The sequence below is a fragment of the Lampris incognitus genome, chromosome 12 (assembly GCF_029633865.1).
Source record: "Lampris incognitus isolate fLamInc1 chromosome 12, fLamInc1.hap2, whole genome shotgun sequence".
Classification (NCBI taxonomy): Eukaryota; Metazoa; Chordata; class Actinopteri; order Lampriformes; family Lampridae; genus Lampris; species Lampris incognitus.
In genome coordinates this window covers 28,068,263-28,139,595 of record NC_079222.1, presented here as the reverse complement: position 1 = coordinate 28,139,595, position 71,333 = coordinate 28,068,263, and the positions used below count along the sequence as shown (strand labels likewise).

The 71,333-nt window shown below is 42.3% G+C and overlaps 2 protein-coding genes across 2 annotated transcripts in view; both read left to right on the top strand.

Moving 5' to 3' along the window:
* Positions 1-24,487: 24,487 nt before the first annotated feature.
* Positions 24,488-57,280, top strand: kcnn2 (potassium calcium-activated channel subfamily N member 2). Its single transcript, XM_056290342.1, has 9 exons — positions 24,488-25,291; positions 25,774-25,869; positions 38,156-38,574; positions 43,725-43,866; positions 44,636-44,746; positions 44,853-44,980; positions 48,362-48,370; positions 51,483-51,552; positions 57,005-57,280. The coding sequence occupies exons 1-9, from the start codon at positions 24,488-24,490 to the stop codon at positions 57,278-57,280; spliced, it is 2,055 nt and encodes a 684-aa protein (XP_056146317.1).
* A 6,744-nt stretch (positions 57,281-64,024) lies between these two features.
* The window catches only part of drg1 (developmentally regulated GTP binding protein 1), a 17,364-nt gene continuing 10,055 nt past the window's right edge, over positions 64,025-71,333 (top strand). The window contains exons 1-8 of the mRNA XM_056290343.1: positions 64,025-64,206; positions 67,981-68,104; positions 68,273-68,448; positions 68,546-68,615; positions 68,760-68,929; positions 69,070-69,200; positions 69,515-69,682; positions 69,884-70,006. Coding sequence (XP_056146318.1) covers positions 64,168-64,206; positions 67,981-68,104; positions 68,273-68,448; positions 68,546-68,615; positions 68,760-68,929; positions 69,070-69,200; positions 69,515-69,682; positions 69,884-70,006 — 1,001 coding nt within the window. The 5' untranslated portion in view covers positions 64,025-64,167. The remainder of the gene's footprint in view (positions 64,207-67,980; positions 68,105-68,272; positions 68,449-68,545; positions 68,616-68,759; positions 68,930-69,069; positions 69,201-69,514; positions 69,683-69,883; positions 70,007-71,333) is intronic.

The window sequence follows — 71,333 nt, the reverse complement described above, 5'->3', positions numbered from 1 at the left end:
GAACCCCGAACTAGAACCCCGAACTAGATCCCTAAACTAGAACGCTAAACTAGAACCCTAAACTAGAACCCTAACCCTAAAATAGAACCCTAACCCTGAACTAGAACCCTAAACTAGAACCCCAAACTAGAACCCTAAACTAGAACGCTAAACTAGAACCCTAAACTAGAACCCTAAACTAGAACCCTAAGCTAGAACCCTAACCCTAAACTAGAACCCTAAACTAGAACCCCAAACTAGAACCCTAAACTAGAACGCTAAACTAGAACCATAAACTAGAACCCTAACCCTAAACTAGAACGTCAAACTAGAACCCTAAACTAGAACGTTAAACTAGAACCCTAAACTAGAACCCAAACCCTAAACTAGAACCCAAACCCTAAACTAGAACGCTAAACTAGAACGCTAAACTAGAATACTAAACTAGAATACTAAACTAGAACCCTAACCCTAAATTAGAACCCTAAACTGGAACCCCGAACTAGAACCCTAAACTAGAACCCTAAACTAGAACCCTAAACTAGAACCCTAACCCTAAACTAGAACCCTAAACTAGAACCCCAAACTAGAACCATAAACTAGAACCCTAACCCTAAACTAGAACGTCAAACTAGAACCCTAAACTAGAACGTTAAACTAGAACCCTAAACTAGAACCCAAACCCTAAACTAGAACCCAAACCCTAAACTAGAACGCTAAACTAGAACGCTAAACTAGAACCCTAAACTAGAATACTAAACTAGAATACTAAACTAGAACCCTAACCCTAAATTAGAACCCTAAACTGGAACCCCGAACTAGAACCCCGAACTAGATCCCTAAACTAGAACGCTAAACTAGAACCCTAAACTAGAACCCTAAACTAGAACCCTAAACTAGAACCCTAACCCTAAACTAGAACCCTAAACTAGAACCCCAAACTAGAACCCCAAACTAGAACCCTAAACTAGAACGCTAAACTAGAACCATAAACTAGAACCCTAACCCTAAACTAGAACGTCAAACTAGAACCCTAAACTAGAACGTTAAACTAGAACCCTAAACTAGAACCCAAACCCTAAACTAGAACCCAAACCCTAAACTAGAACGCTAAACTAGAACGCTAAACTAGAACCCTAAACTAGAATACTAAACTAGAATACTAAACTAGAACCCTAACCCTAAATTAGAACCCTAAACTGGAACCCCGAACTAGAACCCTAAACTAGAACCCTAAACTAGAACCCTAACCCTAACCCTGAATTGGAACCCTAAACTAGAACCCTAAACTAGAACCCTAGCCCTAAACTAGAACCCTAAACTAGAACCATAAACTAGAACCCTAAACTAGACCCCTAACCCTGAACTAGAACCCTAAACTAGAACCCTAACCCTAAACTAGAACTCTAAACTAGAACCTTAAAGTAGAACCTTAAACTAGAACCCTAAGCTAGAACCCTAAACTAGAACCCTAACCCTAAACTAGAACCCTAACCCTAACCCTAAACTAGAACCCTAACCCTAACCCTAATGTAGATGTTTTTTCATCTTCATCTAATGGAAAACCAGCTGTGCAGCTGTGCTACAACATCATGCCGCCCATATAAATGCCAGACATGTTACCATGATCCAGGTCTACAAGAGCCTCTACCTTCTCTTTACAATTTCCTTTTGACAGGATATGAGGACTTAGGAGATGTGTTAACGGATGTGCCAAGGACGGAGGAATGGATTGGGAGGTGTGTTCTTAGTCGCAGAATAACAACATAATCACTCATCGGCTTTTAAAGGACGATGAAGTAAAACTGTCTTTGATTATTTCCTGTGGTGTCCATATTTGTAAGTGGTTTTCAGAAATCCCCGTATTCAAATTAATTTATACACGGTGCAAACACACACACATGCACACATGCACACACACACACACACACACACACACACACACACACACACACACACACATACACACACAATAGGAAAGCAAAATTCAAAAACAAGTGCAACCCCTTGAAATAAAACTGCTGGATTCAATGTTTTCTGCTGTGTCCTCAAAGTTCCAGTCATGCTGCACAGGTTGTTTTATTCAAATCAAAATCAAATCAAATCAATTTCTTTTGTATAGCCCAATATCACAAATTACAAATTTGCCTCAGTGGGCTTAACAGCAACACAACATCCTGTCCTTAGACCCTCTCATCGGATAAAGAAAAAGTCCCTAAAAAACCCCTTTAACAGGGAGAAAAAATAGGAAGAAACCTCAGGGAGAGCAACATAGGAGATCCAAGAAAAGGCCAGAGGTCTTTAAAAAGTTTTGCTGGTAAGGGATCAAGTAGGCAAGCAGTTGGTTTAGAAGCTGACACGAACTTAGTCAAAGTATCAAGTGAGATAGTCTCAAAAGCTGTAATAACTGGAACTGACAGTGACTCATTGTGTAGATATGAATTTAGTATGACAGGATCTGCAAGAGTAGATGGAGTTGAAGAACTAATTTTGTTTAAGATCTCCTCAACCTTATTGCAGAAAAAAATCTAGAAATTCATGGGCTGTGAATGGTGAGCAGCTAATAGACGACTGCTTTTTAGTAAGTTTAGATACAGTGTCAAAGAGAAATCTGGGGTTATGTTTATTAATATTTATTAAGTGAGAGAGATACGATGTTTTTGCAGTAGATAAAGCATGCTTGTATTTCAATAAACACTTGTGCCCCGATAGGTAAAAAGCTTCCAATTTTGATTTTCGCCATTTACGTTCCAGTCTCCTGCAGGTCCGCTTAAGAGTACGTGTCTCATCATTAAACCACGGTGTAGGCCTCTTTAGTCGCCTAGCTCTGGTAGTGAGAGGTGCAACTGAATCGAGGAGACTAGAGAGGGCCACATTTAAGTCACTAGTGAAATTTTCAACAGAGTGATTTACCACAGTGAAAGGAGCCAAGACTTCAGGCAGCTGCTGGCCAAATGCAGCTACAGTGGAGGGACCGATATGGCGAGTGGCAATTTCATCTGTGTTGACATTAACTGGACAGGCCAATAATGATTCAAATTTGATGAGAAAATGATCAGACACAGCAGATGTGGTTGGTAAGACATTCAGATCAGAAACAGCTATTCCTTTACATAAAACCAAATCAAGGGTGTTACCATTGCAATGAGTCGACTCTTGAACAAACTGAGTGAACCCAAAAGTATCAACTAGTGCCAGAAAGGCTTTACTTAGAGGATCAGCAGCCTTATTCAGATGGATATTGAAATCACCTATTCTCTTGGGTATAAGAAATAAAATGGCAGAACCAAAGGCAAACAAATATACAAAAGTTAATAAAATGTCTTAAAACCATGCAAGATGGTTTATAATATGTTTAATCTTCCGTAAAAACATTCAACATGTCTTTAAGAAGGGTGGTACGGTGTCGCAGTGATTAGCGTGGTCGCCTCACAGCAAGAAGGTCCTGGGTTCAAGCCCCGGGGGCAGTCCAACCTTGGGGGTCGTCCCGGGTCATCCTCTGTGTGGAGTTTGCCTGTTCTCCCCGTGCCTGCGTGGGATTCCTCTGGGTGCTCCAGTTTCCTCCAACAGTCCAAAGACATGTAGGTCAGGTGGATCGGCCATACTAAATTGTCCCTAGGTGTGAATGTGTCAGCGCTGTGATGGACTAGCGGCCTGTCCAGGGTGTCTCCCTGCCTGCCGCCCAATGACTGCTGGGATAGGCTCCAGTAAGTAAGGATAAAGATGAGGATAAGCGGTTTGAATAATGGATGGATGGATGTTTTTAAGAAATATTAACTTATTAGATATTATTATGTAACATATTATAAAACATACAAACTAGCCAATGAATACCGGCAATATTTTATCAACATGCATCATGAAACAGCAATGGGAATACACGGTCTCTTGTTATGCTTCAGAACTGGTGTGCAGTCAGTGGAAACATTCTCACTTTACAAGTAGAAACTGAGAGCTGCTCCGGTAATCTCCTTGCAATGCCTTCTTAGCACTTGTAGTTGGATGGGCACCTCTCCTTGGAGTTATCTGGCTGATATTCCAGTAAACACACTCATGCATGATGTCCCAGTGCAGGCAGACCAATTAGAGTGTGAACACATTTTCCCATGAAGCCTGCTGGCTCTTCTCTCTTTTACAGATGACAACTAACAAATGAACCAGTAGAATGGCAATATATCACCGTGGTTGGGGAAATAAACTGGTAACCTAGGGGTCAAAATCCCAGTTGGTGGGGCACATTTCCATTGTGCCCTTGAATGAAGCACTTATGCAAGATTGCTTCAGTAAATCTTTAGCGCCACACAGATGACTCATATGTTAAGTGTGAGGCCACAAAGCCCCTTTGGAGTGGGATATCAGAGTCACCGTAAGACGGATAGGTGAAAAAACAGGTAGAGGCACCAATGAATGCTGGTGGATAGGCTTCAAACTCATAGTTAGAGGTCACATGCTCCCAAGGGCCTTCACACATGCGATCAATTTTTATTTACAAGGTACTTCGTAATAACACATATATCCAGTGTCCAGAGTATATCTCAAACAAACAAATGCATTTTCTATTCATTTCAAATTCACTACATGTATTTGGATGTAGTGAAGCCTCCTCATCTTCACTCGTCAATGGTTCTTTGAGGAGCACTTCACATCTATTGTTTGAGTTAGTGATATTCTTATCATGCATGTCCCTTGATTTTCTTAACCCACATTTTCTTTTTCAGGGTCACAGGGGTGGTGGTGGTGGGGGATTTGGTGGGGGATATTGGTGGAGCTTATTAAAGCTGTCCAATAGTCTCCTCTCCAGTAGTCTCCTAAACCATGCTGTCTTGGCCACAGTATTCTAATGTTCCAGAGACATTCAGCCCATTACAATACAAAATACAATACAAACAACTTTATTGATCCCACTAGGGGCAATTAGTTTGGAGCAGCTTGTTGTACACAAAACACAGTAACATGCAAGCAAATGAATAACACAAACAATAATAATAACACTCCAGGGAGCTAGAAGTGGAATAAAAACTATAAGATCTATGGGTAATTAGTAATATTGATAGGCTAGATAAACTTGGTAAACACAACAAAACAATCAGATAATATTGATGATGATGATAATAATAATGATAATAATAATAATAATAATAACACTACAGAGCATGTAGTAGTCAAATTGCATGATGATTTAGAATAACGGTTAGTTTTACAAGCAGGTAAAACATAATGATGCCCACCCTTATAAACCTGCATACTTGATACTGATTCCTGCAGTCAGTTGAGACTGAAGAAGACACTTAGATGGGTGAAGAAACCTTTCTCCTAATAAATTGTGTCCAGATGAACTGACTCAACTTTCTGTGATTTATTGTGGTTGTGATGTGGTTTATTGAGCATGCATCAAGACACTGGTTCATACATTTAAGTGAAAAGGTTCTTGGCATAAGAAATTGTTTTTAAAATTTGTCAAAATATCAATCAAACTGAGAAAAAAAACCTATCAAAACATGCAACGCCTGCTGCGCTGCACTGAGTGGTCTGTTGCTTTGCAAACAATTTGCAATCTGCTTTTTTCTCACTTCAGCACAAAAGGTGCAGTGGGCAGTGTTGTTTCTACATGAAAAAATGTCCAGTGTAAAAAAGCCCTATGAATTAGATGGGTCTTTATCAGGTGGAAGTATAGCTTTAAAAGCTCTCACTAACTTAGATTAAAAATAAAAAACCACTGAATCTATAGCCAGACAACTCACGTTTATTTTTTGACAGCTCCACTCTGCAAACACTATCTGCAGCTCTGGCTCGGGTCATTTTGGTAATGCGGTCACCTCTTGGTACACTGGATTATCACAAAACCTGAAAAACAAATGACAAAATTCTCAGAATAAACTGATAAGAGTTGTCTCAAAACTTCACCCTCATACACATCTCGGATTTGTACGTTTCAGGGAGCTAAACGGGGTACCATGGAAAAAAGAGTAATTTTGATTAACAAATTGCTTGCTATGGTTTTATTTGTTAGTGTTTTTTATTTTTTATTTTACAATGTTTTTTTTTAATGTGAGTCATTTTTAACTATTCCCCCCAGTTCCCCCTCCCCCTGAACAGGCGTCCCGACCGACCAGAGGAGGCGCTAGTGCAGCAACCAGGACACATACCCTTATCCGATTTCCCACCCGCAGACACCATGGATGTATTATAGACTGGATACACTACGGGGAACGCCCCCCATTCATTCCTATGAAAGTTGCTGAATGGCGCATGAAGCCAGTGCTCAGTAGCGCATTTAATATGGACCAAGCTTGGTACTGCACCTGGGGCCAAAAAGACTTTTTCACGTCCGCCAGCATGGGGAAAGAGAAAATAATTACGAGAAAGGAAATTGTTTGTGGCTACTAACCAAAGTCGGAATCATCTCTGTAACAATAGGAACTATTGTTAGGAACCATTGTTTAGTTCCTTGTTTACACAGGGGTCGTTTAGGTTGTTGCACCTGGAATAACGGACCGAGCATGATGCATAACCTTACGTGCCGAAGTTATTATTAAAGTTTATAGCCCCGTGGGGTTGAAACGAGTTGTAACGTCTCATTAGTAGAAGGAAACAACACACTTTAACATGGTGGCAGCGGCGGACGACTCGGTTTGAAGTTTGGTGCGGAAAAGTTTCTAGGAGCGGGAGAGCGGTTAGTGTTCCTAAGCAACGTTCAGTATATGTTAGCATTAGCTGCTAGCGTGAGACTGCCGTGTGACATGGATGGGCTTAAACCACCGCAAACGTTATGTCGGGACTCAAGCAACCTTTCGAGGACATGGAACACCTGGAGGGACGAGTTTGCTCTGTATGTGGATTTAGCCATGGCTGACGCCGATGACAAACAGAAGGTGAAACTGTTCAGCTATCTTGTCAGGGAGAGTGGCAGGGAACTTATGGACACGTTACTGGGCGACACACCGAAGGATGCATGGACGTTAGATGACGTTATCGAGAAGTTTGATGATCACTGCGACCCCAGCGTTAACGAGACTGTGGAACGTTATCGTTTTTTTACAAAAAACCAGGGCACCAGTGAAAATATAGACCATTATGTCATGGAACTGAGAGTGTTGGCAAGAACATGCAACTTTGGGACAGTGAGAGACTCGCTCATTCGGGATCGGATTGTGTGTGGAGGTAACAACACAATCGTAAGAGAAAGACTGCTCCGAGAGAAAAACTTGACACTGGACACATGTTTGCAGCTGTGCAGAGCCGCTGAGCTCTCAAAGGACAATGTGAAAACCATCTCGGGATCGATGGTGGAAGAGGTACATGCAGTGCAAGGAGCACAGTATCGGAAACAGACGAGCAACACTGTGGAGTGCAGATATTGTGAAAAAACGCATGAGAAAAGTAAACAAAAGTGCCCAGCGTTTGGGAAGAAGTGCACAAAGTGTGGAAGAGAGAACCACTTTGCAGCAAAATGCAGAGTAAAACCGGAACTAAGGAAAAAGAAATATGTGAGTAAAATAACAACTGAATCTGAGAGTGATGAATATGAAGATATTATCACCTGTGTAAAAGAAACTGAGAAAATGAAGAAAACTCAGCTTCTCTATGCTGGCATGCTTCTAGGCAAGGACATGATCAAATTCCAAATAGACTGTGGTGCCAGTTGCAATATCATCCCAATTAACCTGCTGAATCCAGATGCCAAATTAGAACACACGAAGAGTGTACTAGTAATGTACAATAAAACCAAATTAAAACCACTGGGAAAATGTAAAGTGAAAATAAGAAACCCGAGAAACAACAAGCTATATCGCTTAGAGTTCCAGGTGGTGAATGCAGCTGGTACAGTGCCTCTGCTGGGTAGGAGAGCCAGTGAGGCCATGAAATTGATAAAAGTGCAATATGAAAACATCATGACAATAGACAGTATTGTCACAACAGAAACAACAACAGGACAGTGGATAATGGGACAAATTAAAGATGAGTATGCTGATGTGTTCATTGGCGATGGCTGCCTCGAGGGAAAATACAAAATAGAGGTGGACAGCACAGTGAAACCAGTACAGCTGCCAAAGAGGCGGGTCCCAGTCGCCATGATGAAACCACTGAAGGACGAGCTACAGGACCTACAGCAAAGAGGGATCATAACACCTGTGGAATGCAGTACAGATTGGATCAGTGAAATGGTGGTGGTACAGAAACCAAGTGGGAAACCAAGAGTGTGTATCGATCCCAAGCCTTTGAACAAAGCTCTAAAGCGCAGTCACTTCCCACTGCCAACCATTGAGGACATTTTACCGGACTTGTCAAAAGCAAAAGTGTTCACAGTGTGTGATGTCAAGAGTGGATTCTGGCATGTGCAGCTGGAGGAGGAGTCCAGCTATTTAACAACATTTGCCACTCTATTCGGACGTTACAGGTGGCTGAGGATGCCAATGGGGATAAGTCCGGCCCCAGAAATCTTTCAGAGAAAGCTCACACAAGCGCTGGACGGTGTACCGGGCTTGTACATTATAGCTGACGATGTACTGATCACAGGCCAAGGGGAAACACAGGAGGAAGCTGAGCGTGACCATGATGGAAAACTGAGACTGTTTCTTGAAAGATGCAGACAAAAGAACATCAAGCTGAACAAAGACAAATTCAAGCTGAGACAAAAGGAGACCACATACATTGGACACCGCCTGACGGCTGATGGACTCAGGGCGGATCCAGAGAAAGTGCTTGCCGTTGAGAAGATGCCGGCACCGACTGATGTGAAAGGAGTACAAAGGCTGCTAGGTATGGTAAATTATCTAGCCAAGTTTTGTCCCCACCTCTCAGACCAGTGCATAGTGTTGAGAGATTTGACACACAAAAACAGGGAGTGGAACTGGACAGCACAGCATGAGGAGGCTTTCCTCAAATTGAAAGAGACTATAGCAAAGGTCCCAGTACTGAAATATTACAACCCAGATGAGGAACTCACAGTGCAGTGTGACGCTTCAGACACAGGTTTAGGCGCAGCGCTCATGCAGATGGGTAAGCCAATAGCATTTGCAAGCAGAGCACTCACTCAAACAGAGCGTGGGTATGCACAAATAGAAAAGGAGTTCTTAGCAATGGTTTTTAGCATGGAAAGATTTCACCAGTACACATACGGCCGAAAAGTGACGGTGCAAAGTGATCACAAGCCGTTGGAAACAATAGTGAGAAAACCTCTACTAAGTGCACCCAAAAGGCTGCAGGGAATGATGCTGCGCATACAAAAGTATGATCTAGATGTAGTATATGTGCCAGGTAGAGACATGCTGCTAGCAGACACTCTGAGCAGAGCTTATCTTCCTGAGAGTGCACCGGATGCAGAACTAGAGACTGTCAACATGGCACAACACTTACCTATCGCAGCAGACAGGCTACATGATATACGATCTGCCACAAAAGAGGATGAAACACTGCAGCTTCTCATCAAAATGATGCAGCAAGGATGGCCTGACGATAAGTCAAAAACACCAAGGGAAATCAAGCCCTACTTCTCATTCCAAGAGGAGTTAAGCCACCAAGATGGAATAGTGTTCAGGAGTGAGCGCGCTGTCATCCCTGATACATTGAGGAAAGACATCACTTGCCGCCTACACGCATCACATCTGGGTGTGGAAGGATGCCTACGGAGGGCTAGGGAGTGTGTCTATTGGCAGGGCATGAACGACCAAATAAAATCATATATAGCAAAGTGTGACATCTGCAGATCAATGGACATTAAACAACAAAAAGAAACACTAATGTCACATGATGTGCCAAGTAGGCCGTGGGCAAAGGTGGGCACGGATCTGTTCATGTTTGAAAACAAAGACTACCTCATAATTGTTGATTTTTTCTCAAATTTTTGGGAAATAGATTACCTGGCAGATACCAAGTCAACCACAGTGATACGGAAGCTGAAAGCTCATTTTGCCCGCCAAGGTATCCCAGATATTGTAATCTCGGACAATGGCCCACAGTATTCTTCACAAGAATTCCAGAAGTTCAGTCGACTGTGGGGATTTCAACATAAAACCTCATCACCAGGTTACCCGCAAAGCAACAGCAAAGCTGAGTCAGCTGTTAAGACAGCAAAAACACTCTTGCTCAAAGCCAAGGCTGCTGGAAGGGATCCTTATCTCGCCCTTCTGGACCACCGCAACACACCATCACAGGGTACTGATACCACACCAGCACAGCGGCTGCTCAGTCGCCGTACCAAAACACTACTGCCAACCAAGGCAAGCCTGTTACAGCCGAAAGTTGTGCAGGTGAAACAGGATTTACAAAATAACCAACAACGGCAGAGGGCATACTACGACAGGTCGGCTAAAGACTTGGACACGCTTGCCCCAGGTGAATGTGTGAGAGTTCAGCCTCTCGCACCCCACACTGGCTGGAGAGTGGGCAAGGTGCTGAGGCCGGTCGATAGGAGATCCTATGAGGTCCAGCTGCACACGGGTGGTGTAATCAGGAGAAATCGCAGACACCTCAGGCATGCACCAGGGGCAATCTTCACTGACACTATGGACATGGAGATCAGCAGCCCCAGTCAGCCAGAGAGTGTTGAACCCGGACATTCAGAGAGTGTTCCTTCTCGCAGTGTCTTAGCAGGAAACAAAACCAAGGACACTGGTGACAGGGCCAACCCTGTTACCACCAGATCAGGCCGCTCTGTTGTGCAGCCGCAGCGATACAAAGACTTTGTGACCTCACATAGATGAATGGATCTGTAGCACTAATGGACTTTGGGGGGGGGCATGAATGAAAAAGAAAAAAAAGTGAATCACAAATGTTGTGCAAATGTATTAAAGGTTCTAAAAAAAAAGAAGAAACTGAAAAGAGAAAGGATGTAACAATAGGAACTATTGTTAGGAACCATTGTTTAGTTCCTTGTTTACACAGGGGTCGTTTAGGTTGTTGCACCTGGAATAACGGACCGAGCATGATGCATAACCTTACGTGCCGAAGTTATTATTAAAGTTTATAGCCCCGTGGGGTTGAAACGAGTTGTACCGTCTCATTAGTAGAAGGTAACAACACACTTTAACAATCTCTGTATATTGTCAGGTTTTGACATCTGAGTGTTTTTTTCTTTTTTAATTTGCCATTTAATTCACCACCTACCTCTAGGAACCTAGGAACCTACTTCTGGGCGCCGTTCATGTGCTCGATCTTGCACGAGCCTGCTGGCCCCAGCCTGCATGCACGCGCTCCCTGCTGATCAGTCATTGATCACCATCCACGCTAACCACCGACCCTCCAGCGATCACCACAGAAGTGTATTCCAAGGTAAAATTCGAATATAGGCTATACAATGATGTCAATTAAAACAGGTGTATATTAATTTAATATAAATATGTTGTTTAATATGGTATGCCAGCTAATTATGGTCTGTTTCTGACCAACGTACTTGCCACCATACATCCATGGGGGATACCTAGCTAGGAGCGCACAGGCTGGGCTGGGGCCATGGAGCGCGCGGGCTGGGGCCATGGAGCGCGCAGGCTGGGGCCAGCGCGTTCACAAGCACATTCCACACATTCTTTCCGGCCCCAAACTGCAGTACTAAACTTGGCCAGCAATCGCGCACTGACTTCAAGATGGCTGCCGGTTCGTGGGGGCTTGGCAGACACGGCCGATTGTGTCTGTAGGGACGCCCGACCAAGCCGGAGGTAACACGGGGATTCGAACCGGCGATCCCCGTGTTGGTAGGCAATGGAATAGACTGCTACCGCTACGCCCGGGTTTATTTTTTACTACAAATGTAAACAGCATGTAACTTAAAAACCACCTTGCTATCTGATTTTATTTTATTTTATTTTTGTGTGGTTGTCTGCGTTGTCATTTTATATTGTCTGTTTTTGTTTCATGTGAAGAAAGCCACAATGGAAACGGCTCGTTTTTATCCTTGGTGATTCTAATGTGTGAAATGCCTGCTGTGTATTATATGTATTTTAATAATCAAATAAATTCATTCATTCATTCACCCATTCACCCCTAAAGTGCATTTGTGTACATAGTCCATTACATCCATATTAAATTACCATTTATTACCAATGCAAGTGTATGCTTTTAGTCAGAGGTGGAAAACCCGGCTTCAGAAAGTAGAAGTACTAACCATGTCTTTGCTCCACCCATGGACTCATTAGTTCTCCTACCTGGCTGAAGTGTTGTGCTAATTAGAATCAGCTGGTTTAGTGCATGGGTGGAGCAAATACATGGTTAGTACTTCTACTTTCTGAAGCGGAGTTTTCCACCTCTGCTTGTATCCCTTGAAGGGGTTCTACGTATTATACTTGTGATGATTTCAGAAACCACGTGTAACTAGGAGGAAATTACATTTCTGCACAATAGTGGGATGTGAATCACATCCACTTAATCAGCAACAAAGGACGCTAATGCCATCCACCATTTCAAATCTGTCTCCCTTTGCCAAATGGAAATAGCGATTTTATCAATACTTGATTTAGGTTCAGTCGGGCACTTGTTCTAGCACTGTCCACTACCTTGAACTGACATGTACATCCTCCTCAAATTCCGCTTGGCCCCCTTAACTGCTACTTGAGCTATATTTCCTCTTCTTCCTCCTCCTCTTCCTTTACTTCAACTGTGACTTTAAGCTCAATTTTCACCATGTTCCCATACAGCCTTATCAGGTTGGTATACTTAGAGATAGACCAAGGCCTTGGTCAATGACAGCCTAGGTGGTATTATAGTCACAGGGTGAAGGTTTTCAGTTTCATTAACATTTGATGCCCACAATTACATTACATGGTCATTTAGCTGACACTTTTATCCAAAGCAACTTACAATAAGTGTATTTAACGTAGGAAATCAGGAGAACTACTAGTCTTCAGAGGTCATAAGTGCATCTAAACAAGCATCTAAGAGCAAAACCAGTGCTAAAGTAAAAGTGCAAGAATGAGATTTTTCTTTTTTTAAATGAGTGAATACAAGAAGTGCTAAAAACAAGTAACAGGGTAGTAGTTCTTGAAGAGGTGAGCTTTCAACCTACGCCGAAAGATGGGCAGTGACTCCGCTGTCATGACATCAGTGGGGTGTTCATTCCACCACTGTGGGGCCAGGACAGAAAAGAGCAGTGACCGGGGCCATCCGCAGCAGGGGCCTCTGAGCGACGGGGCAACCAGGCGTCCCGAGGCAGCAGAGCGAAGTGGTCGGGCGGGGGTGTAGGGCTTGACCATGGCCTGGAGATAGGAAGGAGCTGTTCCTTTCACTGTCCTGTAGGCTAGCACCAGAGTCTTAAACTGGGAGTCAGTGTAGGGACATGAGAAGGGGAGTTGTGTGGGAGAACTTAGGGCGGTTGAATGATGATGATGATTATTATTATTATTATCATTATTATTATTATTATTATTATTATTATATAGGACAGCTGATGCCTTAGCCCAGTGTTGCTTGAGTGCTAACAGTACTACTTGTTCTCTCTTCTTTGAGTTAGGTAATTTATTCATCTATTTATTTTTTTACTTTTGTGCCAGGTCTGAAAGTTTCCTGATTAGATGGCTGGAATGCCTGATATCTTAGGATGACAAGGTCTTGCCGTACACACATGATAGTTGGTTAATGTAACCAAGGATGCCCTTAAGTGAAACAATGGAAGGCTCCTATCAGCCATTACTAGGCTTGGTGCAGGGCACTATGTCAAATAAACGGCAGAGTTTCCCGTGACATGTAAATTGGTCATTCGGTTCGGAGCTATGGCCTATTCACCTAGGTCAAGGTGATGATTAGAATAACACCAGAGATAGTTAGTTACACATGATGACGTGATGTCAATGCTGTGTGCTTGTTGTGGATGATGATGTGGGCTGCGTTCAGTCTGCTTTTAGCATTGAGTTCACTGCAATAAAAGGGGTTATATCAAATGGCTATTGAAAAACCAACTGTACATGTATTATTCAATGATGTCTTAAGATAGATCATTTACTGTCTCGTTTTCAGTAGTAGAAGTAGCAGCAGCCGCTCAGACGTAGAGCGGGTCATCTGGTAACCTCCTGGCTCTCCCTGGCAAAAATGTGGAGGTGTCCCTGAGCAAGACACCTAACACTTAATTGCTCCCAATGAGCTGGGTGTTACCTTGCATGGTTGGAACTGCCATCGGTGTATGTGTATGTGTGTGTGCGTGAGTGGGTGAATGTGAGGCAGTACTTGTAAAGCACTTTCGAAAAAACTGCTATAAAAATGCAATCCATCCATTTGCCATTTTAAAACTCCACCCTGTCCACTGCTGACACTGGAAATGAGAGACTCAGATTCCCACACTTTAAAGGTAAAAGCCAAGTGATAAATAAGCTCATTTTAATTGTATCCATTGCAAGATGAGATTTGATAAGACTTACCTAAAAGAATTTAGGGCCTACAGTTTTTTTAGGAAAAATTTTCATACAATCAGTTTTCATCATCGTCTTTGTTCATAACACAAATTGACTTTAAGTACCCGTCCCCTGCAGAAGTGATCTCTGGAGAAATTCTAACACTCCAGGTGCCATATATTTTTGGATATTTGAAATGCAAAATATATGTATTTTAATTAAATACATTTTTTCCAGTGTGGGATGACAGCGGCGGGTATCTTACATTTGCGGCGGCCTCGCCCACTACCGTCCATGCAGTGTCTTTGTCCACATTTGCGTCTAAGTTTGTGTATTCGAGGGTTAGATATGCCCTATATGCATAAATAGAAACACTTCCGTCAAAGGAGGTGTGATTGTATTTTTGACAGAATGCAATCTTACAACATTGAGTCTGTCACTATATTCATGCTCTATATGTTCTATTTGCTGTAAATTAAAGAAATTTCCACTGGAAAAAAAGTATGTGTCTTCATTTGATGACTGGGAGAGCTGGCGCCGGTCCTGCCCGGAACTGTGTCCGAAGAGGTAACACCGAGGGCGGTCTGACAGGACGAGGAAGCGGGGCAGGCTAAGCTAACTGCTAGCCCATGCAGACCGACAGTTCCGATAACAGGGCGGTCTGGTGGCGGCCTCACCTAACGTAGACTGTGTTTTTAGTGTCGTCGTCATGTGGAGTGTGGGGAGTTGTCTTGAAGGTGAGCTGGCGTTGGATCGGCTGGGAAAGCCTGGTCTGCTGTATCCAGTGGGCCCAGTCACCATGGTCCTGCCAGAGCTGCACCCGAGGAGGAAACATATCTCTCCCAGTCTGACAGGATGTGGAAGCGGGGCAGGCTTATCTAACTGATAGCCCATGCAGACTGGCAGTTCTGACAGTTATCCTACATTTGTTCTCTTGGACAGTGATTTTTGTAGTTTGATATAGTATGTGTTCTTGTAATTTTTGGATATGTGTTTTTTGTCTTTGTGTTGCACTGATGTGGGCTGGGGAAATTATATTTTGTTTAATGACAAATAAAGTGTTTCTGATTCCTGATTTTTTTTAACCCAGTATTTTTTAGTTTATTTCGATAAATTTGACAAAGATAAATTTGTATTTTGAAACAGGTTGAATTATGAAATATATTTGCCCTTCTCTGGCTGATATCTGAACTTACGTTTTTTTGCACCTTGATGTATTATTATTATCTATTTATTTTTATTTGTTTGTTTGTTTATTTAGTCATCTGAGTATAATCATCAGCCCTTAAAGGCACATACAGCTTAGTATCATCCACATAGCAATGGAATTTTATTCCATGACTGCATATAATTTGGCCACGAGATTAGATATGAAGAGAAAAAAGTAGCGAGCCAAGAACCGCGCCCTGAGGTATGCCATATTTAACATCAGAGAATTTTTATAGCAGACACAATGTGTTCTTCCAGATAAATAGGACTTACGCCAAGAGAGAGCTAAGCCAGAGACATCAAAATTACAATTTATTCTGTCTAATATTATATAGTGATTAATGGTGTTAAAGGCTGCACTGAGGTCCAGTGGTAGAAGCACAGAGGTGGAATCAGAGTCCATAGCAGGTAGAAGATCATTTAACACTATGTTACGAGCAGTTTCAGTTGAGTAACAGGCCCTGACAGCCAATTGAAAAGGTTCATATCGATAGTTTTCTTCTATATGGGTCGAAGGTTGTTGATACACAACTCTCTCTAGTACTTTAGAAAAGAATGGAAGATTAGAGACTGGTCGACAGTTATTAAGAGACCCCGAATTGAGGTTATCTTAAAACTGCTGGGCTCAATGCCAGTAGTAAGTGATAAATTAAAAATGTCTAGCTTTGTAGATCCCAGGAAATGCCAGAGATCTTTAAAACATTTTGCTGTCAAAGGGTCAAGTAGACAAGTAGTTAGTTTAAAAGCTGACATGAGCTTAGTCAAAGTATCAAGAGAGATAGTCTCAAAAGCTGTAGTAACAGGGACAATCAGTGACTCATTGTATAGATATGAATTTGGTAAGACATATCTGCAGGAGCTAAAGAACTAATTGTGTTTCTGATCTCATCAACCTTATTGCAGACTAATTCTAGAAACTCTTGGGCTGGGACTGGTGAGCAGCTAATAGCTGTTTTTTTTAGTAAATTTAGCTATAGTGTCAAAGGGGAATCTGAGGTTATATTTATTAATATTGATTAAGAGACAGAGATATTATGCTTTTGCAGCAGATAAAGCACACTTGTATTTCAATAGACACTCATGCCAATATAGGTATGGAAAAAAATTCCAATTTTGATTTTCGCCATTTACATTCCAGTCTCCTGCAGGCCTGCTTAAGAACACATGTCTTGTCATTAAACCAGGGTGTAGGCCTCTTTAGTCACCTAGCTCTGGTAGTGAGAGGTGAAACTGAATCGAGGAGACTAGAGAGGGCCATATTTAATCCATTATTATCATTATTATTATTATTTAAGTCACTAGTGAGACTTTCAACAGAGTCAGACACTACAGTGAAAAGAGCCATCTGTGCCGACATTAACAGGACAGGCCAATGATGCTTCAAATTTAAAGAGAAAATGATCTGACACAGCAGATGTGGTTGGCAAGACAGTCAGATCAGAAACAGCTATCCCTTTAGATAAAACCAAATCAAGGGTGTTACCACAGCTCTTGAACAAACTGAGCAAACCCAAAAGTATCAACAATCGGCCGAAAGGCTTTACTTAGAGGATCAGCAGCCTTATTCAGATGAATATTGAAATCACCAAGAATCAGAGTCTCACCAGAATGAGTAACAAGACCTGAGACAAATTCTAGAAATTCAATGTTCCTATCTATCTATCTATCTATCTATCTATCTATCTATCTATCTATCTATCTATCTATCTATCTATCTATCTATCTATCTATCTATCTATCTATCTATCTATCTATCTATCTATCTATCTATCTATCTATCTATCTATCTATCTATCTATCTATCTATCTATCTATCTATCTATCTATCTATCTATCTATCTATCTATCTATCTATCTATCTATCTATCTATCTATCTATCTATCTATCTATCTATCTATCTATCTATCTATCTATCTATCTATCTATCTATCTATCTATCTATCTATCTATCTGTCTGTCTGTCTGTCTGTCTGTCTGTCTGTCTATCTATCTATCTATCTATCTATCTATCTATCTATCTATCTATCTGTCTATCTGTCATTTGACATCCATGATGTAACTGATGAAACACTAAATCAGTTAGCTTTTAGTTGTAAATCTAAAACTAACTGACATTGTGTTTCATGATAGTGTGTCGTTAGACTTCCATCAGAATCTAATACAAAATCATGAGATAATAGTAAAGCACGTATAGGACTCTTAACCCTGTTAACAGCCCACAGTGCCCTAAAAAAATCATCTTTATAAACAACAACATCAATATCTGTAATGATGATCATAACCAAAACCACATACATAATCATAACCATACAGTTTTCAAGAGAAACTTGTATTCAACCCAAATCATCCCTCTTTTTTTATTATTTGTTATTGATGGATGAACGTGAAGCTGATTTAATCCAACTCAATGCATGAGTGACATTAGCTAAGAATAAGAAATCACTATCAGCCCCACAATCCTAATGGAAAGGATGAGAGACCAAGAGAGATAAAGTAATACATAGAGCCCGAGTAATTTTGCATAAATTCAGCACAGATAAGAATAGAACATAAAATATTTATAAATATGAATATGGATTAGTGTTGCTTTTTTGCACACATTTTACCATTTGAAAAATCTGAAAGGCGAAAGTTGAGAAGGATCCACTAGTTGTTTTTTTATTTACGCTTTTACAATAGCATTAGCTAACTAGTAAAGCAGTTTCAAGAAAAACAATTTTGTATCCATAGGATTACAAAAAATCGTAATTAATTAATTACGTGCATTTGTTTCATCCAGACTTGATTATTGTAATGTTCTGTTTTAATGTCTGCCACATGCTAGTACTAAAAGTCTTCTGATGGTTCAGAATTCTGCAGCGAGAATCCTAACTAAAACTAGAAAGTTTGATCATTTCACACCATATTACTGCCTCCCTTCATTGGCTTCCTATCCATGTTAGCTCATACTTCAAGGTGCTTCTGCTGAATTGCAAAATCCTAAATGGGCTTGCCCCATCATACCTGTCTGACCTCCTTAAACTATACATTACATCTTGAGTGCTTCGCTCTCAAAATACAGGGCTCCTGTGTGTACCCAAAGTTAAAAGGAGTCAGCTGGTGGCAGGGCCATCTCCTGTCAGGCCCCGTTCTTGTGGAATAACCTGCCTGCTGCCATCAGACAATCAGAGGCTGTTGAGTCCTTTAAATCCAAACTGAAAACTCATCATTTTGTTTTAGCCGACAATTAGTTGCCTTTAAATTGAGTGCTTCACCACCTGTACTGCATGGTGGGTCGGGTTCTGTCTCGATGAATTTACCATCCACTGTTCTGCCGACGAGATGATAACGTATAGATTATTGACTATTACAAACTGTTCTCATCTCTCACATGTCTTTTCTCTCACTCTGAAGGATGTCTTCTCCTTTCTCTTCTTCTGCTGTGTGTGTGAATGGTGTGAAGTGAGTCTCCCCTGTGTGCACGTGCAGTCTGTCCTCCTCCCAGGTTTCCTTGGTGATGGTGGTCACCACCGGGACACTGCTTGGCATCCCCCTCAGCACATTTTCTTTTTATATATCTTATACGTCCATATATGAATTCCGCTTCCAGTGTGGGAAGATGGCGCGCCCAGTAGACCGTCCATGCAGTGTCTTTGTCCACGTCTGCGTCTAAAGTTTGTGTCTTCATTTGGTGGCTGGGAGGGCTGGTGCTGGATCGGCTGGGAGAGCTTGGTCTGCTGCGTCCAGTGGGCCCAGGGACCACGGCCCTGCCTGGAGCTGTCCCTTAAGAGGTAACACCGAGGGCGGTCTGACAGGACGCGGAAGCGGGGCAGGCTAAGCTAACTGCTAGCCCATGCGGACCAGCAGTTCTGATAACACCGAGGGCGGTCTGGCGACGACCTCGCCTGATGTTGTCTTTGTTTTTAGTGTCATCGTGTGGATTGCGGGGAGGTGTGTCGAAGGTGTCTGGCTGGGAGAAATGGCGTTGAATCGGCTGAGGAGATTGGTCTGCCGCATCTGGTGGGCCCAAGGACCACGGCCCTGCCTGGAGCTGCTCCCGAAGAGGAATCACCGAGGGCGGTCTGACATGAGATGGAAGCGGGGCAGGCTAAGCTAACTGCTAGCCCATGAAGACCGACAGTTCCAACAGTCATCCTGGCTGGCGTTCTTTCTTTTGGACAGGGATTTTTTTTTTTGTTTAAAGTTTGTATACATGTGTAAGTTTGGATATGTGTTCTTGTAGTTCTTGTGGTTTTTCGGATATGTGTTTTTGTCTTTATGTTGCACTGCTGTGGGCTGGGGGAAACAATATTTCGTTTGTTCCTGATCAAGTGTTCCTGGTTCCTGATACCTGATACCTGATAATATTTTATCCTGTTTCAAAATTAAAGTCTTCCCCCACTCAGACGTGTAACACTTTTTTCTTTTTTCTTTTTTTTTTTGTCTACATGGTGGTCGTGTGGCTCGGGTCCTGGAGTGTTCCGGTGGCGTCTGGACACTGCTTGGCATCCTCCTCATCATATTCCTCATATATTTTATCATCCATTATAATTCTGTTAACCTCGTTCAATGTTATATTGTGTAAACACAGCATCCATTGCACGTCTGTCCATCTTGGGGGAGAGATCCCTCCTCTGTTGCTCTCTCTGAGGTTTCTTCCTAATTTTTCTCCCTGTTAAAGGATTTTTTTTTAGGGAGTCTAAGAGGGTCTAAGGACAGTATGTTGTACTAATGGGCAAATGTGTAATTTATGATATTGGGCTATACAAATAAAACTGACTTGACTTAACTGAGGTTTGTCAACAGTGTCACTCTTTAAGCTCTTGGATTCGCTGCTTATTACTTATTGAGCCACCTGGCACTACACGAGCCGGGCAGGGATTTATTTTTCCGGCTTAGAATTAGTTTTTAGGATTTTTAAGCTTTTTGGGGGGGGGGGTGTTAAGCTGTGATGGATGGCCTGGCGGCCTGTCCAGGGTGTCTCCCCGCCTGCCACCCAATGACTGCTGGGATAGGCTCCAGCATCCCCGCCACCCCGATTGGGATACGCGGCTTGGGTAATGGATGGATGGATGGCTTTTTAAGCTGTAATTAACGTGTTTATGTTTACATGGAGTTTGGTAAAGAACTCTCCAGTAAAAGAATAGGAAGCCAATGGTCCGAACTCTGTGCAGGGACGTTTGTCTTTTTACTTTGCAGCAAGACTAAAAGCTAAAGTTTCCTTTGCTATTATGATATCATTAGTTCAGATAAATGATTATGATGTCATTCACACTTTCCAATTTGAAGGGGTGTTGAAAGAACTTAGAAGTCTATGATAACAAAATATAACAACATTGCAAACCATTTTGTTATATGATAATTGAAAATCAATGTAAACACCATGGTGATATCAGCCACATAACATATTTACCAAAAGATGTTATCTCGTTATTCTTGGGGATAAACTGCAAGCAGAATTGTTTTAAAAAATCTATTTGCCATTAAAATTACCATGTTATACTTCTAATTTAAATTGAGTTGGTCATCTCTATTTCGCAAAATTAAGAGAAATCCACATTCTTCAGCAAGTGTGTTCTTGTCACACACAGTAACATGTTTACTCGGCCTGTTTGTTTTACACAGTGCAAAAAAAAGGTCGTGTCAGTGACTGACTCATCAATAATATGATATGTATGTTTTTATATGTAAATTTCTGTACGCTTATGGGAGCTCTGAGACAAGGAGAAACAGGTAGAAAAAAGTCGTCATTGATTTCTACTGATAAAAATAGGCTAAATAAATCATGTTGCTGTTATTACTCTATTGATTGATGAATTAAATAAGTGTCCACTGGATCAAATGTAATACATGCTTTGTTTTAAATTAGAAGTTTTATTTTTTTTATATATATATATATATATATATATATATATATATATATATAATTTATTTATAAAACATTATCCAAATATCAATATTTCCCAAATATTGGTATTTCCCAATATTTGTTGCACCTATTGTCTGCCTGCAGAACCTACACTACCGTTCAAAAGTTTGGGATCACCCAAACAATTTTGTGTTTTCCATGAAAAGTCACACTTATTCACCACCATATGTTGTGAAATGAATAGAAAATAGAGTCAAGACATTGACAAGGTTAGAAATAATGATTTGTATTTGAAATAAGATTTTTTTTACATCAAACTTTGCTTTCGTCAAAGAATCCTCCATTTGCAGCAATTACAGCATTGCAGACCTTTGGCATTCTAGCTGTTAATTTGTTGAGGTAATCTGGAGAAATTGCACCCCACGCTTCCAGAAGCAGCTCCCACAAGTTGGATTGGTTGGATGGGCACTTCTTTGAGCAGATTGAGTTTCTGGAGCATCACATTTGTGGGGTCAATTAAACGCTCAAAATGGCCAGAAAAAGAGAACTTTCATCTGAAACTCGACAGTCTATTCTTGTTCTTAGAAATGAAGGCTATTCCATGCGAGAAATTGCTAAGAAATTGAAGATTTCCTACACCGGTGTGTACTACTCCCTTCAGAGGACAGCACAAACAGGCTCTAACCAGAGTAGAAAAAGAAGTGGGAGGCCGCGTTGCACAACTGAGCAAGAAGATAAGTACATTAGAGTCTCTAGTTTGAGAAACAGACGCCTCACAGGTCCCCAACTGGCATCTTCATTAAATAGTACCTGTTAGAGCCTGTTTGTGCTGTCCTCTGAAGGGAGTAGTACACACCGGTGTAGGAAATCTTCAATTTCTTAGCAATTTCTCGCATGGAATAGCCTTCATTTCTAAGAACAAGAATAGACTGTCGAGTTTCAGATGAAAGTTCTCTTTTTCTGGCCATTTTGAGCGTTTAATTGACCCCACAAATGTGATGCTCCAGAAACTCAATCTGCTCAAAGAAGTGCCCATCCAACCAATCCAACTTGTGGGAGCTGCTTCTGGAAGCGTGGGGTGCAATTTCTCCAGATTACCTCAACAAATTAACAGCTAGAATGCCAAAGGTCTGCAATGCTGTAATTGCTGCAAATGGAGGATTCTTTGACGAAAGCAAAGTTTGATGTAAAAAAAATCTTATTTCAAATACAAATCATTATTTCTAACCTTGTCAATGTCTTGACTCTATTTTCTATTAATTTCACAACATATGGTGGTGAATAAGTGTGACTTTTCATGGAAAACACGAAATTGTTTGGGTGATCCCAAACTTTTGAACGGTAGTGTATTTGGATGAAAAGACTTCAAAAATGTGCAAATTCCTTACATTTCAAACTGCTGGTCACCACCACCATGTTACTCAAACTACTGATATATGCTGCTCCACCAAAAGGCAATACAGCTCTCTACAACAAAGTGATCAAATAATTACTTATAAACGCATAAACAAACCTACAACAGAGTTTTTTTTTTACCGACCTGCTGAAAAATATGGACACTGTTGCCCTGCATTGCATTTAAATAGTGGAGGTAGGCTACTATCACCACAACACTCAGTAACGTGCCGTCAGCAGGGGGACGCATTTGAGGTCTGCAATGTGTTTTACCCTGCACGTGCTAAAATGAACTTGAGCGTAACACAAAGTCCCTGTTTGTGCACGACAAAATAATGTCACGACTATATCCATCCTTGGGGGTGACGGACAATGATCTTCTACCGACGTACATAAGCTGCTACGCAGCAGGAACTTCCGCTTGAAGGGGTAGGAGGTGTCACATGGTAAAAGGCTCAAACCTATCAGGGGCAAGTGCGCATTGCGATCCTGTGCAGAGGTTTTTTTTTGGTTTTTTTTTTTAAAGGGGAGGTTGTGATGAATGAACTAACTTTGAATACCACGGACAGCACCATTCACACACACTCTGTCAGCGCAGGACCCGCGTGCACGTCATATCCCATTACCGTAAGGGATGAAGTCTATGCCTCATCAACTTTGCATAGGTTTAAGAAAGCAACGTTGTAAAAATCCGAGGTCTATGAAAGACGAAAGTTGCGAATATCGTGCAGCTATAAAATGGAAATCTGTAAGAAAAATAATGTGGTTTCAGAAAAAAAAAATTCCACTACTCTTACATAGCCTAGTAGCTTTCCAAAATAAATATGCTGCTCCTGTTACACCGAGACATGTGGATGATTGGGTACTGCTTTCTTTTTTTTTTCTTTATGCCTCCCGAGATACTCAGTCTCCAGAATTTGCCCCTGCTGTTTCCTCTGGGGGACATAACTCCATTAATAACAACGCCAACTGCGACCGTATCAGTCTGTGTTTGCAGGCACAAACCCTCTGGCAGCGGCGCGGTCACGTGATCGGTGACCAACGCACGTTACCGCGAAAGCGTGAATGAAATCGGCGTCTTGTAAATCAGCGATGACAGTTGCGCGCGATTTGTATGCAGGCAGTAAACAGGAAACAGCCGAGAATTCATGAATAACTGTTGTTCAAAACTTGCATTTGTCAAGCAAAGAAGAAGAAAAAAGAACCGAAAGAAGACGAAGTGTACGAGTCAGATTGAAAACAACACGAGTGATTGGTAGAAGGTTACTGATAGTACGAACACCTTCTTTCATCCGTTTATACACCCTTTTCTAATCAAGCATACATGCCCGTTGTCTCTTATAGACCAATACGGTACAATTAACACCAATTATTGGGCTGGGTCTTAATTTTGATTGATTTTGGTCGACATGTTTTTGCAATTGAAATGTTAAAACGTTGCGTTTGGCAAAGGTGTAAATGCACGGCAGTTTTCCAGGGGAGGGTTTTGATTTCTCGCAGGCCTAGCTCAAGAAAAGCTTGGGACTTGAAAACCCCTATGGTTACAACCTTTTCATTACGTCAAACCAGTTGTTTTGGTACCCCCCCCACCCCCCCGTCCAATCAGAGGCGTCGCGTATATTCCTACCGGAGCCGAAATGGGTCTATTCATGCACCATGTCCATATCCCTGTATCTACCATAACGCCCTTTGCTGGGTGCGTTGTGGTGCCCGACTGCTGCTTTAACCAGCAGCACTGACATGGAAACCCCATTGCAGTTGCAGAACGATTTCTTCCAGGAGCAGCAGTTCCACCACTGTAAGTACCAGCACTACTGCGGGCGCGACGAGCGGCTCGGTAAGCAGCACGACCAGCGCTGCACCTGCAATATCTGTACCAGCGAATATGCGCGAAAAAGCCTCGTCTTTCGCGGGACGTCGCCGACCACGGTGGGAACTTTAAGGACGCCGTCTGACACGTCTTCGAGGCAAGGTTGCCGGTACAGCGTCTGCGAGTTCACGCCCTCTAGTCATGGTAGTTCATCCAGACATCATCATCATCACCACCACCACCATCATCATCCTCCTTCTCCCCATCAGCAGCAGTGCCGCCGCGATCGGCAGCGGGGCAGCCTGGGTAGCAGCCACAAAGAGAGTAACTCCTACAATGAAGTAGCCATGAGCAGCTGCAGATACAACGGCGGCGTAATGCGGCCGCTGAGCAACTTGAGCTCGTCCCGCAGAAACCTCCACGAGTTTGATTCCGAGTCTCAGCCCCTGCAGCCCATCTCGACCGCGGACGCGTCGGACACGTTAGTGTCGAAGCCTGACAACAATTCCACCACGCTAATGCCGTACGCGTCGGGGGACGGAGGGGGCGGCTGCAGCCACGGCGGCAGTAAATCGGGGAAAAAGAAGAACCAGAATATCGGAGAGAAGCTTGGCCACAGACGGGCCTTGTTTGAGAAGAGGAAGAGACTCAGCGACTATGCGCTGATCTTCGGCATGTTTGGGATTGTAGTTATGGTCATAGAGACTGAACTGTCATGGGGAGCCTACGGAAAGGTACGTAACTCAATACAGAGCTGTTCCGTTTGGGTTAGCGTTCATTCATCTCTTCATCTGCACGTGACTTGAGTAAAAACAAATTAAAAATTTAAAAAAAAATGACAACTTTTCCTAAAAGTGTTCCCCGAACAGTTTTGATAGCTTTTGCTTTTTCATTTGCACTCATATAATGTGATAGCGTGTAGTCGACTGAATATGACACGGAAATATGGAGAAGTGTCTCGGGTCTCACGCGCCAAGTGTCCCGTGTAGTGACACCGTCCTGACACACGCGGGCTCACCAGGCCCACTGTTGTAGAAACACCGAGAGGTGTCCCGCTGTATACATTTAAACTGTCCAATTTCAGTGTTTATCGAAAAAACATGTTAAGATTATATTTAGCTTACCCCATCAGTAATATTTCATGGAGTTAAGGGATATCGATTTGACTCGTGGGTCATGTGTCTTGCTTGGCTATAGTGTTGTCCCTCTCTTCCAGGAGTCCCTGTATTCATTAGCTCTAAAATGCCTGATAAGCCTTTCTACAATCATCCTGCTTGGCCTGATTATCATATACCATGCAAGAGAGATCCAGGTAAGGTTTGATTACATTTGTTCATATTTCCATCGGTGATGATGTTACTTAAAGGTCAAGGGGTCTGCCAAGCCAACAAATGTCTTAACATGCCTGATAAATATTTACTTACATTTATTTCTATGGAAATGTTTTTTTATTATTATCATTATTTTGTTGCTTTTGTTAAATTGATCTCCTCTTGTGTTTTTTTAATCTTTTTTTGCAGAAAGTGTCTTTCTTACTTATTACTTACTTATTGGACTCAGATGAGCTGTGGTAGAGTTGTGTTTATTGGGTTTTGGTTGGTTTCAGTTGACCGGTGGTGACATTTTGAAAATCACAGGTTGTTATGTGTTTGGTGAAGTGTGTGAAGGGCCGTTTTCCATGCAGGGCTAACTAAATGGATGTAGATTTATCAGCTTCCCCTAAAGTGTGCTACGACTTGGACAAAACTCAATTTTATGACCTTGCGTCACAGCATTGTTGCATTACTTGTGCTTTTTTCTTCCTGCAACTCAGCACTTGTGTCTCCGTCACAGAACCGCTTAATTAATTACTTTACTCTGTGCAGGGGCTGACATATGTTGTCAAAACCTGTCACGCCTCTACACTGTTGAAGCGGCTGCAAATTAAACAAAAGGGAAATGCGTTTGAAAGGAAATGAAGTCCAAGCGTACGCTTGAACTTTGATTGAGGTTGCTAATGTTCAAGTTGTGCAAACAACAATGCAAGAATCAAACCAGTTATGTTGTGTGGGGGGGGGGGGTTAAAATGACATTCAGAAAGCTATGGCTCTTGAGGCTTCAGAAGATTCATAGGACTGTTTTGTAAAGAATGGAAAGATATTCAGCGACGTTTTTATAGCACAACTGGCCCTTGTGTTTTGCATTGTGAATTGAAAAAGCCATATCCACTTGCTTTCTTTTTTTATTTAGCACTTAAAAGTCCCAGACGACTCTAAGTCATCTAGATAGTGCAACATTAAAATGTGTCACCCATTGGATGGCTTGTCATAAGCCTTGCTTGGTGGGTTATGAAACAAAAGGCAGAGATTATTACCGTATTTTGATGCATGATGAAATCTTTTTCATTTCCTCAGCGTGAATAGTCCTCAGCGGCATTTTAACATGATGAATTATGTGAGCTTGCACGGGGGCATCATATTCAGATTCACTTTCCATCTGTTACCATCAAAATGTTATTCATACATATATACGTATGTGTGTGTGTGCATACATACATACTTTTATTTTTACTATATATATACATATATAGTAAAAATAAAAACAAATATCTATCTATCTATCTATCTATCTATCTATCTATCTATCTATCTATCATCAAATCATCCATCCATCCACCCATCCACATACTTACCTACCTACATATGTGTGTGTGTGTGTGTGTGTGTGTGTGTGTGTGTGTGTGTGTGTGTGTGTGTGTGTGTGTGTGTGTGTGTGTGTGTGTGTGTTTGTGTGCGTGTGTGCATGTGTGTGTGTGTATAAAGTTAAAAAAAGTAATTATCCACTTGCACTTACATAAATCAAACTTTACATAGACTAATCATGTAACTTTTTTCTGTTTTTACACTTAGTATGTTGGAAAATGTGCGTGTGTGTGTGTGCATGTGTACATATTGGTACATATTGAAGGGGAGCATGGCCGTTAATTGATTCTGCAACACAAAAAGTTTTCCATTTGTCGTCTTGTTGAGCAGCAGGTCGTTTGAAACGGTGGCGTTTTCATGAAGGCTCGGCAGGCCTTGTCTGAGGTCGTCTTGCTGATACTGAATCTGGGGACAGCCGAACCAGAAAATGTTGCTTCATACACCATATGCACGCTTGACCATGTTGTTCCTTTTAAAATTAAAACTTACAAATGTAAACAAAAGTGCTGTGAGAGTGCTGAAGTTCCACATCAACAAGCCTCATTCCTACAGTCTGGGCCTGTGGCCAGATTTGCATATCTGAACAACTTGATACAAAGTTTACTATCTGTTCTCTAAATTGGACTTAGAGATTGGACTAAATCATAGACTTTTACTTTGTTTATCTCTCATCATATCTGACGGGGAGGTTTTGTTCTGATTTTAATGGCTGGGGAAAACACCCTTTATTAGATATCAATTTCCCCTTTCTGCACATTGATTCTGGTGTCTGAGTCATTCACCTTTGACCACCGGCTCAGAACTGTGCAGAAAGGCTCCTTGCCCTGGGCTCCTTTCCGATAGCATTTGGGAATGATTTCTCTTTCATTTTGAATTGTTTATCATTTAAACAAATCAGCAGTTTGCAAACCACTATTAAAGAAGCAGAGCATCGATCCCCAAACTCTTCAGAAATCACAGGCCAATTCAGAATTTTACATTCTTCTCAAAGGACAGAAAAAATACCAATTACATCCTTCATACTGGCTTTAGACCGAGTCGCAATTACACCCAGTAAGCTCAAACGACCTTTTTTGGAAATGTTCATTAACGTGTGTCAGTCTGATCATGATATACAAGCCTCTTTAGAGCTAGCCATGACTAGGTTTGGCCATACCTGTCTTTTATTCTCAATTCATTATGCCAGACAATTACACATCTGCCAATTTTAAGCTTAAATTTGGCATCCGGTATTCATCCATTATCATGACTTTTCTCTCACCCTTACATAGAAGATACCTAGCTACACACTGCATTGAATCCTATGAAAGTAGCACAGCTACAAAAAAAAAAAAAATACAACACTTGTATTTTACACAGCAAAGGTTTTCCAGTGGCTTTTTTTACCTCCCTCATAAAGGCATATTATGAAAATCTGTCAAAATACCCCAAAAGAAGTCTTAAATATGCGGGAATCGTCTTTGATCCGGATGTCTTCTTGGACAACTGCATTATGGAAATATCCAAAATCATCATGTTTGCAGCTTAGAAATATTTCCAGGGTTGACTTTCAAAGATAAACTTATTTAATTGCCTAAATATTTGTTCCTACCTGGGTTGGCTTTAAGTTTGTTTAAAATTAAGAAACCTAAACGCTGACATGAACCAGAGAACATGAGCACCTTACTCCAGTTCTAGTCCCTTTCACCTGATTCCCTCTAGCTGGAGTACAAAGTCTGAGGTCTTAGCCTGTCCTTCAGCACTTCTGGACTAACCAGGGTCAGGGAGTCAGGTGTTTCACCGTTTATCTCCCTTTTACCATCTACCTTTACATTCACTGTCTCAGCTGTTTCCCTGCTTTCCTTTTCCTGAGCTCAAGCTCAAGTTGTTTTTAACCGACCTTTCTTTTACTAGGGTTCTTCAGATTAGCCCAGTGTTTCCCCTGTTCATCTATCTATCCATCCATCCATCCATCCATCCATCCATCCACCCACCCACCCACCCACCCATCTATCTATCTATCTATCTATCTATCTATCTATCTATCTATCTATCTATCTATCTATCTATCTATCTATCTATCTATCTATCTATCTATCTATCTATCTATCTATCTATCTATCTATCTATCTATCTATCTATCTATCTATCTATCTATCTATCTATCTATCTATCTATCTATCTATCTATCTATCTATCTATCTATCTATCTATCTATCTATCTATCTATCTATCTATCTATCTATCTATCTATCTATCTATCTATCATCTATCTATCTATCTATCTATCTATCTATCTATCTATCTATCTATCTATCTATCTATCTATCTATCTATCTATCTGACTATCTGTCTGTCTGTCTGTCTGTCCGTCCGTCCGTCCGTCCGTCGAGGGCTATCTGTCTATGTATATCTATCCATGACACAGAACAGAAACATTTGCAGGCTTTGACTTTATAACTTTTTTAACTTTACACTACAGTTTTCCTTTGTGTTGTTTTTGCTTTGTGATTTTGTGCCTGTTTTTTGCCATTAGAAGTAAATGTAGATTGACATGGATTAAGCCTATTCTTAGACTGAAATGGCTTTTTAAGGGGGAGAAGGTCACATTGCCCCTCTTGAGACAAAGCTTTAAGTCCAGGATTTGGCATAGCCTAAATCTAACAATTCAAATATCGTGAAAAATAATTAGTTTAAATCGATGACTGAATGAGGTCTTAACATTAAATCTCCTAGGTGGCAGGTTTAGCATCAGATTTATTCTGTTCGTCAGTGGCAAGAGCGGCTGAGCTCCAGCACTGCTAGCCACCAGACGTGGACCACAGTGAAATAATTAAATCTGCATGTATGCGCAAGAAGGCTGAAGATTTTACATCATCCAAAAAGAGCAAACTTTTCTCTCAGCAAGGGAAATTGTAGGCTTGCTGTTGACCGTCAGAGGAAAAAGAAAAACCTTGTTTGATTGGTCAGTTTTGATGTTTGAGTAAAACAAAAAAAGAAAATGAATGCGTTCGTTCAAGTTTTTGAAGAAACGTCCAGTAACTGATTACAATTTTCCTTCACTATAATAATGATGAACTCCATGCCCTTGAGGAAATTTCAACAAAATTTAACTTTATTCATAAAAACTACCTAAATACTTTACTTTTTTAAAGCTTGACTTTTACTTTGCTTAATTTCTGTCCATGCAGTTGGCAGCTTTCTCTTCGGCCCAGAGGGAATACTTTTCTAAAGCTATTTTCATCTCTTGGGTGAATACCTAATTCACACCTAATTACTTATTTACTGCCTGTATTTACAGTCATGTAACCCCATGCAGACATTTTCAGCAGCTGATCACACCAAAACCATGAAATCCTTTTTATCAAGGACCTACAATGCAACGTTTGCAATATGGCTTGTTGACTCTACCTAAACAACATGTAGTACCTTGTTTTTATTCTGTGAGCAATTTTGCTCCCGCTTTGAAATGGATTATGCATGCACATCCATATGTAGTCACAGATGCCTGTCATATACAGATGCAAATTCACAATGATGAAATGTTTCTCCTACAATTCCAGCAGCCCCTTAAAGCTGATTTACTCGTCAAAGTCAGCAGTGAGGACTGTGCTCTCGTTTTTAGGGCTTTTACGCACAATGCATGCAAGGATGCAGTTTGCATCCCAGACGTTTCTTCCCCCAGAGTGATGGAAAGACTCCTAGGTCAGCCCAAGGACAAATCTTGGACAGTAGCTGTCATTTAAACACTAAAGAGACACGTCGTCGGTTTAGAAATGGCATCAATGGGTGACCTGTGTGACAGGTGCTCTGAATTTCCCCCCATTGTTGACAGGACAGTGTACCTCGGCTCTGCCATGTCTCACTCACCATCCTCCGCTTTTCTCCACTGTTATCCTTCTACAACCCGTTTTTACATTTTGATTTAAAATCAGCGTAATTTGTGCTCTTTCCTTTCGTGATTTAGACATGTTTTTTTGTTGACAGCTGGCAAGCTGACAGGAAGTGTTTGATGGGTTTGTGTGCTCTTTTGGGAGCCACCAGCTTGTCGTACAGTACACATGGAAATCTAAAGTTTGGAAGCTGTGGCCCACTTTGAATTTGATCTGTCGATGTCACAGACTGATGTGAGTAGAGAGAAATGTTGTGAGCATGTTACTGCCTTCCCTTCTATAACGTTTGATGAGTCCACCATGTTCCCAAGCAGGCAGTGAGTGACGTTTTGAAAGTTTCTATTTTCTTCTTTTCACTTAAAAGATCACTTGCCAAGAGGCATTTGTGTAAGGGCCTCTATGGTGTGCCTTTGATGGGTTTTTGTTAGTGCTGCATGATTTGGTGAGTTTTGGGGGTAAGTTGCTGCCTCAAGTGAAGGAGTTCAGGTATCTCGGTGTCTTGTTCACGAGAGAGGGTAGGATGGAGATGGGCAGGTGGATTGGTGCAGCATCCGCAGTAATGCGGATGTTGTACCGGACCGATGTGGTGAAGAGGGAGCTGAGCTGGAAGGCAAAGCTCTAAATTTACCAGTCAATCCCCGTTCCCACGCTTGCCTATAGTCATGAGCTTTGGGTGGTGACCGAAAGGGTGAGATCGCGGATACAAGCGGCTGAAATGAGTTTCCTCCGTAGGGCGTCTGGGCTCAGCCTTAGAGATAGGGTGAGGAGCTCAGACATCCGGAGGGAGCTCGGAGTAGAACTGCTGCTCCTTTGCGTCGAAAGGAGCCAGTTGAGGTGGTTCGGGCATCTGATTAGAAAGCCTCCTGGTTTTTCCGGGCACATCCAACTGGGGGGAGACCCCGGGGTAGACCCAGAACTCGCTGGAGGGACTACATATCCAATCTGGCCTGGGGACGCTTTGGGATCCCCGCAAGAGGAGCTGGGGTACGTCTGGCGTGACCTACTTAGCTCGCTGCCACCGAGAAGTGGCTGGGAGTGGGAGATGAGATTTGGTTAAAAGGTCAATATTGCGATTATTGTGTAAATTATCACAATTTGTTATTTCGATATAATAAACAAACGTATACATTTATAAAGAATACAGATCTGTCGTGTTGCCGCGACATGTAGCAACTTTCATTTTGCATGTTTTACACAAAACCTCTTTCTGCTCAATATCGTGTTTGGTTTTGTTTTGGGTTTTTTTTGCCACCACTTCAACAGCGTTAACCTGCTCGTTGTCGTCTGTTTCCATTTTTTCCGTCTTTCTGGTCTGCACACAGCACACCGGGTAGTCACGTGACGGTAGACTGCAGACGCCTCACTGCCTGAAGAGAGACTGATTGGTCATCTCTTGATTCTGGGCGTAGATATGCAGACTGCACACAGACAGTCATTCCCACATGCACATCTCATTATTTAATTAAATCGCAGCCTTTTGCGGTCGTATAATTGCACAGGCTGACATCGCGATTGCGACTAGATTAATCGTGCAGCACTAGTTTTTATCATAAAAACACCAGTAGGGTATCCGGGTGGCGTAGCGGTCTATTCCATTGCCTACCAACATGGGAATCGGCGGTTCGAATCCCTATGTTGCATCCGGCTTGGTCTGGCTTCCCTACAGACACAATTGGCCGTGTCTGCGGGTGGGAAGCCGGTGTGTCCTGGTCGCTGCACTAGCGCCCCCTTTGATCGGTCGGGGCACCTGTTCGGGGGAACTGAGGGGAATAGCGTGATCCACCCACGCGCTGCGTCCCCCTGGCGAAACTGCTCACTGTCAGGTGAAAAGAAGCGGCTGGCGACTCCACATGTATTGGAGGAGGCGTGTGGTAGTCTGCAGCCCTCCCCGGATTGGCAGAGGGGGTGGACAGCTCGGAAGACTGGGGTAATTGGCCGGATACAATTGGGGGGGGGGAGGTGGAAAAGAAAAAAAAAGAACACCAATGATGTTTTTCATTCCCGTAGTATTTTAATTTTACAACTTGTGCAAAAGAATAAATGTAATAGTTGTGATGTGGGCAGATACTCGTGTGTGCTTAAGGCATATATGAATACACCGTATCGCACCCCATCCTGGCCAGTTATCAGCCTGCCCCCGGGTGTGTGTATGTTTCGGAGATACGGTGTAATTGCAGGTGATGCTCTGCATTTCCCCCCAGTGAAATCTGTCGTCTACCTGAGCAGCCAGACTGGAGTCAGGTAACCGCCAGTGGCTGGTGACCTTAATGTTTTCACTGAACCAGCAGCCATTCAGTCGTACAGACGCTCCCCCTCCCAAGAAGTCGAGAATCTCCGTGATTACTAATTGATTATGTTCGCCACTGAACGTATTGTATGTGATTTTAAATATGCAGGGAGATTTATATTATTCATATTTGTAGCATCTTTACAACAAATGCTTCCCAGAGAAGGATTTTTTTTTTTTTTTGCGGAGAAGGTTTGCTTTGGTTTGAGTGTTTTGCTGGAAAAAAGCATCACCCAAGCGTAAAGCTTGATTTTCCCATACAAAGCAAAGGTAATCTGCAACAGTTTAAGATTTACTCAGCAAAAAGGGGGCCTCTTACTGGTTCACTTTTATATCATAAATAAACCATTGCGTTGATGTCTAATTGGGCTGAACCTCTCAACATAATTCACTAATGAGATTGAACGATTTCATTCTCAGTGACAAGATATATGTTCCCATCTCCACATTACACAGATTAAATATTGAGCCGGACTCCATTAGTTATATTGAGCGTACTGAGACCAGTAACCAACCCAGCTAGCATCGCAGGTGAGCCTCTGCGCTGTACAGTACAGGACAGTGAATTCTGGACATGTTCATTCGTGTTCCCTGGAAATAAATGTCAGCAGTGTGACACAGCCTCACCCCCGCCTCGCCATCATAAGCTAATAACTCAACAGTCCTTATATCCATCAAGCGACACGCTCCCCATCTGCTAGCAGCCAGCGGTGGCTAGCATGGCCTCAGAATTAGAATTGGTCATGCTGGTTCTTTTATTTGCAGAGACCTGACCTGTTGTGAATAACTAACTTGTGGCTTATATGAAATAATTTGCTTGTGGGCATCTTCTCACGTAAAGGTCTATATATATATATATGTGTGTGTGTGTGTGTGTGTGTGTGTGTGTGTGCATATATAAACATTTATGTTTTATATAGATGTATATATATATATATATATATATATATGTGTGTGTGTGTATATATATATATATATATATATATATATATATATATATACACACACACACACACACACACACACACACACACACACACACACACACACACACACACACATATATGTTATATATGTGTGTGTGTGTGTGTTTAAGACAGGGGAGTGGGGGCAGGGTTCATCACATTGTACCCTCACTGACTTCTTCTTTATTGGACCATGAATCACCACCAAGCTTGTCATAAAACATGATGAACTCTCGTGCAAAACGCACATTCATGTCTTTTTTCTTTCCACCACAGCTGTAGGCCCCCCCCCTCTCTCCGTCATAACTAGCGGTTCTTCCACTAGCATGGAATATTTGATGCTCAGAGGTAAAGAGCGCTTGAGTATTGTGTTTCAGGTCACCATTACCATAATTGGTTTTACCTACCAAGTAGGCTTTCCTTATGTAACCCAGGTTTAAATAGTTAATAGGATTGTTTGTCGTCAGCAAACCTTGTAGACGCTTGTGATGGAATACAGTTGTCGCTTCAAGTGTAAAATGAAAATTGTGTGGTCTGTGCAAAACATCAGATGGTGTGTTTTAATTTGCAGGGCCTCAATCTGTGAGTAAGAAGATGTTTGTAACGGTATAGCGTCTCAGCTTATGTTTCCATGTCTAAATTACACTCCCTTGGAAAGCTTAACAAGAAGTCCTGTGGTTAGAGTTACACACACATCTCTGACAGATGTCGGCGTCTTGAAGGGCCTCATGTGTCACGTGGTAGATGTGAGTTTCTAGGAATGGACACCTTAAATGTTTCCTGTCTTTGGGCAGAACTTGTGCAGAACTTGAAATAAAAAAACGAGCTCTTCTTGCAGTGTGAAATAGTTGTTCTATACAATAGTTTGTTCAGGCGTGTAGCTTATTCATGCCAAATGGTTGGCCGTGCATCTGCGTTGTTATGGTGATGTAATATGTTTTTGCTGTGATGTCTCGGCAGATGATGGCTTAGAAAAAGGCTTCAGTGTCAGTATAATATTTGCTTTAAATGTTCCAGGTTCGATGATCTTAGCGTGTTTAACATGGTGTAGGTGGCTTAAGTGTCAGAATGGCTGAAAAATTATGAAACTATACATGTCTATGAGGTGGGTGAGATTATAATGCAACACTCTGGAGGTGTGTTATTTTCAGCGTGCTTGAATTAAACATGTTGACGGAAAGCTACCTCTCACCGTGTAAAACATGTGCCACCTATAAATATGCAATGCATGTCAATCTATGCTGCATGTCAAGTTTTGTTGTGTGACTTGACCTATTTAGCAACAAGGCCTCGCTCAGAGATTTTTCTGCATTATTTCTTTTTTGACATATCAGAAATGCAACAACATAGGGAGTCTGGGTAGCATGGAATCTATTCCGTTGCCTACCAAGACGGGGATCACCGGTTCCAATCCGCATGTTACCTCCCTACAGACACAATTGGCCGTGTCTGCGAGTGGGAAGCCAGATGTGGGTATGTGTCCTGGTCACTGCACTAGCGCCTCCTTTGGTCAGCTGGGTTGACTGTTCGACTGGCGGGGAATAGCGTGATCCTCCCACGCGCTACGTCCCCCTGGTGAAACTCCTCACTGTCAGGTGAAAAAGTAGCAGCTGGTGACTCCACATGTATCGGAGGAGGCATGTGGTAGTCTGCAGCCCTCCCCGGATCAGCAGAGGGGGTGGAGCAGTGACCGGGACTGCTCGGAAGAGTGGGGTAATTGGCCGGATACAATTGGGGAGAAAAAAAAGGGGGGGAAATCCCCCACCTCCCCAAAAAAAAGAAGCACTATAACAACATATGCCTCTGATATCTGGTATATGTTTGGCTTATTCACTCTTAGATGAATTAGTTATGAGTTCCCTCCTCTTCCTCTGCGGGTCAATATGGTTAGTTTTCGTTGGTATGAGAAGAAGCCAATGAGGATCCAAATGCCTTTCTTTTCAGTGTATGTTAGTAGGTTTTTTTAGTTGTTTTCTGTTTTCTATTTGAATGGCTGCTGCGGTCATGGAGGACATGGCAACCAGGAAACCTGCCTCGTATTTGCTGACGGCAACATTTTGAGAAATACCTACTGCAAGTCGTGTCGGCCCATATACAGGCGTAGGATCTTAAGGTGATTGAGTGGCTAGAGCAGGAGCTGAGGTGGAGGAATATCAGTATTGTGTGTCAGAGATGGGAATGATTTGACACATGTGGTGGAAGCTAATATAGCTTGATAGTTTGTAATCTCCAGTCCAAGCCGGGTAATATACAACCACATCAGGGGAGGAAAGGGAGCCGGGCATGTCAGATGTAGAGAGTGTATCTGCAGACCGTAAACATGGTTGCAGAGCCAGCTAAATAGCAGCAGGATACTGGGGGTTACCTATAGTGGTCATGGACTCGGCCATTAGTTCAGGGAGGATACACTGATCAATGAATCCTTGGGCTGGTAGGTAGCTCCAGATTAGAATGAAAATGAAGAGGGGGAGGAGAGAAAAGAGAAGGGAGCTGCCAGAGAGTGATGATGGTATATGGCAGAAGACAGTGTGGATCGGAGTGATATCGACCTGTGAAATACATCCACATATAAATCCCTTATGAAATGGCCTACCTTCTGGTCTGTGTGGCCCGGTAATAACAGCCAAGGCTACTGTTGAGGTGGCAGATGTTCGAATTAGTAATTAAACTTTGAAGATGAAAATTCTCACCACCTGCTGCTGTTCCTGTGGCCTTACATGATGGCTCTGGTGAAAGGTTTACCCACAGCGTGACAATGACTTCACAGAAGTAGCCGTAATACTTAAAAATGCTAATTGAAAGGCAATAATTTGAGATCATTGGTGATTTTATCATATGAAGGTGGCAAAAGTTTACTTTATCTTATTTTCACCATGAAAGAAAGCGCAGTCACCTCACAACAAGAAGGTCCCGGGTTCGAAACCCTGGGGTTGTCCAACCTTGGGGGTCATCCCGGGGTGTCCACTGTGTGGAGTTTGAATGTTCTCCCCGTGTCGGCGTGGGTTTCCTCCATGTGCTCCGGTTTCCTCCCACAGTCCACAGACATGTAGGTCAGGTGAATCGGCCATACTAAATTGTCCATAGGTGTGTGTGTGTCGGCCCTGTGGTGGACTGGCGGCCTTTCCAGGGTGGCTCCGCACCTGCCACCCAAGGACTGCTGGGATAGGCTCCAGCATCCCGTGAACCCAATTGGGATTAGCGGCTCGGATAACTGATGGATGGATGGATGTGAAGGCAGTTTTATGATCATTTGACCTGTGTGCTCAGATGATCATGTGTCTGCCATATGATCATATGTATGTTTGCTTACTTTTAATCTTTGACCATGTATGACCTATACCATGTTTAACTTTAGTCTATATTGCTTAGATAGATGATTAAAGTTCATATGTAACAGAACAAAGGTAGTGTTATAAAGTGTCTTCTCCATGTGAACAAATAAAAGCCTATTGTTAACTGTTGGTTGATAGCTGAGGAATGTGGGAAATCACTGAGTGTAGCAAGTCTGTACACAGTAATTGGAGAAATGGCCTTGGTGGGCTGTGAGCTGGAAGACACGAGATAAAGAGAAGAGGTAGGGAGGAGAGGTACAAACAACTGCCCTATAAAAAGGGCTGTGCTTTACTGATCGGCACGCACTAGTAAGGTTGATTTCATGTGTGCGATGCTTGCAAGCATTATTGAAGCGTGACAACACAGTAAGAGAGTTTGTCTCGCTCCTCACTGATTGCCAGAGTTGAATTTAGATAATTGCCACGACAATCATTTTCACTGTAACCCTTTACCTTTGCAGTTGTTCATGGTTGACAATGCAGCTGATGACTGGAGGATAGCCATGACATATGAGCGCATCTTCTTCATCTGCCTGGAGATCCTAGTGTGCGCCATCCACCCCATCCCAGGGAACTATACCTTCACCTGGACAGCACGCCTGGCTTTCTCCTACACACCATCTAAGACAGATGCGGATGTGGACATCATCCTGTCCATCCCCATGTTCCTGCGGCTGTACCTCATTGCTCGAGTCATGCTGTTGCACAGCAAGCTCTTCACAGATGCCTCATCCCGCAGCATTGGTGCACTTAACAAGATCAATTTCAACACACGATTTGTAATGAAGACCCTCATGACCATCTGCCCAGGCACCGTACTACTGGTCTTCACAATCTCGCTGTGGATCATCGCTGCTTGGACCGTGAGAGCATGCGAGAGGTGCCTGTTCTTCCCCTCTCACACTATGTTGTGTTGCTCTTTATGAAACACAGATTAGGCAAAAATTTAGATGGAAAAACAGGTTTAGACTCATAGGGCCCTATTTTCACAACAGGGGGGAATATATTATCAGCACGTATGGGTGGGGATGTTGTTGAATGAACCAATCAAATTTCCTCTTTTCCTTCACTTTAAAATGAGCGTGCGCTGCACTACAGTGCTCTGCCAGTTTAGTGATATGTGAGAAAGTGCACAATGTAATTTTCTACACACAGAAAAAATTTCCCCCAAGAAGAAACTGATCTCTTTGTGTGGGACATGTAGAATTGCCTAGAAAATTTGAACCAGGTTTTATTCAAATACATTTTTAGTCCAAAACAACAGGTTACAGTCTGCAAATATGAGTTGTAATGGCAGAACTAAATAACAAACAAACAAAAAAACTTTATTTTGATTTGATAGTTTATAGGCCAGTGATGCCACCAAATAACAGTCTGCAAGTGGTTGGAAATAGCACACTCCTAAATGTGCTATTTCCTAAAAAAATTTAAAAAAGCATGATAGCAATCTAATGGAATAAAGCCTACATTATTTCGTTCTTCAGAGACTGTCAAAGCTCAAAGCCATCCATTTTCTCTCTCTCAAAATAGAGGTGTGTACAGCACTTTTTGAATTTAGAAAAAATAAAGAAGGAACCCTCTAAACAACATTTTGTTCAGAAATGCAAGCCATTTATTATAAAATATTGATTGTCAATTAGATTGCCAGCAGGAAGGCAGCATGACAAACTTGACATACCACTCTAATGTTTGGCAACGAATTATTCGCGGCCAGATGTGCATTAAAGGATTTCATTACACGGCTTTGTTGAATACTCGACTCTGATTGGTCAGTTATGACATTCTGCAGTCTATTATTTCTGAATAACAGACCACTGCTATGAATAACAGACCGCTGCTATGGACGCAGTTCTAACAGACTAACGAATCTAATGGACTATTTTTATTTTAGTGAAAGTAATAAAATAATTTTAAATCAATGAAATAATTTTCAATCATCAATCATTTTTAATCATCTTTTTTTTCTAGAATTATTGATTTTTTGAGTAAGTAGCTGTGAAATAAGTGGGATAATTTACGGTGAGCCAGTCATTATTGCAAAATAAACCCCCACAGTTTGCGGAGGGGGTCTTGAATCATCCCGAAGGCCAGTTTAACGCGCAATGCTGAGGCAAAGAATGCAAACCTAGAGGTCAATTATTCTGCATATACCATGGTCACTTACCAAAGAATTAAAATAAAAGTATTCACTTATCTCATATTGAATGCTTTGGACTCGAAATTAAGAGGTTATGAAGCAAAAGTTAGCCGCTAAGCTACCGCTTTGAATGTTCACTGGGCTTTCTACTGAATCAGTGTGTTGCTATGGTTACGTAGCAAATTTGTGGCGAGCACATGCATTTAGAACAGTGATTGGCTGGAGGGTGTTCGTTATACGGTTTTCACGCAAGCCCTCCGGCCAATCAGAAATTAATATTCTCCATAACCATGGTAATACATTGCTAAATGTAGTACAGTATGTTTGTAACTTCCACAACTCTGAGACGTGCAAACATACTGTGTATATATACTGTATGAATGAATAAATGAAATATATATATATATATATATATATATATATATATATATATATATATACTGAGGTAAGTCCCATGTCTTTTGCATCATGCAACATTCCCATGTCTCCTCTCATTGAACATGCCAGAATAAACCAGCCCTCCTTCTGCCTTCTTTTAATTAACACTGGTGGGTAGGTGTAATTTTGCTAGCTAAACTTTCATTAAGCCTTTTAGGAGGTAGAAATGTGTGCCTATATGGAGATATGTACATCTATTTGGGTATGCCTCCATCAAGAGAAGTGACTAAAATTGTAAAAAAAAATTGAGTGTGCCCTGTATAATACACCGGTGACCTGGTCCGCATGGGCAAGTGGTGGAAGGTGTGAATCTCAGCCATTCTTGACGCTGAAATTGCACTGCATCATCAGATTAACAATAGTTGTTTCTATCCGAATATACCGTAAATGTTAAGGGAAATTTTGAATAGTTGAGAAAGGATAATGCATATAACTAAGTTTAACTCCAAATATAGCTTCACCGTCCGCCATATTTGTTTATGCTTGAGCAGTCATGTGACATGCCATGCTCTATGTCACGTCTTCATCGAAACTTCAACTTCTTTACCTCAAGCATGCATGCAAAAAAACTTGCAATATTTAAGCATTTTTTTTAAATTCAGGTGTTTTCATTCGTGTTTACTTATGTTCAACTTCAAGTTTTGCACAAAAACAATACAAATATGCCTAGAGACACATTTCCTACTGCAACTCCCCTCCAACTTCAGCGTACAGCGAGACACCAAGAAACCAACAAGCATAATACACAGAGAAAACATAACAGTGACTCAGGAAAAGACCTCTTTGCAAGACTAAATCCATGTTTTTCACTATGTGCCTGTACAAAAATAGTATCAATAATGTTGAGTGTAGAGAGTACTTAGATTTATTCAGATATACCATTGCTACAGAACTATACCGTGTAGTGATCACATCAGATCAGTAGTCTAAACATCATGAGCTATATTTTTGTGTACTTTGCACGGGCACAAGTGCAAGCGCAGGTGCACATGGGCTTGCCAATATGTTTTTGGTAATTTGGGAACTCAAGATGCAGCAGGTTAGGTTAGGTAGGTTAGGGCAGCAGGTTAGGGTGATCAAGATAGAGATGGAAATGTGCTGAAAAGTGAAGAGTGTGTTGAGAAGGTGGATGGAGTACTTTGAAAGGCTGATGAATGAAGAAAATGAGAGAGAGAGAAGGTTGGATGATGGGATAGTGAATCAGGAAGTGCATTGGATTATCAAGGAGGAAGTGAGGGTATCTATGAAGAGGATGAAGAGTGGAAAGGCAGCTGGTCCAGATGGCATACCTGTGGAGCCATGCAGATGTTTAGGAGAGTTGGCAGTGGATTCTTTAACTAGATTGTTTTACACAGTCTTGGAAAGTGAGAGGATGCCTGAGGAGTGGAGAAGAAGCATAGTGGTACCGATTTTCAAGAATAAGGGTGATGTACAGAACTGTAGTAACTACGGAGGTATAAAGTTGATCAGCCACAGCATGAAGATATGGGAAAGCGTGATAGAAGCTAGGTTAAGAGGAGAGGTGATGATTAGCAGTATGGTTTCATGCCACGAAAGAGCACCACAGATGCGATGTTTGCTTTGAGAATGTTGATGGAGAAGTTTAGAGAAGGCCAGAAGGAGTTACATTGTGTCTTTGTGGATTTAGAGAAAGCATATGACAGGGTGCCGAGAAAGGAGGTGTGGTATTGTATGAGGAAGTCGGTAGTGGCAGAGAATGTATATGTAAGAATGGTGCAGGATATGTATGAGAGCAGTCAGTGGTGAGGTGTGCAGTTGGAATGACAGATGTGTTCAAGGTGGAGGTGGGATTACATCAAGGATTGGCTCTGAGCCCTTTCTTGTTTGCAATGGTGATGGACAGGTTGACAGACGATATCAGGCAGGAGTCTCCATGGACTATGATGTTTGCAGATGACATTGTGATCTGTAGCGAGAATAGGGGGCAGGTTGAGGAGAGCCTGGAGAGGTGGAGGTATGCACTGAAGAGAAGAGGAATGAAAGTCAGTAGGAGCAAGATGCAACGAGAGGGAGGACAATGGAATGGTGAAGATGCAAGGAGTAGAGGTGACGAAGGCATATGAGTTTAAATACTTGGGGTCAACTGTTCAAAGTAACGGGACGTGCAGAAGAGAGGTGACGAAGGGAGTGCAGGCAGGGTGGAGTGGGTGGAGAAGAGTGTCAGGAGTGATTTGCGACAGAAGGTTTACAAGATGGTAGTGAGACCAGCTATGTTATATGGTTTGGGGTTGGGGTGGGCTTCTATTTGGTCAATTAAATCATCTCCTCTCGTATTCTTTATATGTGCCATGGCACAGCGTATTGTCATTTTCCTGATGAATGTAGAAGGATTTCTATTAAGATTGCTCTGCCTTACGCCTCCATTTATTTGAATGTATGACATCCGTCGATGTTAAATTCTTTAACTATCCTGCCGCTGTCTTTCAATTATAAACTCCATCCCTTAAATTATATAACTATATAACTATAAATTATAGTATAATTATATAACTTGTGACAAAACAAAATATACATTTGAAGCAGCCCAAAAGAAGATCATTGTGATCCTTGTTTACATAACTTGCAAATTGACTTCAAAATGTTCATGCACAAGCCTGCAGAGATTGACAGCGGACACAATAGTTAAGTCCATAGAGCCTGACTGAGAGGATTTTCACGTCCAGATCCCATGATGACTCAGTAGAAAAATATCCTGTCCCGCTCATGGTATTGATAGTAGAATTGACTCCCGTCCCACAGGAATTCTGCGGGATAACTGACCTGATATCAGGCTCCAGTGTAGACAGTTTTCTACATACATCTGTCTGGACCAGACAGACATTAATTCTGTCAAGTTAGATTACATTCTGTGCGTTCAGCAGCTACATGTCAGTGCTTTTTTTTTCTAATCTAACTTATTCAGAACATTGCATTCCTTTTGTCGTTGCTATTGGTTTGATTTATTACAGTGGGATGAAATATATATATAGGCTTACAGCCATTAAAGCACATTTGGAGATGTTCCCACGTGCGCACACTTCAAGCGCTGCTTGATAAAAAGGTCAATGCACGTGCGTCTACGCTTGGATGTGACCTGAACCAGAGGAAGCTTAGGCCCAACTGAAAGCCAAAGTGGACACCAAATTTGTACAATGCTGGCAGGTGTGTATTAACACACCCCAGCTGTGCCACCACACCAATGCTGGCGCAGGTGGGTTCCTTTCAAGACGTGAAATTACCAAACAACCACAAGCAGGAAAAACAGTCCCTTTGCAAGGAAGGAAGTTGCCAGTCTGTGTTTGTGTCCCTGCCGGCTATGCACCAACATGGAAACAGAGCTCTGTGTGTTGATGAGTCTTGTAACTTGTGAGTTAACCATATCGCTACAGAGGTTGGGAATGGGCGGTTGAATTCTCAGTGTGTTTGGCAAGCTAATTTTTTTTTTTTAATTGCAGGTACCATGACAGCCAGGACATAACCAGCAACTTTCTAGGAGCCATGTGGTTGATCTCAATCACTTTTCTTACCATTGGATATGGGGACATGGTGCCCAACACATACTGTGGGAAAGGGGTCTGCCTCCTGACTGGTATTATGGTAAGAAGTGCTGCTGCCAGTTTAGAAAATGTGGTGTCTGAGTGTTAAATCTAATATTAATTCATTCTCTAACAGAAAGGAAAGCTTACCTATATCTATTTGTCCTTTATACTTTTATAATAATTATGTGGGGTTTTTTTTACTTGGCCTGTAAATGTGCTTTGTGGAATTTCAGATGACTACATTTGTGGATTGCAAAAAATAGACTGGATTTTTTTTCCCAAAAGAAAATCTGTAATTCAGTAAAAAAATAAGAATGGGGGTGGGGGTGCGTCCAGGTAGCGTAGCGGTCTATTCCATTGCCTACCAACACGGGGATCGCCGGTTCGAATCCCCGTGTTGCCTCCGGCTTGGTCGGGCTTCCCTACAGACACAATTGGCCGTGTCTGCGAGTGGGAAGCTGGATGTGGGTGTGTGTCCTGGTCGCTGCACTAGCGCCTCTTCTGGTCGGTCGGGGCGCCTGTTCGGGGGGCGGAGAGGGAACTCGGGGGAATAGCGTGATCCTCCCACGCGCTACATGCCCCTGGCAAAACTCCTCACTGTCAGGTTAAAAGAAGCGGCTGGCAACTCCCCATGTATCGGAGGAGGCATTGGGTAGTCTGCAGCCCTCCCCGGGTTGGTGGAGGAGGTGGAGCAGTGACAAGGACCGCTCAGAAGAGTGGGGTACTTGGCCAAGTACAATTGGGGAGAAAAAGGGGGGGGGGGTCCAATTTTCTTTTTTCCAACAGAGATAAAACAGGTTCCCACCAAAGTTTCCATTATCTTACAGGGTGCTGGCTGCACCGCCTTGGTGGTGGCTGTAGTTGCAAAGAAACTGGAATTAACCAAAGCTGAAAAACATGTCCACAATTTTATGATGGACACCCAGCTAACAAAAAGAGTAAGTAATGAGCTTAATTTTACATTATGTTGCAGTGAAGACAAGGAAGACATTCAGCTCTACCGTTTGAATTCCCAACATGATGTTCCCTCGTCTCGTTCTGTAGGTGAAAAACACAGCTGCGAATGTTCTCAGGGAGACGTGGCTCATCTACAAGAACACCAAACTGGTGAGGAAGATGGACCATGCTAGAGTCAGGAAGCACCAGAGGAAGTTCCTGCAAGCCATTCACCAGTAGGTTCCATCCTCTCAACCCTGACCATGGCAGTGATGTTGCTCTGTTAACTTTTGTCCAGGAGCATGTTCATTTGCCACACAGAGGTGGCGTACAAACCTGAAATCTGAATTGTTTGACACCTGTAGCAAATATGTGTGTAACTGAAGGATTTCATAGGTGTGTCCAGGTCTCACCAGACTTGAACTTTAACATGTTTGCAAACACGAGATGAGAAGTCGAGCTAGCCTTTCTTTGGTCTCTTTGGTAGTTTTGCAAAAGGAATGTTAGTTTGTAAATGTAAAGTACACGTGCAAATATCATTATGGATACTTGAGTAAAGTTTCTAAAGATTTTGTTTTTTGTTTTTTGCTAGAAAAAGGTATCATTCTCATCAAACATAATGGGGATCTCACATTTCATCCAATTTTTCGTCTGTGGAAAATGTCCTCTCGTCTAATTGAGTTTTGAATAGCTGACTGTTTGACCAGTCGGGGACCATGACAGGTGTCCCGGGGATGCTTTATACTTTCAAACAGTTTAAAACAAAGCATTCAGGAAAGACTCTCTTTCCTCACGTGTTAAAGCTTATAGAATTGATAGGAGTAAATGGTATATAACATTTTCCTCTAACTTTCTTTCTTTCTTTTTTCCTTCCTTCCTTCTTTCCTTCCTTCCTTCCTTCCTTCCTTCCTTCCTTCCTTTCTTTCTTCCTTCCTTCCCTCCTTTCTTTCTTTCCATCTTTCTTCCTTCCTTCCTTCCTTCCCTTCTTTCTTTCTGTCCTTCTTTCTTTCTTTTGTTCTTTCTTTCTTTTTTCCCTTCTTTCTTTCTTTCTTTCTTTCTTTCTTTCTTTCTTTCTTTCTTTCTTTCTTTCTTTCTTTCTTTCTTTCTTTCTTTCTTCCTTCCCTCCTTTCTTTCTTTCCTTCTTTCTATCTTCCCTCCTTTCAATCTTTCTTCCTTCTTTCCATCTTTCTTTCTTTCTGTATCCCAGTCTCTCTATATCTTTCGTCCCTTGCTGTCAGCTTGACTTGTATGTCCTTGTGCACGTTAGCTGTAAGTCAGACGTCAGGTTGACCTCAGGGCTGACACATCTGGCATTCTCCACTTCCACTGGCTGGTCAGACACTTTCCTCTCAGCTAGTCTCTTAGCGGATCCCCAGGGACTTCTCAAGTGCCATCTCACTTCAAAACAGTATTGATTTTAGTTTCATCTCCCACTTGTTTTTCCCCAACCCACAGTACATAGGTACAAACACCTCTATAATGATCCTTCTTTCACTTGCCGTATAGGAGCAACTTTGCATTGCTGATGTAAAACAAGTACACAGAGGGAAAAGAAATCTCTGGTGCTTATGAACGGGTTATTACACTTCTTATCTTGGTTATGCTTTAGTAGAACTGTCCCCTGTTTGTTTGACTGGTTTTGTTTTTGTTTTTTTGTAGTTTTATGTATGTTAATTAGATCTATGTGGTCTCTTGTGTGCAACTTTGATTTCCTCATATTTTTTGAACATGCATTGGTTGTTTTTAAAGACATTAAGAGGTTTAATTAGAAGGTAGATAATATTGTCTGCTGCTGCAACCCCATCCAAAATTTTTCCTTTTGAAAATCCTTTTGTCATGGTTGCTTTGTCAAGCCCTTACGGTTGTGTTCAGGCCTATTTGCTGTGGTGATTATCAACATTTCATGTCCACCTCCTGTTCTCTAGGACAGCCTAATAATGGAAACCCCTTGGAGTTAAATCTAAATCTACGAAGAACTGGAGGGGGGAAAAGTTATTTTAAGCTCTGTCAAAAAGGACAAATACTCAGCATGGTGTTAGACGCACACTCTTTTTTTATACAGATTCTGTTTTGTGCTTTGGGAGGTTGTTGTGTTTGCAGGGCCTATATTTGAGAGTTTTAAGCAATGCCGGTAGGGCTACAGATAGGCGGTTGTTGAAGTAGATGCAGATTTTGATACATAAACTCTCTAGCAGATGCTCAAAGAAGGTTGAATCAGTTCATCTGGATAAAACCTTTATTGACAGGTACGTTTCATCCCTCAACTAAGTGACATCTCCACATGAACTGATTCAGCCCCCTTTGATTCTCTTACCTGGATTATTGAGCATGCATCAAGATGTCTCTAGCAGCGGGTCCCAGAGGGGTCCGTCAGAGGGTTTTGGCCTGTCGAGAGACAACTGTTGAATGTCTCCTCTTGTCTCTTTCATCTGGCTGAAGATGGATCAACTTTTATTTGTAATTCCAACAGAGACAACGTTATAAACCTGCTCAGAAATCTTTTTTGGCGGAAGATTGGTTGTGAGGAGTAAAGAGTGAAACATTTCTCGAAAACATGGCCCATGTTTGAGTCCCTCTCTGTGGAATGGCACTTGTCATTGACAGCCATCTGGTCTCTGGCTTTAACAGAAAGGTCGCAGTGGATTGCTGTATTTCTGCTAACTTGGACTAAGGTGACAGTGTAAGGACCACGGATGTGTAGACTTGCTAGCCCTTGGCTAACGGGCCGGACCCTTTAGCTGACTGGTTAGCGCAGTCGCCTGTGGTGCGGGGAACCCAGGTTGGATTCCAGGCTGCTCCATGAATTCTTGCTACATTGGTGGCAGCAGCGGGCAGCACATGCGCTCAGAGGTGTGAGGGAGCTGGTATGCTGAGGCGCGGGGACGCGCTTCCCGAAGGAGGTGGGTAGTGGAACAGTGTAATGACCATGGATGTGCAGACCCGCTAGTGTAGCGAGAATTCAGGGGGCAGCCAGGAATCGCACCTGGGTTCCCTGCACCACTGGCGACTGCGCTAACCAGTCAACTAAAATGTCTGACCCGTTAGCCAAGGGCTAGCGAGTCTACACATCCATGGTCGTTACACTGTTAGACTACCCCCGTTCCTTCGGGAAGCACGTCCCCGCGCCTCAGCAAACCAGCTCCCTCACCCCTCTTGAGCGCATGTGCATCCCGCTGCTGCCATCAATGTAGCGAAAATTCATAGCACAGCCTGGAATCAAACCTGGGTTCCCCGCACCACAGGAGACTGCACTGACCAGTCAATTAAAGGGTCTGACCTGTTAGCCAAGGGCTAGCAAGTATACCCATGCGTGGTCCTTACACTTTTACACTAGTGTAGACTGCAAGGACTTGAATTGAAAGTAAACATGGAAAAGCTATAGCTCCTGGAATTAAACGGGAAATTAAAACACTGAAAAGACACACTGGTCATGAGAGAAGCAAAGTCCTTGTTACTTCTTTTCAGAAATGAAGTAACAGCAGAAACATGAGGGTTACAGCAGCCAGACTCAAACATACAGATTTTGCCATCGTAATATGTCTATATGATGTTGTAATAATTCATTTGTCTACTTCATGTTTCCTTTTTTTCCTGTTTGTATCAACACAATGCAATAGAGCTCGAAAGTAAGTCTTCGCCTCACACGTAGACACCAATCTGTTGTGTGCATGCTAACGAGAGCTTGTCTTTGAACCCAATAATGTGACTAAAACTTACACTCCCTCATTTGATAAGTGAAATTCATACAACACAAAGGTTTGAGTTTGAAATGATGGACTCATTTCACATGGCACTATCGCATCTCGAGAATATTCTATGGCATCTAGTTAGCGCAGTAACCCTTTTCTAAGTAGATAGAAAGGCAATTTTGCATTTTCACATTTTACTATCCTTTCTGTAGCATTTTGTGTTGAAAACAAACAACACATTTGAAACCACTGGCACGAACACTGTTTTCACCGTATTACTGAGAAGAAATAATATTACCCATTGCAAACACTCCTATCGATGGTCCTAATATGAATTTCAATTATCGGTGATGGAGGGTGTTTTTCTTTCCATTGTTGCATGAATGTGATGAAAATTTGATCTTTAATCAGAAAGCCACTGATTAAACTCCAATCAACTGTGCTTTCACCTACCGAAGGATGACGGCTAGAGCTCAACAAGGGAGAGACCTGCAGTAGCACAAGTATATATCTATAATATATCCCTGAGGTCATGTTATACCACCTACCAGTCATGCCCATTCAGATCAGGGCTCAGGGTCATCTTTCGGCTTGTGGAACCATTGTTACGCCTGATACTACATTTGCAGCCACATTTCCTACATTTCTCTCTTGGATGACTTAGTAGCAAAGACGCTTGTCAGTTGGTCACCAGCAAAATCCATAGGAAGAAGAACTGACTACATTCTTTGCAATGAGTTGAAATAATCCATTGTTTAAGTAGAGGGTGGATTTTTACCAGATTTTAGATATGATGTACCTAAGATGACGCAGTTATGCAACCAGATGTTTTAGGACGTGATAGCTATTTTAGCAAGAACAAGACATCAGCCTCAGTGCAGTGTGAAAATCCCCCTGGGCCTACCGTCCACGTGTCTCCACAAGGAGAAAAGAGGGGGAGTGGCGGGGGGGAGGGGGCACAGGCACATGTGGCTGTTAGCATAGGGTTTGGTGGATGTTTGAAAACAGGAATGTGGCCTGGAGGGGAACGTTGGGTGAGGCCCGTGGAAGCCCTCGATGTTTGTGTGAAGAGATTTCACGACTGACAGTTGTCAGTCGCACCCGCTTTCACAGCACAAACCTCAGCAGCCAGGGACTGTAAAGGCGGAGCAGAGACAAGCTGTCAGTTGTTCTAAAGAATATCTATAATTAGTCTCTCCACAATCAGGGGAAACAAAGGTCATGAGAAAGAGAGCGCCTTACTAAAAAATAAATGGTCCGGTAATAGTGATATAACTGTTTCGAGAGGGCATTGAACAGTTTAACGCAGCTGTTTTGCCTTGATGAATCACAAGAGCCCATTTAGAGCTCCCATCGAAAAGAGGTACCCAGGAGCAGTGAATCACCAAATAAAAGAAACGTTTAGAATAAAAGAAGAGGGTGAAGATGCTTTCCATTCTGACTCCAACCTACCCTCCTTATCTACCCCATCTGACAGCTATTGGTCATCCAACTGTGAAATGCAGAATTCTACCAGGCCCCGCATCAACTGCAAAGTCATTTAACATTGATTATCTAGTGTCTGTCATTTTAAATAGACGCTGCCCATATTTTTCTTTTTATTTCAATAAATATTTTCAAGTACGAAGGTAATACTCTGCAATACAGCTCTCCAGTTTGGATCAAAAATTATTCGGTTCTCTTCAGGAGTCAATATGTCGTCCTTTGCCTTTAGTTTCCTTTAGGATGCCTTTGGCGCCCTCTGTTGGTCTAACCTGACGCTTTTTCTTTATATCTGCCTGTCATAAGGACACCTCAAGTGTCCTGGGTTGCTCGAGATTTGGTGCGTTTGGGTTAATTAGATCAGTATCTACAGGGGACATGTATTTCCCTCTCTGTCTGAGCTGCTGTCTACCTCCTACCTGCACTCATGTCATATAGTGGTTGCCTTTCATTCAAAGGACAATATTCTTTAAGTTGGTTATGGAGGCTTGTTTTTTATCAAATACTTAGAAAACTAAGGCATGTTCTTACCCCCACCCTCCTGCCGTGTATTGTCTCCAATGTAATTTAAGCATGTGTGGGTGAGTACAGAAAAAAAAGGACCCTGATATATTGAAACCTCTAGTGTGGTCTGGACACTCTGCGGTTCTTTCCAGTCCCCGAGAGAGAGTGGGTGAAAACATTAGCCTTAAAAGCCTAATTAGAGAGGAGGTGTGAAAACATTAATCCTGATATATGGATTAAGTAAGGTGCTTTTTTTTCTTCCTTTGGTGTGCCGACTAGGCAAAGGATGTGTGGGTGATTGAACTCGGGTCTTTATGACCAAGTTTCTCGAACCCACAAAGCATTGTACATGTGGAATATAGCGCCAGTTAAGATTTCACTTTACCACCATTGTGTTAATTTCTAAAAATGAGTCAAAGATATGCATGGAGACTAAATGTTGTGAAGCTGGGAAGACTGAAAAAAAAATTGTCAATTCTGATTTTGTAAAATTGTAATACTTGTTGGGTTTCTCTGTCTGAACCAGAAAGGGGGTGGTCTCTACGCTGCTGGTGTTTTAACAGAAAAGGGTCCAGGCAGTTTATTATCTTGGTATAACTTTGGTGGGTGCATGTCAGTGTTTCAGTGACTTAATAATTGATACAGAAAAAAAATCTGAACAGAGGAAAATTTCAACCACTGATGAATCTATTAGGCTGTGCGTTCTTTTTTGTCAACATTTTATATCCCCATCATTTGTACTCGCAACGTGACAGATTATTTGGGTCTCGCAGGTTATATGATATGACTCTGTGCGGTTCCCCCTTGTTCTTCTACAAGTGCTGTTCCAGTAGGGTGTACAGCTGGTCTCACTGTTCTCAATGGCAGCCCTCCCCTTTGGTGATCTCTTCTCCACTTGCATGCAGCTCAACCAAACAGACTGACCCTTGCAATCCCTGCATTTTTACACACATCCTGTGCATGCCCTAGGAGTGCTCTCCATGTGTATGCCCTGTGTGTGCACAAATTTACTGATAAATTCTGATAGCATTATTTATTGGGTTCTGAATGGTCTTGTGTTCAGATTGAGAAGTGTTAAAATGGAGCAACGCAAGCTGAATGACCAAGCAAACTCACTAGTGGACCTTGCTAAGGTAAGATAGAATAACAGTTTTACTGTTGGTATGGAGATTTGCATTATACATCAGGATTGACTTCCATCCTGCAAGCCTTTTGTGTGACTGAGTTAAGTGCATGCCAATTCACTCGCCAGATTGGTTGTGTTTTCTAATTTAATCAAAGTCTACAGGTGTCAAATAAACAGACAGGCCTTTTATTTAGTGTTCAACATTATCAAGTTGTGTGATATTAGTTGTTATCTGCACAGGCACGAATTGTAGATCAGTGGGGTTTGTCATGTCAACCTCCATTTTCATCTTGCAGTGTGCATGGCATTTTCCAATTTTCCCTCAAAATTTCAGAGGGAGAGTGAGAGGAAGACCTTTTCAAAGCACAAAAAAAAAACGAATGCTGTGTTCCTAATGTTTCGTTTGAGACCTCTGTCCAGATGCCCTAAACAGAAGTTGACAAACCTTAGGGAAAGGCTGGGAAGGGTGCCAGCCTGACACAGCAGAAACAGTAACCTAGGGAAGGGAGACAAACTGCGATCTGATGATTCAGCCAGGAGTAGAGCAAGAGAGGGAGAGGGGGAGAAAGGCAGGGTGCTTCGACATTCAAACGTCCACCACGCTCACATTGGTTTCAGGTCAACATACAATGGAGGGTATTCGTTAATACTGCCAAATCACCTTATGCTTTAAAACAGTAACTCAAGTGGGGATGTGGTAATATGGCTCATAGCATCTGCGCGGCCCTTTAATTATTGTCATAAGGGTCTCTTACCATCATAGGGTCGCATAGCATTAATCATCTCTGTGTGCTCGCAGTGGATAGACCGAGGGTTGGATCTAGATGGTAACCCTAGATCTGCGAAACTACTACTACTACTACTACTACTACCACCACTTTCGGCTGCTCCCGTTAGGGGTCACCACAGCGGATCATCCGTTTCCATTTCTTCCTGTCCTCTGCATCTTCCTCTGTCACACCAGCCACCTGCATGTCCTTCGTCACCACATCCATAAACCTCCTTTTTGGCCTTCCTCTTTTCTTCTTGATTCAGCATCCTTCTCCCAATATACCCAGCATCTCTCCTCCGCACATGTCCAAACCAACTCAGTCTTGTCTCTCTTGCTTTGTCTCCAAACCGTCCAACCTGAGCTGTCCCTCTAATATACTCGTACCTAATCCTGTCCTTCTTCGTCACTCCCAATGAAAATCTTAGCATCTTCACCTCTGCCACCTCCAGCCCCGCCTCCTGTCTTTTTGTCAGTGCCACTGTCTCCAAACCATTTAACATAGCGGGTCTCACTACCCTCTGGTACCCTTCTGTTACAAATCGCTCCTGACACTCTTCTCCATCCACTCCACCCTGCCTGCACTCTCCTCTTCACCTCTCTTCCACACTCCCCATTACTTTGAACGGTTGACTCCAAGTATTCTAACTCATCCACCTTCATCACCTCTTCTCCTTGCATCCTCACCATTCCACTGTCCTCCCTCTTGTTCACACATATGTATTCCATCTTGCTTCTATAGACTTTCATTCCTCTTCTCTCCAGTGCATACCTCCACCTTTCCAGGCTCTCCTCAACCTGCCCCCTACTCTCACTACAGATCACAATGTCATCCACGAACATCATAGTCCATGGAGACTCCTGCCTGATCTCATCCATCATTATGTCCATAACCATTGCAAACAAGAGGCTCAGAGCTGATCCTTGTTGTAATCCCACCTCCACCTTGAACCCAGCCACCATTCCTACCACACACCTCACCACCGTCACACTTCCCTCATACATATCCTGCACCACTCCAACATACTTCTCTGCCACTCCCGACTTCCTCATACAATACCACACCTCCTCTCTCGACACCCTGTCATATGCTTTCTCTAAATCCACAAACACACAATGCAACTCCTGCTGGCCTTCTCTATACTTCTCCATCAACATCCTCAAAGCAAACATCACATCTGTGGTGCTCTTTTGTGGCATGAAACCATACTGCTGCTCGCTAATCGTCACCGCTCCTCTTAACCTAGCTTCTATTACTCTTTCTCATATCTTCATGCTGTGGCTGATCAACTTTATACCTCTGTAGTTACTACAGTTCTGCACATCACCCTTATTCTTGAAAATCAGTACCAGCATGCTTCTTCTCCACTCCTCAGGCATCCTCTCACTTTCCAAGATTGTGTTAAACAATCTAGTTAAAAACCCCACTGCCATCTCTCCTAAATATCTCCACGCCTCCACAGGTATGCCGTCTGGACCAGCTTCCTTTCTACTCTTTATCCTCTTCATAGCTTCCCTTACTTCCTCCTTGCTAATCCACTCCACTTACTGATTCATTATGCTCACATCATCCAACCCTCTCTCTATCTCATTTTCTTCATCCATCAGCCCCTTAAAGTACTCCTTCCATCTTCTCAATACACTCTTCCTCACTTGTCACATTTCCATCTCTATCATTCATCCCCCTAACCTGCTGCATATCATTCCCAGCTTGGCCCGTCTGTCTAGCCAATCAATACAAGTCCTTTTCTCTTTCCTTAGTGTCCAACCTCTCATTCAACTCACCATACGCCTTTTCCTTTGCCTTCACCACCTATCTCTTAGCTTTACGCTGCATCTCCTTGTACTCCTGTCTAGTTTCTTCATCTCTCTGACTATCCCACTTCTTCTTTGCCAACCTTTTCCTCTGTATACTTTTCTGTACTTCCTCATTCCACCACCAAGTCTCCTTGTCTTCCTTTCTCTGTCCGGATGACACACCAAGTACCTTCCTAGCTGTCTCCCTCACTATTTCTGCAGTGGTTGCCCAGCCATCCAGCAACTCTTCACTGCCACCCAGTGCCTGTCTTAACTCCTCCCTGAACTCCACACAACAGTCCTTCTTCAACTTCCACTATTTGTCCTTGACTCTGCCTTCACTCTCTTCCTCTTCTTGATCGCCAAAGTCATCCTACAGACAACCATCCAATGCTGCCTAGCTACGTTCTCCCGTCACCACCTTGCAGTCTCCAATCCCTCTCAGATCACGCCTCATGCATAACATACCGTCCACGTGTGTGCACTTTCCTCCACTTATATGTCACCCTGTGTTCCTCCCTCTTCTTGAAATATGTATTCACTACATCCATTTCCATCCTTTTCGCAAAATCCACCACCATCTGTTCTTCCACATTCCTCTCCTTGACACCATACCTACCCATCACTTCCTCATCACCTCTGTTCCTTTCACCAACATGTCCATTGAAGTCCACTCCAATCACCACTCTCTCCTCCTTGGGTACCCTCTCCACCGCTTCATCCAACTCACTCCAGAATTCTTCTTTCTCTTCACCGTCCAGGGGGCGCCAGGGGTACATAAGCTCATGTGAAGGCGTCAGGGTAGCGGTCTATTCCATTGCCTACCAACATAAGGATTGCCGGTTCGAATCCCCGTGTTACCTCCGTCTTGGTCGGGAACGTCCCTACAAACACAATTGGCCGTGTCTGCGGGTGGGAAGCCAGATGTGGATATGTGTCCTGGTCGCTGTATTAGCGCCTCCTCTGGTCAGTCGGGGTGCCTGTTCGTGGGAGAGGGGGAACTGGAGGGGAATAGCGTGGTCATCCCACGCGTTACATACCCCTGGTGAAACTCCTCACTGTCAGGTGAAAATAAGTGGCTGGTGACTCCACATGTATCGGAGGAGGCATGTGGTAGTCTGCAGCCCTCCCCGGATCGGCAGAGGGGGTGGAGCAGCGATCGGGACAGCTCATAAGATTGGGGTAATTAACCACACACAATTGGGGAGAAAAAAAAGGGGGGAGGGAAACCAAAACAAAAAAAAATTATCATATTTCATCAACATCTTTGATAATTTCATTGCAAACGCCAAGATACTGTGTGAACTATTTCAAACTAATAAAGAAATTAGTGTTTAACAAAATGTAGTGAAACATTGTCTCTCCTAGTTAAATCTGACATTGTTATCATTGCTGATATACTATGGTGGTGCAACACAAGGAGGATTTTTTTTTCACTAAATACAGCATAAATAATACAAAATTGCATATTGATTTTTAGCTTTTGTTAGACTTACTTCATAGATCAATAAGGTCCTTAGTGGATTACTGTGATTAACATAAGTAAGTGATCCTATTGTCCCTACCTCATAGAGAAGACAAGCTAAGTGGTTGATGGTATTGACCCCTGGCTGCTAATGATTGATCTTACCACCCTCCTATTACCCTGCAGCCCCACTCCCATCGGCCATCATAACTTGAGTTTTGTATGTTTTTGAGAACTTTTTTGACATCTGGAACTGTTGAATGAAAGAGCAGACTGACGGCGACTGTGAAGTTTTGATAAATGACAGAATCTCAGTGTATTTAGAGAGAAAGAATGAACGTGAAGCTATGCAAGCTTGTGCTTTATCTGCCTCCCTCGAGTCAAATTAATCTGCACAATAGTCATGTGCAATAGTCAGGCCTGCACGAGGACTATGGCTTTTAAAAAAAGAAAGCTTTCATATAAGGTCTATTTTCTCAGTTCCATCTTCAGCTCATGCAATACTGACCTATTGAGCCCAGACTTCCCTAATGTACACAGACCACAACTGTACCTGAAGTTACCCTGACCTCCATAAGTGCTGAATTTATACTGCTTACAGACTCCGGTTTTCTAAGCATGGTTAAAAGGGAGTAGCCATGGGCATCCGGGTAGCACAACAATCTATTCTATTGCCTACCAACGTGGCGGAACTCCTCACTGTCAGGTGAAAAGAAGCAGCTGGCGACTCCCCATGTATCGGAGGAGACATGTGGTAGTTTGCAGCAGTGGAGCAGTGACCAAGACGGCTCAGAAGAGTGGGGTGATTGGCCAGGAACAATTGGGGAGAAAAAATCAGCCAAAACAAAAAAAAAAAGGGGGGGTAGCCAATGTTATATTGCAGCCGCCGTAACAGGGAGCATAGAGTTATGAACAGTGTTATGTACTGGAGTGAAAAATAGATCATTAACTTTGATGTAAAAGTTGATTTTGTAAATCAGTGGCTTTGAGAAATTGCTAGTCATGCTCATACTGGACACAACCTTTGTTGGTTTCGTTTAATGTCATGTCATTTAATAGGTTATAGTAAAATCATGCAAAGATAAACTGGTGGTATTGGCTGTTCTATTAATATGTACTGGATTTCTGTTTTCTTACAGCGGGTTTGCAGTGTGAAGAGATTGGGATCTGAACACGAATCACTGAAGGGCATTGTCAGACTTACATTACTGCACATTTCTATTAAACTCAAGCTCACAATGCCCTGATGACTAAAAGCATTTTCATCTATCTTTGACTTATCTAATGAAGTACCAAGGAATTTAGACAGCATTTTATTTTACCTTTACTCCTATATTTTAAAACGTGATAACATGGCCTCAAATCCTCATTCACGATGAAGCCGTTTTTTTGAGATTGTAATGTCACGTCTCCTGTTCCCTGTTTTAGACTCAGAACATCATGTATGACATGATATCAGACCTGAATGAGAGAGGTGAGGACATGGAGAAGAGGATTGCGCTCTTGGAGACCAAGCTGGAAACTTTGCTGGGAAACTTACAGGCTCTGCCAGGGCTCATCAGCCAAGTCATCAGCCAGCAGCACAGGGACTTCCTGGAGGTGCAGTTCCAACCGTATGACAAACACAGCCCTGAGCGCTCACAGTCAGTGTCCCGGCGGAGGTCCTCCTCCACGGCACCACCCACCTCCTCCGAGAGCAGCTAGAGTCCAAGGGGAATGCCTCCACTGAAGACTTTTGCCATCATATGGCCAAGTTGCATTTATCGTAAAGCCTTATGGTTTCAATAAGTATTATCCAAATTCTGATGACAGAATCCAAGGTACCGGGGACATTGCATTTTAATGGATAACTTCATGCTGTTATTTGTTTTTTATTACCTCAAAAGATGTTGTTATCCTTGCTCTGGTGACATGACCATGAATAATGGCGCTTCCCCTCAGTCAAAACTAAAAGGCCTAATGATGGGGCTGTGATAAAAACTCTACTCCATCTCTATGCAGTGGTAGCCAGTTTTAGATGGCGAGGTTACCAAGTGTGAAACTATTGCACTAAAATAGTGCTTCTCACAGACTTTGTGCTTCTGCTGGCTTGATTCAATTACTGTGTTCCTCAAAGCAAACTGAGAAACCGTGCAACCTGTTAGTCAGGGAGCATAACAGTTATACTTTCATTGAGGAAAAGTGCTGTATTTGATGGACTGAAGTGAACTGACAACAGAACACTGAAGAAAATTGCTCCTACACACTGTCACTCAGAGATAACTTATAAAGCTTGAAATGAGGGAAAAAAAAGCATATATGTTTTAGGTTAGAAACAGCATCAACTATAGCGGTTTTCTTTTGCAGAGTGCCCCTGTAGAATGACTATTTTTGGGGCGATATTGCAAACAATTTAATCCTCTAGTCAAAATGAATGCATCAGAATCTGTACTTGCACTTACTTTTAAATCAATGCACTTCAACGCTGATTGACGTATGATATAAAGATGAGTTGCTCATTAAAAGACAAATATTTGAGATGTTTGGGCATGGGTTTATTATGTCAATTCTCAAGTTGTGGTTAATGTGGATAAATCAAGTCAAAGCCCACTTATTTTTTTCCTCCTCCCCGCCCCCCCCAAAAAAACATGAACTTACCTCTACTGGTTTAGAGAATTCTATTCAGTAAACACAAACATTTTCGTACCCCTCATCCAACTGTGTCTTACCTCCTGTCCGTCCTTTTTGCCTGTGCCATTTATGCTTACTGTCACCACAGCCTGGCAACAATAGTACACACTGAACAATAACACACTGAAACCATATCTACCTTTTAAAAGAAAATGCCTATTTTTATATTTTAATGAGGACAAGCACACCTCTTACAACTAAGCGAACAACGATGGGCGATATCAGAAGACAGGAAAAGCATATTTAGCATACGGCACAAGATTTCTTGGACGCGGGTTAAGATACATGATACAGTGGTCATTACATTCCCACCTGAATTAAAGTACAGTCTAACAATCAAACTACTCTTCAGTTTAGATGATGTTCTTTTTTTTGACAGTAACTATATTGGACAATATTGCTGGTTGAGTTGGAATGTAAAGACAAATGGTTTAGAAATATACCACTTGTGCGTGTGGCCTTTATTGGGTTGTGTAGTGAAAAAAACAAAGCAGCAAAAAAAAAAAAAACAAACAAACAATATTGATCATAATTGATAAAATATCTTCCTGGGCCGACCACATTGTATCTCCTAAGAATGTACATTGTGAAAAGCCTTGTATGTGGTTGATATCCTGGCTACACGTAAATATTTACCTCATATTTGCCTAAGTGCAAAGGAGAGTTGCCCACTTGTCTGGTGGTCACTCATCCAATTAGCAGCACCAACTTTGTTCAGCCAACCAACCAATCCTCTAACCAATGAAAAAAATCAGAGGCTCAGTGTTAACAAAAATGATGAATGTTAAGTCCAGAAATTTCAGCAGCATAGAAACCAACTGAGAGATTATACTGTATGCGAATAAGATATTAAACAATAAAACTATACTATTTACCACGCTCTGGACTTTTTTATTTGTGGGTGAATCCTGTTATGTCTGTGTTTATGTATATGCTCATTTTTATTACCCTGTTTCTGTGGGGGGGTGTGCAAAAGATGTACTTTGTTCATCATTAGATAGACAGACAGACAGACAGGGATTGCATAATTTAAAATACACTAATAACGTTTTTGTTATTCATTTGATGATATTAACCAGCAGATGGCGACAGAGTGGAGAAGTGGGCGGAAGCGCTGGTTCCCGGAAAAGTGTTTCCCGGTCAATTCACCCGGTTGAAATTTAACGTTTTTACTTTAATGATTATCGCAATAATACTCAACACAGAAACACATAATTAGCCGGTGCTGTGTGGTTATTTTATGGCCATCGGTTGAAAAAGTGTCAACTTCCTTTCTGAGAAATCATGTTTTTCAGTCTGTTCAGTAGTACTATGTCAATAACTTCAGTGCCCATGAGCCTTAACGGCCGTTACCACGGAGGAAAGCAAGACAAAACGTAGGCTCACATTTACCTGATCAGACCACTCCTCCGCTGATTAAAATAAGAGGAAAGCGGTGGAGTCCGATGGCAGCAGTTAGACACAAAACAATACATAATAGTTCTTGTCGTGGAATCGATCAAAATTACCGCTGATTATTTGACCCGAAGAGTTCAGCTAGTGTAAACTACTAATAAGACACGTTAGCGCCTAGCTAACGAGTCTGACCCTTTAGCCGAGCGGTTAGTGACGTCGCCTTGTGGTGTAGTACACCTCGTCTCGAATCCCGCACCGGGCAAGAAAATAGCCGGTTACACTAGCTACAAAGATTCACCATAGTCTTGCTAGCCTGAATCTTGCCAACTCAGTTTTGGTTTTGGTTTTGGTTTTGGTTTTGTTTTTTTGGGGGGGAGGGGGGCAAGAGATATAAGTCTGGAAAGTCTGAGAAATGATCGAGCCCAACAGGTGGAATTCGGACAAATGAACAAAGTATTCCCGTACTTTGTTCAATGGGTTTAGATGACGAAGACCAGTTAACAGTGCCGTATTTTGAGAATTATGTGGTAAATATGGGGAGCATACATGCAGCGGGAGAAGCTGTGGGAAAGCACCCGAGTGTATTCCGTGGGGGGGGGGGTCATAAAGCATGGCAAGAAGCCTTTCCAAAGAGAAAGCAGATGGAAATCATGAGGATTAGGTCCAAGAGAAGGTTAAGCCATGAGGAAGCAGCTAAGGAAAGGAAAGATTCAAGAAGGGAAAACAAAATCAGGTAGGAAGCATGAGGAATATTATTTTTGTAAAGAAAAAATGAACTTCTTAGCATTTCCGGCCATGGTGATTAACTGTGCCGCTGAGGCAGAAAGAAACTCTGAGAGAAAAAGATAATTGATAATGCAGCGAGAAAGTTTTTGAAAGTTGTGGGAATTACTGGAGAGGAAGTGCAGGGACCGTTGAGAGAGGTTTTAAGGCCCTCTCAGAGCCTAGATTGAGAGAATGGGATGAGGGGTGGGGAAGAACATTGTTTTTTTCTTTTTTCCCTTTTTTGTCGTTTTTATTAATTTAGATTAGATAGGAGAATTTTTTTCAACCCAGTAGTGGGCGGTAATGCAACATTTCGGACGCAAACTCAAAAGACGAAGAAGAGGAGGGGGCGGAGAAGAAGAAGAAGAAGAAGAAGAGAAGATGACGATGACGAGGATGATGACGAAGCAGCAGTGGCAGCAACGTGAAATGCAACATGAAATCCATCCAACTTAGTCAACAACAAAAAACACACAGAAATGAGGGGTCAGGAAATAAAAAAGGTATTGATTTGCGTTCGTTACGATGTCACTCGGTTCGAAAAGTGGAGCAATTCGCCTCAATATCACAACCAAACGAAGGGAGGAAAACTCGCTGAACATGTGAGCGTCGGTTATTTACACGCTTTAGAGGAGTTTAAAGAGTGTAAATAACACGTTCTAATCAACACGAAATCCTTTAAGCACGTGAATCACAACGGAATATTCCGAACGCAAACCAATGCCTTTATTATTCCATGACACTGCATTCTGTGGAAATATATACCCCAGCTATAATTTCAAAACGAAATTGTTTTTTGTTTTTGGGATGAAGTCGAAAGTATTTCGCGTGGCTAAATAATCAGCGTTTCTTGCCAATTTATAGGTGCAAAAATATTTGCTTGGGTTAGCCTGTATATTGGCTACTCAGGTCGAAAACAACAGCCTTCTGACCCAGAATATCAGCTGTCCTCAAACTGTAGTGTGGTGTACCGTGAATTTGAAGTGCACATGTCTATGTATTTTAATGGATGCTAAAACGGGAATCTAATTGTGATAACTTCTAAACCACTCGACAACTTCATGCTCCAAGGTCAACTTTATATAGGCCGGGCAAAAACAATACGGAGGCTTACACCGACTATTTTGTAGGGGTGAAAGAGTTTACGACACACACACACACACACACACACACACTCGTTTCACTATACTTATGAGGACCCCTCATTGACTACATTCATTTCCTAGCCCTTAACCCTAACCTTAACCACGCAAACTACATGCCTAACCCTAACCCTTACCCTAACCTTAACCTAACCTAATTCTAACCTTAACCCTACAACCAAGTCCTAACCCTAAAATAAACCCTTTTGCTTGTGAGGACCTCTAAAATGTCCACACAAGGTAGGTGGTTTCTGGTTTTAAACATGTACACACACACACACACACACACACACACACACACACACACACACACACACACACACACACACACACACACATACAAAGAAATAGAGAGCCCCCCCCCCGAAACTCCCGAAAACAGCATCTCCTAACAAACAGCTACCTCTAGCGGGAGTATGCTTATAGTACCATTATCCTACCTTATTGCATAATGATCACGTTACAACACTTCTCCCTTTAAATTCTCACATTCCTCAAATGTAAATGAACTTGGAAAACAATAACTGGTGTCTTTAGCCTGCGTACACCTAAAACGTATACTAGTGTCTCCACAACAGTTTAGCCATACCAGCACCTGAAAAGCATGACAGATTCAACGTGCAGGCTAACAAAAACTGTCCAGTCACACATTCAGTCTGTCTGGAGGTTTGCAAGTGTGTTGTGATTTGCGCAATACCCCCGGTGACCCAGCAGATGCCACTGGTGAGGGTGGTTGCGGTGGATCTAGTGTTGGGGACATGAGAGGGGTCTGTGTGTCAGTGTGAGCTTGTCCATCCTCTTCAGGGGACACAGACACCTCTGCCTGTGTCTCTACCCCTGGCATAGTCATTGGTAGTAGTCTATCAGTAGTCTATCTCATCATTTGCCACTCTGTGGAAACTGTCTCTGAGCCTGTATCATGACACATGCGCACATGGTCCTGATGTCAGCGGAAAACACAACCATCAGTCAGCTTAACAACATAGGAGACTGGACCACTCTGCCTAAGAATAACCCCAGGTAGCCATTGCGGGTTGTTATTACTGTTTCTCACATAGACATTGTCATGCAGCTTTAACTGTCTCTCTCATGCATGGTGATTATGTCCCTCCTTCTGCTTTTCCTGCTTTCTCTCCACTTTTGCCTTCATGTCCAGGCACAGCAGGTCCAATCTCGATTTGGGCTTATGTTCCATCGGCGTCTCTGCTGGTAGTTGTAGTCTGTGGCATGAGGTGGTATTTAAACAGGAAATGTGAAATCCGTGTGCTAAGACAGTCCCCTGTCATCTGCTTCGGGCCTTCCTTCACAGCCCGTTCAGCCAAACCATTTGAGGCTGGGTGGAAAGGAGCCATCCGAATGTGATGAATACCATTCTGTTGCATGAACATACTGAACAGCTCACTGGTGAACATTGGGCCGTTATCAGTGACTAGAGTGTTAGGCAACCTGCAGACTGCAAACACTTGCCTGAGTTTGTCTATGGTTGAGCGGGCTGTGATGTTACTCATGATGTGGGCTTCTATCCATTTGGAGTGTGCATTCACCATTACAAGAAACATCTGCCCCATAAAGGGGCCAGCAAAGTCCAAATGTAGCCTACATGGACAGTCTGGCCATTCCCATGGGTGCAAAGGAGCTGGTGGTGCTATGTTCTGATTTAAGAATTGCTTCACTTTACGAACCGAGTGACATATCTGTAGCAAATTCATGGGGCAGTCCGGCCGGACCGTCACTGCCGGGACGCGAACTCGGTTATCCCGCACCGCGGACAACAACGTTAACCAGTCGACTAAAGGGTCCGACCTGTTAGCCAAGGGCTAACGTGTCTGCTTATTTGTGTACGTTATACGACCCCCCTCCTTCGGGAAACGCTTTCGATGGCCGCACTGTCCTTCACGATCTCACCATCCCACTTCTGACACCAATTTAGCAAATTCGGCGGGCACCCCGGCCGGACCGTCACAGCCGGGACGCGAACCTGTGGCTCCCGCACCACGGGCGACAACGACAACCAAGTCGACTAAAGGGTCCGACCCGTTAGCCAAGGGCTACTAGGCTAACCCTATTCATCACCTAAATATCGTAATTCATAATGGATAATTACGGACGTAAACCAATGAAAACCTTTCTTATCCCACGACGTCTTACTCTGTGGAAATATACACCAGCTATAATTATGTAAGGCTATGATTGGGTTCAGGATTAAATAACTTTCTGCTATTATTTTAAAAATTGAGAATATGACATGTATCAGGGTTTATGTGAATATTATTGAAATGAGGACATTTCTTTTGTTATAGGGGACGACTGTAAGGTTAGTGCTGAGGTTAGGATTAAATAATGTTCTGCTATCAGTTATTTTAAAAATGGAGAAGGCATGGGTCATGTGTTTAGTGGTTATACGTGTTTCGACCGCTTCGCTTTGGTTCCGGGGACGTGTTCCTGGTGGGAGCATTTTTAGTGAGGGACGCGCAAGCCCACCGGACCACCCGGAAGCAGCGCTTGGGAGAGTTTGTGATGGCGTTTATGTTGGCTTTACAACATTTGATAACGTTGTAAGTTTCCATGTAAGAGTAACTTCCATCAGTATTGTTTTAGCGTCTACAGATCTGCGACACCATGAGTCTACTCGTCAAAATAGCAGAAATTGAAAATGAGGTAAGTTACAGACACGGCTCGCCCGAGGAACCAATCACGTTTTAGTTTTAGCTGCAGTCCTTAGCAGGTTTTAGCCAAGCACTTAACTGTGGGGCCTCGTGCTGTAGCCAGAGACGAAAAACGTTATTTCTGCGCTTACCGGAGTATGTCATCCGTGTTCTTAAGATTCAAAGCATTGACATAATGAACTTTATGCCACCTCACTATTCCTCTGTCATTGTTTGGCAGCATTAAAATGTGTAAACGGACTCGGTATCGACGCCGGCTGCGTGTCAGCCTGTGCGATAAATGTCCCTTATTAATGTCTTTATGCATGCTCAGTAATCCAGGTAAGAAGGTCAAAGAAAGTAGAACCAGTTCATCTGGACACAACGTTTATAAAAACGTTTATATATAACGTATATATTAGTATATACCAGAATCAGAATCATGTTTATCGGCCATGTGGGTTTGCAGAAACATGACATTTGGCTCCGGTTTCGTGGCTGTCTCATTGTATTTAACATAGAATAACAACACTGCAACGCAACAATCTTCAGTACATACACAGGGATTGATTTATACAGGTGAAATAAGAGGTGATAAAGTGCAACGGTGCAGTGAATATATCAGAGATGTTGAAATAGATTTTAGCAGGTTACTTGCATATTATAATAAGGTTTATATAAACGTTGTGTCCAGATGAACTGATTCAACTTTCTTTGAGCACCTTATTAATTGTAGACTGGAGCCAAACAATACTGGATAACTAGCTAGGTATTTTGGTTAGCTCGTTTTGCAGTAACCCTACTTAACAGAGCTATACATTCACACGGTAATGGATTTTATTCTGAAGTTTTGAAGCTTTTGCTTTATCTGGGATACATTGGAATCAGTTGGGAGAATGTATGAGATTTTGTAGACTCATTAGATTTGACTTACAGTATAAGATAGATGTAGTTTGCTGTGACTTCATGTTATGTTGTTAGCTTTTGTAAACAAGTATGCCAAGAAAAGAGTATTTCTCCTTCCCAATGAAGCTGTATAATTTATGCTATTCAGGTTCATGTACTCTGACAGTGCTGTACAGTATGGCAACAGGTATGGGCGCAAGTCCATGAATACTGGGATGGCATCCAGCGCTTTACCTGTGCCCCCATCCATAGGGTTAGTGGTTTTGTCAGGAAGGGCATCCAATGTAAAATTTTGCCCAATCAGTATGTGGCTTGACAAGCCCATACCAGGTCGGTCGAGGCCCGCATTAACAATGGCCAGCATTGGTGCTGTGCCCTCACAAGGTCCTGATGGAAACTGTAAAATCTGCTGTGGCGACCCCTGAAAAACGGAAAAAGCTGGAAGAAGAAGAAGCTTCATGTACTCTGACAATATGAGCAATATGAGTCAACTATTTATGGCTTGTCTGCACTCTTTCCATGCCCAATTAAAATTCCCCAACAAGTACTAAATTAAAGGAGCGACTGTCCACAATATTCACAGTCAATAGAATGCCAGGTTATCCACATTTGGGTTGGCATGCTAAACATGAATACATGAGGCTATATATGTGTTTGTATCAAATACCATATCTTTGGATAACATCTGTGATACATTATATATGATGTATCCCTATAAAGTAGGGACCCTATAAAGGACTTGAAATAACAAAGAGGAGACATTTTAACCAAGCTGTAGTCTGCGCTTACTGAAATTATGGTAGACTGCAAATACTTATCAAGGCCAAAGAACAAAAATGCCTTTACATATAATAACTACATATCAGATGTGATGTGTAAAGATAGCTGTGTTAAGGTATAATTTCATTTAAGATGCAGTATTCATGTCCTAGTTGCTCAGCTAGTTTAGTGCACACCATGTGGACTCAGACCTGACTGCAGTGCTCCCTGTAATATGTTTGCTGCATGTCTTCCCCACTCCTTTTTGCCATGTTTCCTATCTTTATTATACTTTCAAATAAAGGCTAAAGAGCTGAAAATAAATCAAAAGATGTAATTTCATGTTAAATCGATTCCAGAACAGAAAGCTGCTGCTTCTGTTCCATTATAAAGTGGTTAGCATCCAATGTTAAAGTGTAATTAATCCCCCAGGTCTGAGCCTAAATCCACCCACTGCATAATTTTGAAAAATGCTAAAGACTCAAGAACTTTATTTAAAAAGTGGGCAAGGAACTGAGAGAGGGGGCAGGGAGGGGCTGGGGGTGGGCATGGATGTGTGAGGCAGGAGTTGCTAGGGAGAGCTGCAAGAATGGCCCGGTGCGAGTTGCTGGCTCGCTGCCGCACACCACCATACCCAGTCGCCTACACTGGTCCGCCTTCTGGCACAGCATGAAGATGCTCCGACCTCTGTAAGGCATACGCCGCAAACGGAAGGGGGTCCCACAAGACCGGCCACGGCTTTCCGGGGCAGAGAGAAGCAGGCAATGGGGCAACTGCTCCCCCAGCTGCGGCACGAGCCCAGCCTCACACACAGGGGACTCAACACTCAAGGGCAGGGGCTGGGGGAGTTGGGTCGCCCACCTCTGATTAGAGGGCGTTAACATTCTTCTTTTTTTAAATTTCATGAAGTTGATAAGTCCCAACTGGCACACTCTACATCAGCATTGGCGTAGTTCAAGGTTCAGGGCTGATTTAAAGCAGTAGATGGCGTGTTGAGCCATTTTCAACCCATGAAATGTTGATATTTATAAATTTGATAAGAAATGTCAATATTAACACCAGTATTGTTGTGTTTCATCACCGTGCAGTCATATCATTCAGTTTACAACTCAAAAAACACGTTTTAGTCTTAAGCACCTCTTTAAATCATATTCACCAAACAGGACTCTTGAATGCAGACCAATTAAAGAAACTAACTATAAATTGGAATTGTTAATCTTCTCCATGATGTCACTGAAATCAATCACATGGAATCAGGATACAATTATCACATTCAGTATATGTCTTTCTTTCTGGTCTCTGTCAGGGCTTGGAATCGGATGGCAGATACCTCCTGATTCAATGTTAAGAAATATTCAAGTGCTGGTTTGATGGATATTGAGATTTTCAAGTCACGACATTATAAAAGTTGCAATTTGATATCTTTATATGATATTACTTTTTAAAGGCTCTATACCTTCTTATCTACAGTAAAATGTGAAAACTGCAGTTATCCAAAGGAAATTTAGTATGCTTCCCAAAACAGTTCAGGTTCAAACATTCAGAGATGTAGTTGTGTTAACATGTGTTCATAGTATTTTAACATTGTGATTCACGGGAAATGCTGCAATATGACTTAGTGTTGCGATTTTGTAGTGAATATATTTTTCCCCCACGACTACCTACTTTTATATTTAATGATCTGGTTCAAACAATAGTTTAGTTATGGCTGAGAGGTTATAAGGCAATGAACTTGGTTCTTCACCTTGGAGACCCGAGTTTGAATCCATAAAGGAGACTAATCAGCATCTAATACATCATCAGTATCATGGACTCATGTAAGATGTCCAGCTTTTTATTGGTCAGACGGGACCATCTCTACAAAAATGTACATCTTTCTATGTGATATGTAAAGCAGTTACATGTTAAGACACGTTTCTTACTTTTGCCTTCCATTAACACTGCACACTATCTCATCAGTCCTCAGAATTCCTTGCTAGTTTTACCTTTTGCTTTTTGTTATTTTGTGTTTCACCTCTTTGGATTTACCGGCATAGATATGGGGATGAGCCTTGCTAATTTAATTAGTAGTGCCCTACAAAGAACACCTGTAGTCTTATGCTAATATTGTTACTGTTGGTAGATGGCCAGGACGCAGAAGAACAAGGCCACAGCCCACCACTTAGGTCTGCTCAAAGCACGGCTTGCCAAACTTAGAAGAGAACTGATCACTCCAAAGGGAGGCAGTGGTGGTGGAACAGGGGAGGGTAAGACCAGGAGTTTTCATGCTGCATACATTTTTATCCCACTTTTAGTAGCACTGTTGACTGCTCAATATCCTTTCTAAATGACCAGTAATTATTTGATCTGTCGTTTTATAACTGAACAGTGGTCATTTGATTTTGATTACACAATTTATTTACTCTTTTGTCCAGGTTTTGATGTGGCAAAAACAGGGGATGCCCGAATCGGTTTTGTGGGTTTTCCATCAGTGGGCAAGTCTACCTTGTTGAGTAACCTTGCAGGTGTGTACTCTGAGGTAGCAGCCTATGAGTTCACCACTCTTACAACAGTACCTGGAGTGATTCGGTACAAAGGTGCCAAAATTCAGGTATAACCATAATTCAGTTGCCCATTCAGAAGGCTAAATAATTTTGGGCACATCTTGTTCATGATGGGTTGCTTACTTGATCATATTTTTTGTTTAGCTCCTGGATCTCCCAGGTATCATTGAAGGGGCCAAGGATGGCAAAGGAAGAGGCAGACAGGTCATTGCAGGTAAAACAAAAAACACTTAGATTTGTGTAAAGACTGACACTCATTTGCAAAAAATTAATGCTTTAATGTAGCAGTAATGGTAAGTGTACTACACTCTTCTGTAACCACTGGTATAGCTGAACCCTTCTATTCTTTTTGTCTTAGTGGCTAGAACCTGCAACCTAATCCTCATTGTGCTCGATGTCTTGAAGCCTCTTGGCCATAAAAAGCTAATAGAGCATGAGCTTGAAGGCTTTGGCATTCGACTTAATAAGCAGCCACCCAACATTGGCTTCAAGAAGAAGGACAAAGGAGGCATCAACTTCACAGCCACAGTACGTATGGTGCAACTTTGTAGTATTTCAAGTATAGGGTAATATACCCCCCCACACACACACACACACATGCGCACACATTCCCACATACCTTATTTTGTTGATTCACAACCTACTGGTCACTCCTCTCATATCCTTAGTGCGCACAAAGTGAGCTAGATGGTGACACAGTTAAGAGTATCCTCGCTGAGTATAAGATCCACAATGCGGATGTCACCCTGCGTAGTGATTCTACCGCTGATGACCTCATTGATGTTGTGGAAGGAAACCGGTAAGCTGCCAGGGGTTCAGAGTGGTCCCTATTTACGATTCCAGTAGCGTATTTGAATGTCCAAGCTGTCTGTCTCAATTTCTTCATGTTTAGAAATATACATCTGAGATTTATTACATTTAAGGCACCTGTGCCAGAAATTCTGAAAAAAATAAGCTCAATTATGGGAGATCTCAATGACGTTTTCTGATTTTACTCTGTGCATCAGCAAGTTTTGATTTTTGTATATCTCCAGTTGTTCAGCAGTTATTGTTGGAATTAAATGAGGCTTGAAATCCCCTCCAATGCCCTCATTGAGCCTTTTGTTCCAACAGGGTCTACATCCCTTGCATTTATGTGCTGAACAAAATTGACCAAATCTCAATTGAGGAACTCGATATCATCTATAAGGTCCCCCACTGTGTGCCCATCTCTGCCCACCACCGCTGGAACTTTGATGACCTGCTTGAAAAGATCTGGGACTACCTAAAGCTAGTCCGCATGTACGTTATATACGTATGTGTGTGTGTGTGTGTGTGTGTGTGTGTGTGTGTGTGTGTGTGTGTGTGTGTGTGTGTGTCTGTCTGTCTGTCTCCTAGGGCCACATAAGGCTTTGTAATACCTAAGAACAAGGGATTTGAATCAACCTTTTTCTATCTGGCTCAGTTGATAAACATATCTGATATAATTGTGATCATTTACAGCTACACTAAACCCAAGGGTCAACTACCTGATTACACATCTCCAGTTGTACTTCCTGATGGACGAACTTCTGTGGAGGATTTTTGCTTAAAGATTCACAAAAACCTCATCAAAGAATTCAAATAGTGAGTATTATATCCCTGGCTTGAATGTTTTTACTTTAAAAAGCAATTTTGTCATTATGAAATTATAGGTCTTGACTGATATGAACCCCACCCCTGCATCTTTTGTATCATATCCCCTGCAGTTAATATGAAGTGGTTAGTCCTGAGGGCAAATCTATAGTTACAAAATCTTAAATTTTGTCAACCAAATAAAATTATTCGACTGCACACCAGGAAAATATGTTTATATACGTTGAAGGCAAGATGATTACCATCATTTGATAATTGTTTGTTCTATAGTCTTAACTGCATTTGAGATTGGACACAATACATTAATTGGAAATGAGATTCTCTCATGTGCATTTTTCTGCCCAAAATGTATTTAGTATAACTTGACTGATCTTCTAAAGACCAGTAACATTCAAATTCATCCTAGGACAGAAACTGTTACCATGTTCACTCCATGATCCATTTTATTCGCTCATCACTGTCAGCTGTTTCCGGCTTCCGCCTTCGTGAGAGTCGGCTTTGTGAGATGGATAACTGGTGTTTATTTTCTTACTATCGCTTCTCTATATTCTGCCCTGTCCTCTTTATTTGTTCTACTGATTTCGCTATTTTCTGTGCTTAGTTCACTCCAGTTCTCCAGTTTCTTTCTCAAACAATTCTTCTGTTTAGTAAGCAGCCTCTTGTTCCTAGTTTGTTACTAGCGTCGAGCTTAGCCTAGCTTCGCTGTTAGCTCTATTGCATTTGCAGTTAAAGCAGCCTTGTTAAAACGATGGTGTGTGGTGACTGTTCTGCATTTACAGATAGGTTGTTTCTACTAGAGAGACGTGTCCATGAGTTCGACCAGCTTCTTTCAGCAAGGATTACGTTATACATGGCGGCCCCTCCAGATAGCCTTAGCCCCGGGCCTGACAGCAGACCTGCTACTGTTAGCACTAGCTCAGCCTCGTCGACAGATGCAGCGGAATTTGTCTCTGTTTACCGGCGTGGGAAGGCCTGCAAGTGCAAGCCACCAGTCGTGGGGCCTGGTCTGCAGTCACCTCTCCCAACTGCAAACTAGGACTGTCAGTGAACATTCCAAATTCCAATACATAACTGAATTGTAAAAAAAAAAGCAGACATTCGAGTATGAAAATTAATATTTGTTTGTGGAAGAAAAAAAAGCAGCACTACCGTTGCTGTCTGCCTCATGAATTCTCATGAGAGCCTTGGCCACTGCACTGAATACGCTGCATGATGGATAGGAGTCACACAATGTCACTTTCATTGGTTGAAAATGAAATTTAGGTCAGGCTGAAACAAGTGAATAGTTCAACAACAACCGTGTGGTAAAGATGGCAGA

Coding starts and splice junctions, on each gene's coding strand:
- kcnn2 (XM_056290342.1), top strand. CDS start 24,488: ATGGAAACCCCATTGCAGTTGCAGAACGATTTCTTCCAGGAGCAGCAG. Junction 25,292..25,773: donor CATGGGGAGCCTACGGAAAG/GTACGTAACTCA, acceptor CCTCTCTTCCAG/GAGTCCCTGTATTCATTAGC. Junction 51,553..57,004: donor CACTAGTGGACCTTGCTAAG/GTAAGATAGAAT, acceptor TCCCTGTTTTAG/ACTCAGAACATCATGTATGA.